General features: G+C 45.8%; 1 long non-coding RNA gene and 1 other non-coding gene across 2 annotated transcripts; one reads left to right on the forward strand and one right to left on the reverse strand.

Annotated features, from left to right (window-relative positions):
* Positions 1-21,172: 21,172 nt before the first annotated feature.
* On the reverse strand, positions 21,173-55,548 carry LOC122693337. The gene is made up of 3 exons (XR_006340881.1): positions 55,253-55,548; positions 24,060-24,092; positions 21,173-21,258 (listed from the first exon to the last, which is right to left on the reverse strand). It is a non-coding gene; the product is annotated as an uncharacterized LOC122693337 (long non-coding RNA).
* On the forward strand, positions 36,328-36,437 carry LOC122695835. The gene has a single exon (XR_006341584.1). It is a non-coding gene; the product is annotated as a U6 spliceosomal RNA (small nuclear RNA).
* Positions 55,549-72,089: the final 16,541 nt, after the last annotated feature.

Genomic DNA, 72,089 nt, shown 5'->3' on the forward strand with positions numbered 1-72,089 from the left:
GAAAGTACTTTGTTTAACCAAGTTCACATGGCTAGTTAGTGACAGTTAAGACTAGATTCCATGTCATCCGACTTGTGGCCAGAACTAACTGTGTTTCAATTGGAGTGTACTATGTCAAGTTACATGTCTGCTCATTTATTTTTTGACGTGACATCAGCTGTATCAAGTTCTCTGAATTCAAGCCTATTCTAAAATGATCTGCTTGCAGAGGAATTTAGTAGTAGTTTAGTAGCTAAGTCATGTCCGACTCTTGCAACCCCATGGACTACAGACTCCTCTGTCCTTGGTATTTCCCAGGCAAGAATACTGGAATAGGTAGCCATCTCCTTCTCCAGGGGATCTTCCCAACCCAGGGATCAAACCCAGGTCTCCTGCATTGCAGGCAGTCTCCTGCATTACAGGTGGATTCTTTACCCACTGAGCCACCAGGGAAACCTCTTCGGTGTTCTTCAGATTTATTTGAGATGCTTCTTAAAAAAGCATCTTTTTAAGATGGGTGGGTCCCACCTCAAACCTGTCAAATCTGAATCTCTGGGATGGCGGGAAAGAAGACATCTGCTTTTAACAGCATTGTCAGTTAATCCTAAAAAATATCAGTATCTGGGAACCACTGGTTGAAACCTGTCTGTCTTTAGATGAGCACACGTGACCAACTCAAAGTTAGCATGCAGCCATCAGCGATAGACTTTACTAAACACACCATTACATGTGAAACACACAGACCAACGAGGGACTTGGTCCACAGGAATATGGATCAGAAGGATTTTTATTACAGTGATGTTTGCCACCACAAAACCATGAAATTGCTTTTCTCTCTACCAGAATACTGGAATGGGTAGCCTTTCCCTTCTCCAGGGGATCTTCCCAACCCAGGGATCGAACCCAGGTCTCCCACATTGTAGGTGGATTCTTTACCAGCTGAGACACAGGGAAGCCCAAAAATACTGGAGTGGGTCACCTATCCCTCCTCCAGTGGATCTTCCCAACCCAGTAATTGAACCGGGGTCTCCTGCATTGCACACAGATTCTTTACCAACGGAGCTATCAGGGAAGCCCCTTAGATATACATCTAAGGGAAAAGGTATGGCCCCCTGGAACATTTTTTAGACCTTCAGCAGAAGGTCCTATTTATAATGAGAAAGATCTTGGGAATCAATGTTCGAGGAACCCAGAAGGCTATTATGACAGGAGCAAGGCCATGGGCTCACCCACCCCACTTCTCATCTTGCTGGCAGCATCACTAGGCTAACCCCCAGGCTCCTTGTATATAGATGAGGTTGTAGACAAGTTCCCACATTGGAAGAGGAGAGGAAGCATGGGATACAATAGAGGCAGTTAGGGCAAGGCTGCCTTTTTCAACTGATCTCTCTTTCCTCATCTGCTGAGTGCAGAGGATGGAGCGGAGAACTCCCAGCCTTGAGGGAATGCCAGAGGCATGAGGTGGAAGGAACATGGATCCCTCAATGACCAAGTGGAGCAGAGCCCACCATCTTCTCCACAGCCCCAGCCTCTATCCCACACTGAGCTCTGATGTCAATGAGGTTAGAGAAAGACAAAGTTTGGGGGTGGTTTGTCAACAGCAGATAGCCTATTGTCCAAGATGCTACTCTGTATGTGATGATGAGCACACATTCTCTTCCCGGCTCTCTGTGTGGCTCCCTGGAGGCAATCTTGTGACCGAGAGGATGCATTTTTATTGCCTCAGGCCCACTTTCTTCCTCATCCCTTTTCAGCACTTAGACATCAGTTCCTTTCTATTCCCTCTCTGCTCCTTGGAGCCTACATTAGTTTTCTAGCAGTTGAATATTGCCTGAAAAATGTTGACCACAATTAACCATCAATAGGGCCAACTCGTTTTCTACCTCTCTGCCAAAATTTAAATTCAATATATATAATCATAAGGGAAGAAAGGAGGGACAAACCCTTGCAACATTAATTTCCAAGATGTGGTTCTCCAAGAGGCCTAATGGCAACCTCCTTCAAAAGGTCCCGTGCACACACTGCCACACTCAGGGCCCCCGACCCTGCAGCAGGCCACCACTGACCCACGCCCCTGCCGGAGACTCCTCAACACTCATGGGCAAGTCTAGGTCAGTCTCTTCTGGGGTCATGGCTCCTTTCTCCTGGGTCCTGGTGTGCACAAGGTTTTGTATGTGCCCTCCAAGAGTCTGTTTCCCCAGTCCTGTGTAAGTTCTGTAATTAAATCTCACTGACCTCCAAAGTCTAATTCTCTGGGGGTTCTCAGTCCCTTTGCTAGATGCCCAGGTTGGGAAATCTGCTGTGGGTCCTAGAACTTTCTTAACAGTGCAAGAATTTATTTGGTATCATTGTTCTGCAGTTTGTGGGTCGTCCGCTCAGCAGCTCTAGTGGCAACCTCCTCCAAGAGGGCTTATGCCACACCCAGGACTGCTGCACCCAGAGCCCCTGCCCCTGCAGCAGGCCACTACTGACCTGTACCTCCTCAGGAGACACTCAAACACTCAAAGGCAGGTCTGGCTCAGTCTCTGTGGGATTTCCTGGTGCTCACAACGTTTTGTCTGAGCCCTCTGAGCATCTCTGGCCAGTATGGAGTTTGATTCTAAATGTGATTTCACCCCTCCAACTGTCTTGCTGGGGCTTCTCCTTTGCTCTTGGATGTGGGGTATCTTTTTTTGGTGGGATCCTACATTCTCCTGTTGATGGTTGTTCAGCAGAAAATTGTAATTTTGGAGTTTTTGTAGGAGAAGATGAGTGCACATCCTTCTACTCTGCCATTAGAGTAGTTTTGTTAGGTCCAACAGAATAGTAGTTCTGTTAGGTCCAAGCAGAAGAGATTAAGAAGAGATGGCAAGAATACACAGAACAACTATACAGAAGAGATGTTCTGACCCAGATAACCATGATGGTGTGATCACTCACCTAGAGCCATACATCCTGGAATGTGAGGTCAAGTGGGCTTAGGAAGCATCACAACAAGCAAAGCTAGTGCAGGTGATGGAATTCCAGTTGAGCTATTTCAAATACTAAAAGATGATGCTGTGAAAGTGCTGCACTCAATATGCCAGCAAATTTGGAGAACTCAGCAGTGGCCATAGGACTGGAAAAGGTCAGTTTTCATTCCAATCCCAAAGAATGTTCAAACTACCTCACAATTGCACTCATCTCACATGCTAGCAAAGTAATGCTCAAAATTCTCCAAGCCAGGCTTCAGCAATATGTGAACCATGAACTTCCAGATGTTCAAGCTGGATTTGGGAAAGGTAGAGGAACCAGAGATCAAATTGCCAACATTCATTGGATCATCAAAAAAGCAAGAGAGTTCCAGAAAAACATCTACTTCTGCTTTATTCACTACACCAAAGCCTTTGACTGTGTGGATCACAATAAACTTGGAAAATTCTTAAAGAGATGGGATTACCAGACCACCTGACCTGTCTCCTGAGAAATCTGTATGCAGGTCAAGAATAACCAGTTAGAACCAGACATGGAACAACAGACAGGTTCCAAATTTGGAAAGGAGTACATCAAGGCTATAGATAGTCTCCCTGCTTATTTAACTTACATGCAGAGTACATTATCTGAAATGCCAGGCTGGATGGAGCACAAGCTGGGATAAAGATTGCCGACAGAAATATCAATAACCTCAGATATGCAGATGACACCATCCTTATGGCAGAAAATGAAGAGGAACTAAAGAGTCTCTTGATGAAAGTGAAAGAGGAGAGTGAAAAGGCTGGCTTGAAACTCAACATTCAAAAAGCAAAGATCCTGGTGTCCGGTCCCATCACTTCATGGCAAATAGACGGGGAAACAATGGAAACAGTGACATATTTTCTTGGGCTCCAAAAATTACTACAGATGGTGACTGCAGCCATGAAATTAAAAGATGCTTGCTCCTGGAAGAAAGGCTATGACAAACCTAGACAGCATATTAAAAAGCAGAGACATTACTTTACTGACAAAGGTCCGTCTAGTCAAGGCTATGGTTTTTCCAGTAGTCATGTATGGATGTGAGTGTTGGACTATAAAGAAAGCTGAGCACCAAGGAATTGATATTTTTGAGCTGTGGTGTTGGAGAAGACTCTTGAGAGTCCCTTGGACTGCAAGGCTATCCAACCAGTCAATCTTAAAGGAAATCAGTACTGAATTTTCATTGGAAGGACTGATGCTGAAGCTGAAACTTCAATACTTTGACCACCTGATGCGAAGAGCTGACTCTTTTGAAAAGATTCTGATCCTGGGAAAGATTGAAGGCAGGAGGAGAAAGGGACAACCAAGGATGAGATGGTTGGATTACATCATCTACTCAATGAACATGAGTCTGAGCAAGCTCTGGAAGTTGGTGATGGACAGGGAAGCCTGGCGTGCTGCAGTCCATGGGGTCGCAAATAGTTGGACACTGCTGAGTGGCTGAACTGAAGAGGCCTCATGGGAGAAGCTAGATGAAAGCCTGCCTGCTGAAACTCACCTGTTCAGGAGACCCATTTCCCAGGGCTGCTCTCATACTCAGGTCCCATCCTCAGCCCCAGGTGGTCTGAAAGGAAGACTCCAGGGGCCAAGGATCCATCATCAGCTGGTGGTAGAAATTGCATTTGGGAAGATTGTTCTTATGTTCGGCCCAGTCATTGTGGTCTCTGGAGCTCTTGGTGTGCTGGCATCAGATATAACATGCTTGGTGGGCAGAGATGGCAGGGAGAGATGCCTCAGGCTCCATCACCTAGGAGTTGTGTGGTGCTCGAGTGTGTTAATCAGCCTTTCTGGGCTTCAGTTGCTGCATCTAACAGGGGCTGTGTTAGCTCCTGCCTCACAGGTGTGTTGTGAGAATTCAGGGAAACCATGCCCACAAAAGGCTCAATGCCTGAATACCTAGCAAGTACCAAAACATGTTAGCTGTGGTGGCAACTTGGCCTGGGGCCGTCATATCATCTGAGCTCCTTCCACCTCTGCTTTTGGTGACTGTCCAGTCTGCTCTACAGGAAGACTTTGTCCCCAGCAACAGCAGCAGATCTATAACTTTCTAGATGTTTAGAGATAGAAGGGACCTTTGGGAAACCCCTCATACAGGAAACGGACCCACGGATGGTGAAGGCATGCCCCAGTGATGCCACGGTGTTGGCAACATTCTTCCTGCCACCTCACCCTTCCATGGGGTGTTTCCTACAACCTTCAGGCTCTGACACCAGATTTCTGGGTTTGAGTCATGCTGCTTCTACTGCTAACAGCACAGTCACAGAGAAGATCCTCAGTCTCACCATGGCCTAGTGGAGCCTTATCTGCACAGTGGGGAGAGTAGCTTACACCTCGTGCAGCTTTGAAGAGAAGTGACGGGAGCCATCTCTTGTTCATGGAAAGGCCTCAGGGAGTGCAGACTGTGCTTAGCGATCCGAGTGCATGGGACACAGGCTGAGCTGCCTTCACCTTGAGGGCCCCGAGGACTTCAGAGAGCCCCCGGCCCCAGCTCTGCTGACTTGTCACACTCCACAGCCACGGTTGACCCATCACCCTAACAGTCTTTAGCAGTTCTAGCAAGTTCTCCCCAGCAGCTCCGCTGAGTGGCACAGCCTAACCTTGACTGCTAACTTCACAAAATCAATCTAAAACGACTCCACGAGGGTGACCAGCCAGAATTAGCAGTCATTTCTGAAGGACAAGAAAACAGAGAGCCAGACAAAGTAAACCCCATGCTGCCTGTGTGTGCCGCGTCAGCGACAAAAGGCAGTCAGGGTTAAGCTGCCCCTGGGGTCTGCTCGAGACCCAGGAGTTGTTTGTCTGAACCCCACCTCCACCCCCCAACACCCCTGCCCTCACACTTCTGACCCCAGACACCCCTGATGAGCTCGGGCCCAGAGTCCTAAGCTGGAATTCCCAGGACTTCATCTCGCTTTGATGTGTCACAGACAGAATGCCCTGAAGTTAAAAAACTGTAACAGCATCCCCAGAACTCCCCGTCAGCAGAAGGGGAGGAACAGATGGCTGGGGATGAGCGGAGGAGAGGGAAGAATCCTTCCAGAAGCACTCCTAAACTGTACTTGTTGATCAAAGGAGGAACCGCAGTAGCGGTAAGACTCTTGAGTTAGATTCCCAGAAGGTGCATATTGGGTGGGTGGGCTCAGCCTCCTGGAGCCCATCGTATCGGCGATCGCCCGAGGTCCCTGAGCAGGAGTTTTCTTAGAGGAAATCATCGACCCCGTGTCTCAGTGCCCGTCTCATCCCTGTTTCCCAGACTTCTCCTCTCCCAGGAGCCAGCTGCTCATCCTTTCCACTCCCGCCACATCATGCTGGTGTGACCCCTTCAGGAAAAGCCTGCAGGCCTGCGGAATTGCAAGCAATTCCTCTGTCCCAGGTTTGTCTCTCTCTCCCTCCCTCCCTGTGTCTCTGACTTCTGAAGTGGATCGGCCTTCTCTTTCGGAGGCTAAATGACAGCTGTTCCTCCTGGGCCCCCACCCCCGCCCAGTCTGCCCTATGCCAGGCTGAGCAGACCTCGTCTGGTGGAGAAATGTGTGGCCCCTGGGGTCAGGGCAGACTCGTCAGAGACTCTGATGACAGCACCGGGGAGCATGTCTTGGGGCCCTTGTGTGCTGAGATCAGACTGCGGAGCTGAATGAACAGAAACGGAAAACTTGCCACTTTCGACTTCATCGGATGCAAATGTCATCTCCCCATTCTGAGGGCACTGCCTCCGGCTCCCCCTGCCCTGGAAGCAGTGCGTGTCCTAGGCTGAAATCAGGAGGGGTATTTTCAAGGTGTGGAGATGTCCCCTCCCCTTCCCTCACCCTGTGCTTTTAAATCAGTGATTCAGGACTATGATTCTGGTTAGAAAGGATATTAAGTCACGTGGCCAGCATATCAAAGTAATCCCACGGCTTCGATAGCAAGTCAAAAGCGGTCTCTGAGGAGGCCTTGAATCAGCAGGCTGGGATGTGAGCCTCAGCACGAGCTCCTGCTGGGGCACCTCTCCACCGCACGCGTTGTGGGCGCTTTGTAAAAGAGAAGGGGGCAGAAGCCCAGGACGACTCCAGGATTGTCTTGGTTTTGTTAGCTAAGATGAGATAAGCGAAACATCCTCTCTAAAAAATTAAATTATTTTTTTTTCCTGGCTAATTCATTTAGCCTTGTTTATCATGGAGGCTGAGACATCAGCTCTCAGTGGGCGGTGCTCCCCCAGCATGATGTTGTTGCGCTACGAAGAAACAAGCCTCCTGACCAAGGTCGCCCATCAGTCACGTGCTGCCACCAGACCCGCATCTCCTGGAGCGCTGCGTGGATGCAGCTGGAGCGGGCTCGCAGCCGAGCGGAGCCTTCCGGGTTTGGGGAGCTCACTGCTCACCGTGGCTGCAAGCTTCTTTCTCCAGGGCCCCTGCTCTGCGATCTGATACCCATCTTCCTTCCCAGCCAGTCTGCATAGAAGATCTCTCCCTCCATCACGTGGCCCTCAGTTTAATAAAGGATGTTTGCAATTAAAAAGCCAGAGTAACCATTCATAGAATATTTGGAGAATACTGTAGCATGTAACCTTTGCCCAGGGCATCCCAGTGTTAGACATTAGTTAATTTCATCTCGGGACATTCTCATCACTCTTTCCTCTGCTGGCTCGGAGACTGTAGAGTAAGCTACATCCAGTCAAGGCCACAGGAAAAGGCAATGGAGGATGAGATTCCTCTGATCCCAGCATTCAGCTTCCTAGGTCTTCTTGGAAAAGGCTGGATTCCAGATTTAGGTGTCTGAGAGTGGGGAGCCGTGAGGGAAAGTGGACTGTATCCTCGACTCAATTCAGAAGAACTGCAAACACCAGCCTCTGCCCCTTCCCAGCTGTGTGGCTTTGGGCACGCGTCCCAGTTTCCCTGAGCCTCAGTTTCTGCACCTGAAAAACGTAACTCATAATAAATGCTGCATAGGGTTTCTGGAAGAACCACGTATAGCAATATATATGAAAGTTTGCATGTGTGCATGCTCAGTCATGTCCAACTCTTTGTGACCCCATGGACTGAGGCCCAACAAACTCCTCTGCCCATGGGATTCGCCAGGCAAGAATACTGGAGTTGGTTGCCATGCCCTCCTCCAGGGGATCTCCCTGACCCATCTTTTCTACATTTCCTGCATTGCAGGTGGATTTTCTACTGCTGAGCCAAGGGGGAAGTTGTATAAAAGTTTAGAATAATAGAAATGGTTGCACCCACTGAGTCACCTGGGCCTCAGGGATGCAGGTAATTTCTTCTTTTTTTTTTCCCTGTCATTTCTTTTAAAAAAATTTTTTATTTTAATTGGAGGATAATTGCTTTACAATATTGTGATGGTTTTCACCATACATCAACATGAATTGGCCATAGGTATACAAGTGGCCCCCCATCCTGAAGCTCCCTCCCACCTCCCTCCACAACCTATCCCAGAACACTGGTTTTGGGTGCCCTGCTTCATGCAACAAACTCACACTGGTTATCTATTTTACATATGGTAATACACACGTTTCAATGCTGTTCTCTCAATGCAAGTAACTTCTGAGGCTGCCTTCGAATTTCCTGGGTACAGCTAAGAAGTCAACTGAAAACTCCAGAACAGGCCAGAGCTAAAGTTTTCACCTTTGGATGGAGACATGGCAAACTTTTTGTCTCTTCCCAAAACTCTCTTTAATGCATCTTAAAAAAATAATAATGACTTTCTAATATGGATTCACATGAGTTTCCAAACTCATTCCTCAGCATTCAGGTTTTCAAAGTCAAATTTCAGAAGCTGATTTCTCTCCTGGGAGTCTGCCAGGCATGCTGAAGCATCTCCTTTTGCTGCTGTGATGCGCCTCCATGGAGCCATCCCGGGCTTGCACAGACGGTCTGCTCACGATTGTGACCAAGTGACATAGCAGTCTTTCAAGGTGTGCTAAATGAGAAATGTGCTATTTAGGCAAAGCATTCACATGTTTGAATGAAAGACGGGAACTGTGGAAGTTGCTGCCATGGACAGGAAACTGATGTCCACATTGCTATTTACCTAGCAGAAATTAGTTCTCCAAGATCAGCCTTAGTGAAGGGTACAGGAGGGCTCATGTTTGGAGAAAGAATTCTCTGCTTCCCTCATCGTTTGCACTCCTCAGGTCCATCCCTTCTAGCAGGGTGATTCATGGGTCTTTGCTAGGTATGCTGGGTAAATCTGATCCAAACTCCCATGCAGAGCATAAAGCAGCAGAAGTGTTAGCAGTGGAGGTCAAGGGACATCCAGCAGAGAGCCAGATCTCTCATGAGAATCTGAGATCAAAGAATAGTGCAGTTGTAAACATACCTTAAGCAGAAGGCTTAGTGGGAAGAGGCAGCCTGTTGACAATTAGCAGGGCTTATCCCGTTGGCTATAGCCACAGTTGGTAGAGAGGAAGGGGGTCCCTGGGGTGGAGGGAGCCCCTTGGCGTGATCCAGCACCCCCTGCTTCTTATAGTCCCCATCCCGGGACATAGGAGGGGCCCATGGCCCAGTGAATTTGAGGGGTCCTGCATGCTGGGAGGCTGATTGCTGAGTCCAAGTGTGTCTAGGACACAGCAAAGCTGGCAGGCACCTGGTTGAGACCTCTCAATCAGCCCTCAGGGAAGCAGTAAAGCAGACATGCTTTACTTTGCTGCGATTATCAAGCTTGAAACACTGTCTCTCTCTGTGTCTACAGCAGAAGAATGTTCAGCCACCAGTCCTGGCCACGTGCTCTTAGGGCAATCCGGATCCCTGCGCACTGACTCTCTGACGGTGACAGTTTTCACGTCTGTCCCTCACATGCCAGATACAGGCACCCATCCGAGAAGAGCCTTATGGAAAAGTGACCCCCATAGCTCTCCTTCCGGCATTCAGTCATCACAGCCCCTGGCTGTGTGTTGGTTCTCAGTGCTGTTGTTGTAGCAGCTAAGTCCTATCCGACTCTTTGTGACCCCACGGACTGCAGCCCTCCAAGCTCCTCTGTCCATGGGATTTCCCAGGTGAGAAAATTGGAGTGGGTTGCCATTTCCTTCTCCAGGGAGTCTTCCCCACTCGGGGACTGAACCCACATCTCCTGCATTGGCAGGCAGATTCCTTACCACTGAGCCACCAGGGATGCCCTGTCCATCATTCTCAATAGGTCCTGGCTTTTGGCGGTGGGTGTATGGTAGGTGGTGAACAGGGGGCGAGTGAGGTTGCTGAGTCCCCGTTGGGAGTTTGCTGATGCCAGCTGCAGAAAAATGAACACATGTGCTAAAATTTGTATAAAATAAAGGGGTCCACACATTCTTTGGATCTCAGATTAAGAACCTCTCCTTCAGTTGTTTTCAAACTTAGGGAGATGAGTAGACCTCTCTCACCTGTCCTTTTGGACCAGGACTTCTGTACAGCATTTTGATAAAGCTAGCGATTATCTGCACACACAATCCCCATCACGTGGTCAGACTGAATGATGTTTAATGCTTGTCCTCTGCTATTTAGGGAAACACTTTTATGGGTAACAGGAGCCTCATCTATAAATGAATGGAGCCAGATCGTGGAGGGTGTGTGTGTGTGTTGGTGTGTTGTGTGTATGTAGGAAGGCATCAAGATTTTAAAAAATCACCCTTCTCATCCATTAGAAAACAACGAAATCTGATGGGAATGGATTTTTCTTCTGATTTAGAACTTTAAAAATAAAAATGTAAACTGGATGTTCACAAACTGCTTCTTAAAAGCTGTCCAAGTGGCTTTACACTACAAGTCAGCACCGTCCCCTTCTACGCATGCTGCTGAAAACCTGCGATAGGGTAGTGCCTTTTCCTGGAAGCTTGGTTCCCCGGTGAGCTACAGAGAAACAGTCATGAAATACCTAAAGGGACTGCAATCCCTGGGCCAGAGAAAAGGCCTGCCGAGTGATTTCTTGCCTGCACCTGCACTGTTCCTAGGAGAACTAGGCATTCAGCAGCTCCAGCTAGTTGGCTGAAGATCCAGAACTCCAAGAGGGAAGAGCACTCCAGGACTGACGGCCCCTTCCAAAGCAGCTGTGTTTGAACTGGGTGCTCAGAAGAAAAAGAGGTAGCTGAGAAAGAATGAACAGATCAGTAGAGAGAACAGAGGCAAAGTGCCGGGTGGAGAGAGGGGAAAGAGAGCAGCCTCAGTGCCCGGGGCCGGCGGGGCAGAGTCTCTGCAAAGGCCAAGTCAGCAGCTCCTCCCGCCTCACACTCTCCACTCCAGGCAGGGGCTGCCTGCCCGTCGGGAGGTGGGGTCTGTTTGCCTTCCCCTAGAACTTCAGCTGACTTCTGACTCACTTTTCAAGTCTGCCCAGCATGCATGGAGAGCGGTGTTGTGAGATGTGATGTCTGGGACAGGCCTTCAGCAGCCCTGCAGCTTCTGTTTCCAGCCCCTGGGAAGACAATGACCGTGTTAAGATGCAAGAGCTAGGTGACAGAATGAGGAGAGACCACAAGCTGGAGAGAGTATATGTGACGGGAACTGAGGGGCCTCGGCCCGCCGCCACCCGAAGCCCCAGACATGTATGTGAGGCTGTCTTGGATCCTCCAGCCCCAGCCCAGACACCCTGGGTAATAAGAAGGAAGAGTCGGCTCATTTTTAAGCCATTCCAGCTGAAGCCCCTGCTGGCTCAGTGGGTAAAGAATCTGCCTAAAATGCAGGAGACCCAGGTTCGATCCCTGGGTTGGGAAGATCCTCTGGAGAAGGAAATGGCAACCCACTCCATTATTCTTGCTTGGAAAATCCCATGGACAGAGGAGCCTGGTGGGCTATAGTCCATGGGGTCGCAAAGAGTCGGACACTACTCAGGGACTAAACTACCACCACGGCTGGAGCCCCAGACATTGCAAGACTGAGATAAACCATTCATCCTAAGCCCTGACCCTACAGGGTCATGGAAAAAAAGAAAAAAGAGGTGATTATTTTAAATCATGAGATTTGGGATAAATTGTTATACATCAAGAGATTGGAAATAAATAGTACACAGTAACCCTTGATCTATCTTCGTTACCAGTTGCTATCAGACTACACTCCAGGTAGCCATATGTCCACTAAAAAAATAGCTTCTTCATCTTCCTCTCCACTGACCTTTCCCTCATCTTTCTTTCAAGTGACCGTGTGACTACATTCTCTCCAATGAGATGGAGCCTCTAGGAGAGCGTTCCAAAAAGTTAGCTGTGTCCAACCTCCCTCTTCACTTTAAACCTTTTGTCCCTGGTTTGGTGGTGGTTTAGTCACTAAAACCTGTCCAACTGTTTGTGACCTCATGGGTCGTAGCCTGCTAGGCTCCTCTGTCCATGGGATTCTCCAGATAAGAATACTAGAGTGAGTTGCCATTCTCTTCTCCAGGGCATCTTCCCAACCCAGGGGTTGAACCCACATCTCCTGCACTGCAGGCAGATTCTTTACCACTGAGCCACCAAGGCCCTCAACCCTGCCCCTTCTTCTTCTAGACTGGGACACAGACTCTGTGGTTGGATGGACAACAGCCACCTTGCAAACATGAGGACAGAAACCTCACCTCTGGATTCCTAATGATGTGGATGATGGCCTACTTTTGAAATTATTTCATGAGAAAAATAAGCCTTTTAATCATTTAAAGCAATATTACTAGATTTTGGTGTTTTTTTGTTTTTTTTTTTGCGGTTTTGTCATTGCTTGCTGGTCTGTTGATGTTATCTGTTCTGTTTTACTCACATCAAACACATTTGTAATTTACGTGTGACAAGACTTCATGAGATCTAGCTGCATTTTTGCTCTTGCCTTCTGTGAGATACCTCTGGTGCCTAACATTTAAAATTTTTTTCCTTCCCCTAACGTGAGTAGATGCTTATTCCTTGGAAGGAAAGTTATGACCAACCTAGACAGTATATTAAAAAGCAGAGACATTACTTTGTCAGCAAAGCCCTGTCTAGTCAAGGCTATGGTTTTTCCAGTAGTCATGTATGGATGTGAGAGTTAGACTATAAAGAAAGCTGAGCACTAAAGAATTGATGCTTTTGAACTGTGGTGTTGGAGAAAACTCTTGAGAGTCCCTTGGACTGCAAGGAGATCCAACCAGTCCATCCTAAAGGAGATCAGTCCTGGGTATTCATTGGAAGGACTGATGTTGAAGCTGAAACTCCAATACTTTGGCCACCTGATGTGAAGAGCTGACTCTTTTGAAAAGACCCTGATTCTGGGAGGGATTGAGGGCAGGAGGAGAAGGGGACGACAGAGGATGAGATGGCTGGATGGCATCACTGACTCAATGGACATGAGTTTGGGTAAGCCCCGGGAGTTGGTGATGGACAGGGAGGCCTGGCGTGCTGCGGTTCATGGGGTTGCAAAGAGTTGGACACGACTGAGCGACTGAACTGAACTGAACATGAGTAGATTACTGTTGCCACTTTGCCAGCAATAAAGCAATCTCTGGCCAAGACAAGGATGGTACCAAGGCAGAGTTTTGCAAAGAGAGCATTCTTTCACACTGAAGACGAGGCCAGAGATCATCTTCCAGTAGCACAGGGGGTTAAGGCTATGACTTACTTGGGTCATGAGCCACTGGAAAGTTTGCCAGGGTTCTTTGAACAACTGCCTTCCTAAGAAATCACTTGAGAAGGGGAGTCAGCTGCCATAGGGCCTGGGTTCATTGCATGTGGTCCTCCCTATAGGCAGGGGCATCAAGATGCTCACCTTGGATATAAGAGGCTGTGCCTCTGTGAAATCAACAGGCAGGTCAGGCAGACTTAAAGTCATGCTTTGGGTCTCCATCTGTACTCCGGTGAGTCTTCAAAGGAGAAGTCACCATTTAAAGGGAAGGCTGGGTACAGTCCTACTCTCTTATGCTCTGTGATCCCAGGCTTCAGTGCTCTGTTCAACGGCCAAGCATGGGTTTAGTCCACTGACTTTGATTCATTCTGGCTTCCTGGAAGCATCTTCTCCAGAAAACCCTCCAGTGGCAGGTTTCCTCTTTCCTGCCTTACAGAAGCAGTGTTCTAAGAGTTGTAGATCTGACTGCTCTTGTCACCTCCAGGGTGAATGATCTGGGGGTCAGACTCTGTCAGCTGTGCTGCAGAAAATGCAGAGACTCTGGGAGCCCTGGGTCTGTCTCCACGTGGTCTCCAAACTGCACCAATTCAGGCCTCCTGCTGTGGTGAGGGGTGGCCTTTCCAAAATCCAGGGCCAACCCTAATCATAAGAAGCGGGTGCACCCCAAGTTGCTGTTACTTCATTGACAAGAGGACACTGCTCTCTGCTTTCCTCCTTCAAGATTTCTCCCTCCCCCTTCCCCAAACCTCCAGAACACCTTCACAGAACAGTTGAAAGCCTCCTTTTTTTTAAAACACAATCACAAACTTCCTACCAATGAAACCATTGATATTTAAATGTCATCTCAATGGTAGCAGACATTTTTAACTTCTTAGTTATTTGAGGGGAGGAGGAGAGGTGAAGATGAGAAACAGTGGATAGCTCTTTTTAAAATGTCTTATGTGAAAGCATTTTCTGAAAGATGTTGGTTTGTTACCACCTAGCATTTGACCTGAAGAGAAAATTGCATCCTGATGGAAAACTAGAAACTCATTTCTGAGCACTAGATTGTAGACATTTATCTGGGAAGATGCTCAGCATGAATTTTTAAGTGAAAAAATGTGGGTTATGAAACTGCATTGAGTGATACTAATTTTGCTTAAATAGAGGAAAGAAAGAAAAAACAAAGGGAGGGAAGAAGGAAGGAAGAAAAAATGGAAGGAAGGGAAAAAAGGAAGGAAGGAAAAGAAATTATTGTAAAGATACACTTATGTATTTCCAAAAATGACAGGAAATTTCAGATATTAAAAATCATGATAGCATGTATTGGGGGCAGAATGATTTACAATTTAAATTTCTTTTACTGAGTTTATTTATCAGATTTTCTATCATGAACAATTGTTCCTTTCATGTTGTTAAAATGTTATGTTAGTTGATATAAAGGAGCCTCATACAATTTCTCAAAACCGTACATTGTTGATTTCTTAGACTACTAACATGCACTTGGGTTGCTGGCTTATTTTCTAACTTTAGTTAGTTATGCTTTTGCTAATGAGTGGGGCAAAGAATGAGAGAGATGAACTAAAGCACCTCAAAGTTTCAAAAATATTTGGAGCACCTCCTATGTGTGGAGAACTAGAGAGAAACTAGTTAAGCTGTCTGGGGTCTACTCTGCATGGATAGTACGTTCCATCCTGAAAAACAGCTTTTCAGGCTGCTTAGAGGTTGCAGGAGCACTTGGAGGGAACCATGTGTGAGGGGGAAAGAGTGACGGGAACTGCATGGAGGGACTTCTGTGACCCCGGCAGCTGCTGGGAGGGAGGTGAGGATGAGCCTGTTGGAGATGGACCACTCCTGATCGATGCTCAAGATCAGGGAAAGAAAGAAAAGCAGAGGAGGAGCGAAGGAGAGGAGTGAAAACTCTGAGTAACCGCTGGAAGGAGGACTCTGCCTTTGCCCAAGAGACAGGCTCCTGTGCCCGCGCCCACTCCCCGCTGTGCTGCTGAGGGTTCCCATTTGCTTCTCTCCTCTCCCGCGGGTCTGCACAGGAAGTCGAGAACCACACTTGCTCAAGCGTCTTCCCTTCCCGCCCCTTTCTCCCTTGTCCACATTAACAGGGAGTACCTTCAGACACGATCGATTGCTCCAGGACCTGGACACACTGCATCCCCGTCAGCATCCTATCTGTAACTAGGGAAGTGCGGACCCCCACTGGAGTCTTGTTTCCATTCAAGAAAGCAAAGATCAAGGTTAGGTACTCCGTTTTGACAAAAATAAAACAAATTTGAAAACACTGGAGATATGTGGTTTGCTATTTCCCACCTCGACAGCCACAACCGTTTACAAATCTTTGTAATGTTCTGTCAGGTTCCAGATCCAATACCTTGCAGTCATGCAGAGATGCACATAATGGTTATTTATGTGCTTGGCGAGTTTATTTCTCCCATTCTGCTATGGTCATTTGTTTCCACGGGAGGGTGATACATACATTATTGGTTTTCATTTAAGATGCTGCACTGACATTGTTGTGCTCCAGGAGGGATGGGAGCTGGGAGACAGACCGAGCTCAAGGGTACTCAGCTTAGGAACGGATCGGAGCTGAGGAGCCTGAACTTCCCCTCCTTCCTTTATCCATGTCCTCTCTTTACATCGGTGGCAAACTCTAAGCATTGTGTTTTTGTGCTTTTTGAGTGGGGTTCCAGAAGTGCCCAGTTTAGGAAGGAACTGCCCTTACCTCTGTGCTGGGCTCATCTCAGCCCTCAAACGCTTCAAAGTCTGGAGTGATGGAGCTTCTGCAAAGGAAATCCTGTAAACAAATTAACTCAGTGACCTCAAGAATTCCTTAGGAAAAGTGTGAAAGCCAAGGGACGCAGAATTCAGACAGGCAAAACCTCTCTCCAGTTTGGGACACACCCAGTAGGATGGATTCTACATCGGTCTGGTTCTTTAAAAGCTGGGGTGCCTGAGAGAAAGGAACATCTTTCTTTCTCAGAGAAAATAAACAGTGAAGGTTAGAGTTGGGTGGTCTTCGCTGGTGGCTCAGATGATAAAGACCCTGCCTGCAATGCAGGAGACCTGGGTTCGATCCCTGGGTCAGGAAGATCCCCTGGAGAAGGGAATGGCCACCCACTCTAGCATACTTGCCTGGAGAATTCCATGGACAGAGGAGCCTGGCAGATGGGTTGTGTAAAATTTCCAGAAGTCTCAGGGCATTAAATAGCACAGTAGACTAAAGGACACCAATTACCATTATATTACCATGAGAGAAGGATTAAAGAGTAAACCATCACAAGGAATTTGCATGATCTACACGACTCAATCAGCAAGACAACCATGCCATTTTGGAAGCTAATGGAGGTGCCCCTGCATGCCAAGTAGCAAGACATCCAGGTTATGATTCAGCCTCCCCAGGAACAAGGGTACCCTCCAGCCCCTGACACAAATATTAATATATATCATCCCTAAAAATTAATGCTATGGTATCTTAATAACTTACATTGGAATAGCTCTTTGCAGACACTCCACATAGTAGTTCTCATTAAAATGTTGACACATATTATTGCAAAGCGTTTCTCCTCCAATGATAATTCATCATAAGGATAGAAAACCCACAACAGAGAAACATTATTAATAAGCATTTATTAGGTCCCCACCTCTTGCAACTTGCTGAAGAAGATATAGGCAGAGAGGGGAGTTGTACACCCAACTAAATTAAAATCTAAATAAAGGAATATTAATAAAAACAATAGGCGAGGCTGGTTGTGCAGGTACATGGAGCAAAGTGCTGGTTATGGAAAGTCCAGCGGCTTTTCCCTCAGTGCAGGGGGATGCACCTGAATGTGCATCTTCAGTTAATAATGACCGCGAACAAGAGGACATTCTCTCTAGCTTATTTCCTTCCCATCCCAGTCCTGTAGGAATAGAATTGAAAATGCAACAACACGTAGAATTTTTTCCACGTTAGCAGTTATTTCTGAGATAGGCTGTGTATACCAGCCTGTCCTGGTGACATTTCATATCAGAACTGTGAATGTCGCTGCCTCGACGGAGGGTTGTGATATTACCCAGGTGAACAGAAATGCTGCAGCATCATTGTGTTCTTTCCATCTTACTTTAATTTCCTCCTCCCAACACAGCACCTAACACGCTGCCCAGCTCCTCTGACCTACTTTGACCAAACGAAATAACATCCATATTTGAAGTGGCTTTTTCCCCCCATCAGGCAAATCCTCTTCAGAGGAGATGCTAGTATTCAATCCAGTCTTTCTGTATTTCTCATGCCATAACCTGAGGTTTGTCTTGCAAATTAAGAATGATTTGGTCTAGGTGAAAGATACCCTCTGGGCCGTTTTTCCCATTCTGCCTGAGTTTACTCTCTCCTGTTCCTCTGCTCCTCATGTCTCAGATAGTTCCTCACAAGGCACATGGCTTGGGACATGGATTTTGAAGGCCAATGGCTGGAGGTGTAAGTCTTATAAATCACGTTCTGCTGCTTCCCAGCTGTGTGGCCTTGGGCAAGTGACTTGACCTCTCTGAATCTAGTAAAATAAGCACAATAATTCCTCCTTCAAAGAGTGGTTACAAGGATTACATGAGATAATACATGTCAAGTGTGGGATATGTAATTGACGATCAGTATCAATCACCAATGTCTTGCTTCTATAATAATCCTGGGGGCCCAGGACCTGTTTGACTCCTGCTCACTTGGTTTCATTGCAGTCAGTTACTCAAGGTTGTTTTTGTTTGTCTGTTTGCTTTTGTGAATGACGTTAAATTAAGAATGCAACTGTTTAAAGTATGTAAAGAGTAAGTGCACAAAAGGTGAACACTTTTCTCCATTTCAAAATATTGGTATATTTTGTTTAACTATATACTAGAAAAGCTGAGTTTTGATGTGGGCTGTGAATTTAATGACTACAACAATTTTTTTAAACAAAAAGTTATTTTTTGGATACTGAGACTAGGCCAAAAAAAGTGTAATTGTCCAATATGACAAAGAAAGGAACATTTTTGGTGCTGTATATGTGGGCAACTGGGGTGACCAGAATGATTTTTAATAATATTAGTCAAGCTTTAGTGTGTATGAGAATCAGCTCGATATTCCGAGTACGGACTGAACAGAAGCATGCATTTTGGACAAGCCCATCACGTGAGTCTTGGGCAGGAGAACCTCACTAGGTCTGAAGCCCATGGTTAGGAAAGGAGATCAGCAACATACCCTGGCTGTCGAAAGTGGTCCTTGGCTCCCGCCTCCCTTCCACTCCTCATCTTCCTTTCCTTCCTCTCCATCTCTCAGTATGGCTTCACCACGAGGCTACAAGAAATGGATTTGGAACTTTCCCGGCCGTATAAGTAGTTGAGATGGGAGTATTACAGAGCTGAATGAGAATATCCACGATAAAGGATTCTTTTCCCAAGTAAAGTTAAAATCCTCAGCATCAGAAAAGCTACAAAAGTTAACTCTTTGGTGAAACTCCAGAAACTTCTAAAGTCCCAGACAACTGTGAATGGTGAGCATGTACGAGAAAGAAAAGATAAGTAAACCCTAGCTCAACCTAAGGCCACAGAAAGCAAGACTTGATTAAGTAGTACTTAGATGAGTTAAAGATTAGTGAAGAGGTACCTGGATCAACTTAAGCATTTCTATATTCTCCAAATAATGGTTTTCACACTTGTAAAAAGCTATGTGTATTGGTCAGGAGAGGCCAGGTTATGCTGCAGTGACAAATCAACTCTCAAATTTCAGTGGCCTAAAGCAACACATTTTTATTTTGCCCTGTTCTGGAGGCTGGGGAGTTCAGGATCAAGGTGTGGGCAGACACAGTGTCTGATGACAGAATTCTTCCTGGTTCTTAGATGGTGGTTGTCTCCTTGCTGTGTCCTCACATAGCCTGGAGCAGAGGGAAGCAAGATTTCTCTCATCTCTTCTTACAAGAGCATCAGTTCCATCACGAGGACTCCCATACTTCTCATCTCCAAATATCATCCCATTGAGGACTGGGGTTTCAACATATGAATTTGGGGAGGACATAGCATGCAGTCCATAACACCATGGTGAAAGGGAACAGCAGGGGCAAGGGTGATCTGGAGGGTCGTTCATTGGGAATTAAATGCTCCAGACCACAATGACACCCTCATTGGCCAGAATCAGTCCCATGGCTTTACCCAACCATCAGAAATTCAGGAAGCACTATTCTCCAACATCTCTAGAGGTAGGGAAGGCCAGAATATTTGATGGATAGCACTAATGACACCACACTATGGAAACTTTTTATTCAAAGAAAATATTATGCAGGAGCCCATAATATGAGACAGGCAACTGGAGCTGCTCTGACTAAAGGTGGAGGTGGGTGAGGTGGGCATTTAACTTGCCCAGTCCCCTCCTCAGTGGCCCCTGACATGTCTCTGAGGAGCTGGGGGCAGTTTGACAACCCCTACTCTAAAACACACAAGGCACAGTCCATCTTATTTAAATACTATTCTCTATTTATTGATGATTAATTATCTTAACAAAGATTATATTTTAATGGGAAAAGTATAATTAAATGGAAAAGCACTGCTCTGTGGTAAGCCCCACTGTTTGAATGGAGTGGTTATAAGCAAAGCATTCTTTTTTACATATTATAAATGCAGACAAAATGCTCATGAAAAAATTAAGCATCTCTAAAAATAGGCCCTGGACTTTAGGCTCAGCCCAATTAAACAAAGCCTATACAGAAGTGGGTCTGAAAACATGTATCCATTTGACAACATGGATGAGCTTTGAGAAAATGATGCTGAGTGAAATAAGGCAGACACAAAAAGGATGATTCCACCCTTTGAGGCATCTAGAGTAGTCAAATTCACAGGAACAGGAAGCAGAGTGGTGGTTTCCAGGGGCTGGGAGGAGGGGAGAGTGGAAAGATGTTCAGTGGGCACCAAGTTTCAGTCTCATAAAATGAAAAAGTTCTGGAGATCTGTTGTACAACAATGTGTGTATACTTGACACCACTGAACTGTACATGTAAAAATGGTTAAGATGGAGATTGTCCTGGTGGCTCAGTGGTTAAGAATCCGCCTTGCAGTGCCTGGGATGCGGGTTCCATCCCTGGTTGAGGAGTTAAGATCCCACATGCCACAGAGCAACTAAGCCTGTATGCTACTAGAGATTCTGTGTGCGCTGCCAGGAAAGATGCCACATGATGCAACGAAGATCTGATGCAGCCAAATAAATCGATTGATTGAGAGATAGATAAATAAATTAAATGGGTAAGATGGTCAATTTTATTTGATGTCCATTTTACCATAGTTTAAAAAAAAAAAAAAAACTTTTAAAAAATGTACCAGTGCTTTTAAATTCATTCTTTAAAAAGAAAAGGGTTTTTGTTTTTTTTTTTAACCTGACCATTAGCTGATATTTGAAACACTTTTCTTTCTGTTCTATATCTCTTGTCAAAATTAAACTTAAAACTTAATGCCTTGACCATAACAATGAGAAATCTGCTAAAAGCCCAACCTTTATTTGTCGGAATCTTCACCCCTCATTGTAAGTCAAAATAACAGGTTGAACTTGTTAACACAGCTCTGTCAGGCAGAGAGATGGCTTACCCCACTGTCCACCAACCCAGGATTGCAATGGGCTTGCACCCAGAGTTCATGCAGAATCTGTACTTTCTGAGCTTTTCTGGCTGAAATGGGAAGGAGATGCTGCCATTGCTAGAAGTTACGCTTGTCCATCATCTTAGGGATTCGGTGATCGTGCTTTTGCGGGAGCTGGCCATGCTCTGGAAGTCCTCTGCCTGAAGACACAAGTGGGCCGTGGAATAGGGGCAGCATCATGCCTGGAGGGACTCTGTGGAGGGAACAGTCCTTGTCATGTGGGGGTGAGCACGTGTTGGGAGTAAGCACATGAGGACCAGCTGTGTGGTCTCAGGAAAGCGGCCTCCCCTTCAGTTTCCCCACCTGTAAATAGGAATGAAGCATGATCTGAAGACATATGCAAAATGCTTGTTGAGTACCTTACCATGTGCCAGGCACAGTGCTAGGCCCCGGGAAAAACTGATAAATGAAACAGACAAAATCCCTATTTATACCGAGATTAGATTCTTTGTTGGGGGAAACTGATATACTAGCAAACAAATAAGTAAAATATATGACCTGCTAATGGTGGCAAGTATACAGGAAATAAATAGTGTACATGTATGTATATGTATGTGTGTGTACGACTGATTTTAAACAGAGCAGATGGGCAGCCCTCACAGGGAAAGTGATACTTGAAAAAAGAAAGACTCGAAGGAGGTGAGTGAGCCATGTGAATACCTGGCAGAGAGAACCCAGTGCAAAGGCCCTGGGGCCAGCACAGCTGGATCAGAGCGAGGAGGGCTGTGTGACAAGAGCTGTGCTTAAGAAGTGACCCAGGGCTTGGGGGCAGATCATTTAGGTCAGGGGTTCCCAACCTCTGGCCTGATGATCTGTGGTGGAGCTGATGTAATAATGGAAATACGGTGCACAATAAATGAAATGTGATTGAATCACCCTGAAACCATCCCCTCCTCTCCACCCCTCTACCCCAGCTGTGAGAAAATTGTCTTTCATGAAGTCAGACCCTGTTGCTGAAAAGATTGAAGACCGCTGGCTTAGGGTATTATAGCTAATTGTAGAGACTTTGACCTTGCCTCTGAATCTGAAGAGGCCGATGAGGAACAATGTCATCTCACTCATATTTTGAAGCATCTTTCCGGCTGCTTGGTTGGGAGTTGGCTCAAGGGGGCAAGGACAGAAGAAAGCAGGCCTGTTTTGGGGAGTTTTTCAGTGGTCCCAGGCTGACCGTGAGTTGGAACAGGGTGGTAGCCGTGGCGACAGTGAGATTAAGTTTATATGACACCTGTGAAGCGCCCACTTCTGCTTCTGGTACATGGTAAGAGCTCAGTGAAGGGTGACGGAGGTTATTATTTTCAACAAAGAACATGGGTGAGCGTGTCAAATTAGGAGCAAAACTGACGCAGTGTTCTGTGTGCCAGACGTTATCGGGATAAGCAGAAGCAGGGCCAGAACCCTGGGTGACAACAGTGGGGCATCAGGGGTAATCAGAGCGACACTATTTTAGGACCAGAAAAAAGACTGTTCTAAGCTTCAAAGGCACCATGCGGGCTCTTCAGGGAGGGATTGGTCCCCATGCCAAAGCCTCCAGAGAAGCATAGAATTAAGAAAAGTCAAGGTCAGCTGAACTTAGGTACACGGACAGACGATGGGGAGAGCATTTCATTGGTCTCTTTATATGGTAGAAATCTCCCTGGGAAGTTACAGACTACATAAGAAGCACCTAACACCCGAGTGGACACTTTAATTTCTCCAAATCAACATAAAAGGGAGCAAAGTTAGAACAATTTTGGCCTTTCAGAAGCCATGATCCTTTTGTTGGGGGTAGGTATTAGGACTTCATGCCATGGGCTATGCTAGAAAGAGCTCCACTTAGAAGGTAAATGGTTTCAGGGCAACACTTCCAAATTGAGATGGTGATTGGGTCTTCACAGCCCTGAACACACATGCACACATATTCAGACTCAAGGACAGATGCCAGTTATTCCCAGGGCTCTGTAACTGCATGCAAGGCCCCAGTGCAGAACATGAAGGCACCCGAACAGGTAGACCCAGGGGTGGGTCACTGCCAAGAACCCCTGTCACAAAGCCCCTGCTACAGAAAGAAGACTTACTTCAGAGTTGTCAGGAGTGGGCATGCCATGATGTCACTTCTCTATGTCAAGCCCCCCAGAAGTAGAAAACAGCTCTAGAAAGCATTGTTGAGTGGTTCTCTGTGTGATGAAAAAAACTTCCACCTTCTACCTCTGCACTGTACAAGGTGGGTCCCACTAGCCACATGTGGCCGTTGAGCTTTTGAATAGTGGCTAGAGAAATGCAGGAACAGAGTTTTTAATTTTATTCCCTCTCAATTAATAAAACCATAAATTTAGAGAGACAGACGTGGCTGGTGATTACCATATTGGATAATACCACTCTGGATGGTTTCCTAACTTTCACCTCAGATCTCCTCCTCTCAGCTCAGTAAGGAAAGTGTCTCTGGATTTGGGTCTTAGTTTTAACAGTTTCAGGAGCCTGGAACAAGAGAGCCATGTGTCCTGTGAGGACTGCCGTGGCCCTGCAGAACTGGGGCTGCTACTAGTGGCCCTGGGACCAGGACAGGCCGTGGTGTCTCCGGGAGACTCAGGTCCTTCCCCATCTTCATCTCAAGTTGTGAGACTCAAACTGTTCTCAAAATTGAAGTTTCTTTTTTCAAAGGGATTATAGTGTTTTGTTTTGTTTTTAATCTTTTTCAAGGCCTTTGGGCTTCTAAACAAATGGGAAACCATTTAGTGAAAAAGACATGTTTTTCAATAAAAAGCCATTTAGTGAAAAAGAATATCCATAATACTGGATATTCTTCATAGGGTTTCTAAATTCGTGCCATGCTAAGGCAAGAAGAACACCAAGTAGCCTTTTTTGGCCATATTCCACATACTTACAATGTGAAACCTCAAGGCCAACCAGAGGCCTAAGAGGCAGACGCACAAACACTGCCAAGCACTGAAAATAGCACCCACAATGACCAATCAAAGGGGCTAAAGTGAAGGGTCGTGCTGCGTTTACATGACTTACCTCTGGAAATGAACATCCCAGGAACAGAATAATCTGTAAGGAATTTGAAAATGAATATATGCATGTACATATAACTTAAAATGAATATATACATGTACATATACATACATATAACAGTACATAGAACTTTACATACATATAATGTATAACAGTACACAGCCGTACTGCACTGTACAGCTGAAGTAAATCAACTATACTTCATTTTTCTTTTAAAAAAAGGAAAGAAAAAAATCACAGGAACAGAGAATTTCAACTTCCCATCAGTTACATTACCTTTAAAACTTTCAAGTTTACCTTTAAAGGTAAAGTTTACCTTTACCTTTAAAGTTACATTACCTTTAAAACTATAACCATCTACGTTAAAGTGTAAAATTGCTAGTATTACTGAAAAGTAGCCAATATCAGTCAGAGTAAATACCAAACTGGGCTTTATAAATGATGCCAGCATTGAAACAGGAAATATACATATATACATATAGCAGGAAATATCCCAGACAGACGGAAAGGGGCCTTCACTGACATATCACTTCTTTTTTTTTTTAACTGTGTTGGAGTATAGTTGATTCAGGAAATGGCAACCCACTCCAGTATTCTTGCCTGGAAAGTCCTGTGGATGGAGGAACTGGCTGACTATGGTCCATGGAGTCGCAAAGAGCCGGACACGCCTGAGTGAGTTCACTCTCACACAGCTGATGTGCAATGTTGTGTGAACTCCGGGCACACAGCAAAGCGAGTCAGCTCTGCACATACATATATACCCGCTCTCCGTATTCTCAGACTCTTTTCCCAGGTGGGCCATTACAGAGTATTGAGCAGAGTCCCCCTTGCTCTACAGGAGGCCCTAGTTTGTTATCTGTTTTGCAGAGAGAAATGTGTATGTGCCAATCCCAGTCTCCCAGTTTACCCCTTCTCTCCTTCCCCCCTGGTAACCATGCTTGTCTTCTACATCTGGGACACTATTTCTGTTCTGTAAACAAGTTCGTTTGTACCTTCTTTTTTTTAATTCCACTTATAAGTTATGTCACATGACATTTGTCTTTCTGTGTCTAACTTATCAGTTATTTGATCTCACCAACAATGTCCTGCAGTAGTTCTCATTATTCCAAGAGAGGTTTAATAACAAGCCTAAGGGTACATGGATGACAGACGAGAGCTAGAATTTTAACCAGGTGGCCCCACCCGCTGAGTGCCAATCCTCTAGGCCCAAAAGGAGAAGATGGCTCGAAATGACATTGAGACGTCGTCTTTTTTTTTTTATCCTGCTTACTTCCCAAAGACTTGAAGCAGCTTAAAGATTAAAACACAGTGCAAGAGAAGGCATTTAAGCATAACACTCCTGCTGAAGAAAGCAAAAGAAATAGATAGTTTCAGACACCTGAGCTGAGCAGATTCTAACACTTGGATATTGAATTTGGTTCTAACTTATCTGACAGCTAAGCCCAAAAGAGAAGCATATTGGGTCACACAGATTGTTGTTTTCTTGACAATAGATAGCATACATGTGCATCTATGGAGACAAAAATGTTTCCTGGAATTAAACTTAGGTAGGTATTCATCATGTAGGTCCTTGGATAAAGGGCATGGAATAACATGGAGAAACTTACTCTCATCGTTTACAAGCCGAAGGCGCTGCAATCAGTCACCTTCTTCCCTGGTGGCTCAGATGGTAAAGAATCTGCCCACAATGCGGGAGACCTGGGTTCAAGCCCTGGGTTGGGAAGATCCCCTGGAGGAGGGCATGGCAACCCACTCCAGTATTCTTGTCTGGAGAGTTCCATGGACAGAGGAGCCTGGCAGGCTGCAGTCCACGGGGCCGCAGAGTCGGACATGCCTGAGCAGCTAAGCCCAGCACAGTGCGGTGAGAGTATGAACAGGACTAAAGGGAGCTTCCCAGAGGAGGCAGGAACCCTGCCCAACGGAGCCCTCCTACACTGACCCTCCATAAAGACAATGGACTGACGCATAGGTTAGTGAAGGAGTTTCTATAGGGCGTGGAGAAGAAATGGTCTGGGACTTTGTGGGGTCCTTTGAAGCAGGGAGGGACCCAGAGAACATCAATGGTGAAGGGCCCCCATGGCCATCAGCTCTCCTAGCAATTACATGTGGTCACCAGTGGGAATATTAAGAGGAGCACGCACGTGAGAGCTCTCTCTTTGGGCAGGCGGCACCTCCGTATACGCTCCAAACAAGATATGCACATGTATATTAAATATTTATAGCCTTTGATTTCAAATAGTTGAACACACTTCTATCTCAAAGCTGAGTACTCTGGAGAACAAAAAGAACAGGAAGTATTGTTTCAGCCTTCAGGAAGCTTATAATTGAACACAGGGTGTCTCAATTGGACTATTAGCATCTTGGACTGGATAACTCCGTGTTGGGGGGCGCTGCCCAGTGTTGTGGGATGTCTACCAGCCTCCCCAGCTTCTATCCCGATACCAGTGCTACCCTCATAGCATGACAACCAAGAACGTCCGCCAAGTACACCTGGGTACAGACGGGGCATCAGCCCCTGGTTGAGGACCATCGATCGCTTACGTAAGAGAAAGAGGAAGAAATCATCCATGAAGCAGGAAATCGTTCTTGTGCAATGAATATAAATTGTTACAGTGATCCAAATGCAAGAAAGTTCTCTGCCAGTGAGGAAAGCAGAGGCTGAAGGAAACTGAGGAGGCACTGAAGCTGCACCTTGATGGATTCGATCAGATTCTTCGGGGTGCTGAAGCATCATCGGAAGAGAGGAACATTCTTCAGGGTGAAGTATCACTGGAAGAGGTAACAGCCTAAGAAAGGCCATGGGAAGGAGTGCATGGTTTGGAGGATCATTTCCATCATGTGTCCAAGCAGGAGATCCAGATCAGGCTGCACACTTGGAAGCAGAGGGAAAGGTTTGAAAATAGGCCACAGACTGGGGGCCTGATTCAGTTGTCCAGGGGGAGCTTTGAAAGTCCTGGGTAGAGGATTGTCTATCCTGCCTAAAGACAGTAACAGATGGCTGTGTGGAGACTGGGTCAGAGGGAGAGATGCAAAATGGGGAGGCAGGGAGGAGGCAGCTGTGTAGACTAAAGATCGCGAGGCTGCAAAAGCAACAGCACGCAAGCAGGGCCATTGGCAGGAAAAGCCAGGGCGGAAGGGGAGGCCCAGGATGCCTGCTGTGTGAAGCTTCCACTGGACACACACAAGCACCCTCCCAAGGACTTGATCGTAACCCCACACCTGCAGCCCTCAGAGGGTGGGCTCGCCCACGGTATCCCCTGATCCGAGAAGGACGAGCGGCCCCTGGGGACACAGGGACGGTCTGCCTTTGCCATGAGCCGCCAAGAAGGCAGGTTGCAGCTGCGTCCAGAGCTGGTGTCCTCGGGCCTGACCTGGTCCCCGTGCGGTCCTGGTCCTCCCCCGCCAATCGACCCAGCCCCCGCTTTGCTTCCCAGGGGCGCCGAGGCTCAGCTGTGCCAACCTCTCTTTGGCAGCGAGAGAACAAAGAAGCCCCTTTCCTCCAGCAAGGGCTTCAGCCCAGGAGACATTTTACAGCCTCTCTGCGCCTCTCCAGGCTCCACCACTGCTCTGCCGGGAATGGATAAATATTGATTAGCCCACAAAACCTAAGGCCTTTGATTTATATGCCCTCCTGCCCTGAGCGCTATGCTGGAGCCCGGCTTCAGACAGCACCGTGCTTGTGTGTGTGTGTGTGTGTGTGTGTGTGTGTGTGTGTGTGTGTGTGTGTGTGTGTGTGTGTGTGTGTGTGTGTGTGAACACGGGTGGGGGTGGAGGGCTGGGGCCACCACTGCCAGGCAACCTGCACCCACTGCTGTGGGGCAGGGGCCGCCTCTCCTGGGGGGCAGCCCGCAGGGCAGGGAGGGCTGGGCAGGCCCCGGGGAGGCGGCCGTGACCGCGTCACTGAGAAGTGGTGTTATGCTTGTTGTCGCAACAGAATACCTGACTACGACTCTGGAAGCTCGCCTGGAGGAGGGCATGGCAACCCAGCCACTCCAGTATTCCTGCCTGGGGAACTCCATGGACAGAGGGGCCTGGTGGGCTACAGTCCATGGGGTTGCAAAGGGTTGGACACGACTGATTGCCTGAGCCCACAAGTGACACAGGCAATAAAGAGTTTTTACAACGGTCATCCCCGTTCAAGAGGCGTGGAGACGGGCGTCTGGGACCATGGGATGCCACGGAGAATCAGCTCTTCCCGATTCTTGGCTTTGCTCCCTTGCTGTTGTTGTTCAGTCACTAGGACTCTTTGTGACCCCATTGTGGTCCTTAGCTGTTGGCTTTTCATTCTCAGTAGTGTCTTCTGGTCCTGAGAGGCAGTGGGAGCTCCAAGCCAGAAGGAGCAAGGTGGAGTAGTAACGCTCTTCTCACCAAAGGGAAGCCCCTGTAGATTTTCCTTTCTGCCTCCTTTCTGTCCATCCTTCTGTCTCGTTGGCCAGAACCAAGTCAGATACCCAATCATCGGCAAACAGAAGGGATACACCATGGCTGGCTTGGATCAATCTTGATTCATCCCTGGGGCTTGGGAAGAGGGTCTGTTTTACTCAAGACCCAGTGATCTTTGCCTGACCCAAATGCCAGGACCCATTGGCAGGAAAGAAGCAGCGGGATGGCTGTCGGGTAGCCATGAATAGGGTACCACCAGCAGCTCTCAGGAAAGGCATCGCCAGGAAGGGAAAGCTGCAGGCTTTTCCAGCAGCAAGTGCCCCCTCCCTGGAGAGGGATTCCTTCTTTATCACAAAGGGTGAGCCAGGTCATCTTGGGGGTTGCTCAGTGGTCAGAGACTACCCCCCTCACTCCCACCCGCACAGACCTGCATTGGAGAGACATCATCGGTGTAGAGCAGAGGCTTGCACTCAAATGGAGCAGCATCTGAGCCCGCTCTGCCGCCTTCTCAGTTGAGCGACCTGAGTGCATAAGGCAGGGTCCAGTAGGGAGACAGGAACCATGCCAGTTATTTCGACTGAGAGGGTTTTAAACAAAGAATTGTTAACTAGAAAACAGAGAGAGTTTAAAGAAAGAACACTAATATATCATAAGGGCTTCCCTGGTGGCTCCATGGTAAAGAATCTGCCTAATAGCCAGGACATGGAAGCAACCTAGATGCCCATCAGCAGATAAATGGATAAGGAAGCTGTGGTACATATACACCATGGAATATTACTCAGCCATTAAAAAGAATTCATTTGAACCAGTTCTAATGAGATGGATGAAGCTGGAGCCCATTATACAGAGTGAAGTAAGCCAGAAAGATAAAGAACATTACAGCATACTAACACATATATATGGAATTTAGAAAGGTGATAACGATAACCCTATATGCAAAACAGAAAAAGAGACACAGAAATACAGAACAGACTTTTGAACTCTGTGGGAGAATGTGAGGGTGGGATATTTCAAAAGAACAGCATGTATATTATCTATGGTGAAACAGATCACCAGCCCAGGTGGGATGCATGAGACAAGTGCTCCGGCCTGGTGCACTGGGAAGAGCCAGAGGAATCGGGTGGAGAGGGAGGTGGGAGGGGGGATCGGGATTGGGAATACATGTAAATCCATGGCTGATTCATATCAATGTATAACAAAACCCACTGGAAAAAAAAATAATAATAATAAAAAAATAAATAAATAAAAAAAATAAAAAAATTAAAAAAAAAAAAAAAAGAATCTGCCTGCCAATGCAGGAGATGGGGTTCAATCGCTGGGTCAGGAAGATCCCCTGGGGAAGGAGATGACAACCCACTCCAATATTCTTGCCTGAGAAATCCCATGGACAGAGGAGCCTGGAGGGCTACAGTCCATGCGGTCCCAAAGAGTCAGACACTACTTAGCAACTAAACAACAAAATATATCACGAAGGTAGCAACTTTAGAAAGTGGCTGCACTGCCCCCTCCCTGCCCCGGCCTAGGGAACCAAGAGTCAGAGTTAGGAGCCTCTAGAAGTTTGGAGAAGAGGCCCTGTGGAGCTGAGGTTCAGATCTGGGAGAAGGGGGAGCTGCTTGGCAAGCACTGGGGAAGGAATGCATTGCGTCTGCTTCTGCAGTGGTTGGAAAAACCACAAACTGGATTTAACCGCTGCTGCAAATAGCAACCACTAAGCAGAAGAAGCAAGGAAATCCTCAGAAGGCACTCAGGAGGGTGCAAGTAAGTCCCTTCTCTGCTCCACCTCCCAGCTCCCAGCTCCCTCTGCTGCTGCTGCTGCTGCTAAGTCGCTTCAGTCGTGTCCGACTCTGTGCGACCCCATAGACGGCAGCCCACCAGGCCCCCGTGTCCCTGGGATTCTCCAGGCAAGAACACTGGAGTGGGTTGCCATTTCCTACTCCAATGCATGAAGGTGAAAATTGAAAGTGAAGTCGCTCAGTCGTGCTGACTCAGCGACCCCATGGACTGCAGCCCACCAGGCTCCTCTGTCCATGGGATTTTCCAGGCAAGAGTACTGGAGTGGGGTGCCATTGCCTTCTCAGCCAGCTCCCTCTAGTGCCCCCTATTGGTAGAATCTACCAGCGGCAGTTGCCAAAGGCAAAATAAACATGGCTTCCTGAGTCCTGCTCCAGCATCATAAACCATGGGCCCCTGGGGTGACTGAGCTAACAGGAAGTGACTTAACTACAGACAATCATGGCAAGTACTTTCCACGTCATAACTTAAGTTCATGAAATTGAATGACCTTGGCTGTAGAATGGAGACAATATTGCCCATCTGAAGATCATAAGCTATAAGTTCCTTGAAGAGGGCATATTTGTTTCTGTGCCCACCACTATTTTTCTAGCTGCTAGAACAGTGCCTGACCCATCATGAGCATCTGAGGATAATGGTAGTATTTGTCATGCTATATTATTACTAACAAATGTGAATTCTAAAGCCTAGATTTTTAAAACAGGGCTTCCCTGGTAGTTCAGTTGGTAAAGAATCTGCCTGCAATGCAGGAGGCCCTGGTTCGATTTTTGGGTTGGGAAGATCCGTTGGAGAAGGGATAGGCTACCCACTCCAGTATTTTGGGGCTTCTCTGGTAGCTCAGCTGGTAAAGAATCCGCCTACAATGTGGGATACCTGGGTTCCATCCCTGGGTTGGGAAGATCCCCTGGAGAAGATCCCCTGGCTACCCACTCCAGTATTCTTGCCTGGAGAATTCCTTGGATAGAAGAGCCTGGTGGTCTATAGTTCATCGGGTTGCAGAGTTGGACACAACTGAGTGACTTTCACTTTCTTTTTCAGATTTTAAAGCATTATTTTTAATTTTTTTAAAAAAGTGAATGGATCTGTTCAAGATTTGTAAGTCACCGAACTAAGTAGGTGTCGGAGTCAACAGTGGAGCCTGAGGACTGCATTCTGATGAGGACGCTGCACTGGCAATGGTTTTATTCTTTAGAAAAGGGACTGGGATGTAAAATGATATAGCCATGCAGACAAAAGGCATTATCTGCTTTCCTAAGAGGATGTTTGTTCATCCGTTGCCAGCACTGGTGTCCGGCTCTGCTGGTGCTGAGGCTGAAGGTGTGTGGCCCCAAGTTCCCTTGGGGGGAAAGGGTAGATTTCCCGGGCTGGATGTCTGTCCCTCATGGTGCCTGAGAAGGGATTTGTCCTTTCAGTCTGGCTCCCAGGCACGGATGTACTCTGCCAGGCTCAGCCCCTGTTGCTCTGCATCCTTCATGGACATTCCTGCCTCCAGGCCAACAGCAGCCTCCGGACGGACCCAGGTCTGGCCTCCTCGGACTATGCGGTGAGCTCCCTGGCCCATGGGACAAGTCCAGATTGTCTCAGAGACTGCTGGACTTTTGCTGGGTTGACTGTAGGTAACTTTTCCTTCTTCCTCTGTGAAAGAACTTCAGGGGAGGAAAAATTGCTGGATAATCCTGGGACCTCTTCCTAGGGGCTGGGCAGCGGAATTTGTTCCAGCTGATGCGAAGGAAGTGGAATCCAAGCTGCAGCCGCTCTCACAGACAGTTCTGGCCGAGGCCGCCCTGGGAGTGGAAGCAGGGCCTGGTTCACCTTCTCTGGGGCTCAGGGGGCCTCGCCCAGCAGGATTCAGCCAGCACACCCAGCCACATCTCCTCCTGGGTTCAGGGAGGAGCTTTCCCAGAGATATTCAATTCAAACTCAGCATGTTTCTGCCCAGGCAAGGAGTCAGGAAATTAAAGCTGGTTCCTCTGTCTCTGTCAAAAACTAAATAATTAGAGAGGTGAAAATCAGTCACATCTGGGAGTAATTGGGAAATGGACCAGGAGAGGACAAATGGAAATGGAAGGTGTGGATGAAACCATCTCCATCACCTTCTTTGTCCTAGACACGGTCTTTCCACCTATGTGGTGATGGCACATTGAACATTCCACAGAATTCCAACACTGGACAGAGGGAAAGAGACTCTAATGGCCTAGGAGAAAATAAGTTGCCACCCAAGTCCTGTGTCCCCAGGGTCCATGGCTTCCTGGGCCTTCTACAGGAATAAGGTACTAACTCCAGGGAAGGGCCAACTAGGATCCCTCCCAGACACTGTTGCAAAAAGGGAACCCCTGAGTTGGGATTTCAGAGTCTCAGGAGAGCCCTCTAGCCCCAGATCTCACAGGGGTTTCTCTGTCCCCAGGGTCTTCTCCACATCCCTAGCATCAGGCATCAGGGAGACGGACCATTTCTCTTTTCTTTCCCATCCTCCTGGCTTCTTTTCCCAGAGCTGAGTGTGGCCTTGTCATCCCAGCTGCATGAGCTAAAGGGCCTGCCAGGCCAAGGCTTGACTTGAGGGGACATAGTGAAGGGCTTCTTAGTAGGGGAGCCAGGCTGTGAATCTGATTTTTCTGGTTCCCAAGTCATCTCAGCCCTAAGGAATGGTGAGATGTCTACGATCCTTCTCAAGTGATGGGGTGGTGGGCCTGGGGGGCGGAGTAGACCTTTCCATCCTCCCCCCACCTGCCCAACTTCAAAAAGGCAGTTTCACTTGTATCTGTGATATATACTGGGGTCATGGTCATTCACTCATTCAGTAAATAATTATTGAACACTCAGGCATGTTGCAAAATATCCTGGTAGAATACAGAAGTGAAACCAACAATATCCCCACTATGGAATTCTCCAGGCAAGAATACTGGAGTGGGTTGCCATTCCCTTCTCCAGGGGATCTTCCTGACCCAGGGATCAAATCCAGGTCTCCTGCTTTGCAGGCATTCTTTACCATCTGAGCCCCCAGGGAAGACCCAAGTCTTAGCTGGGGAAATAGAAAAGAAACAAGTGAGTTAACAAACACATAGTTTTAGGTGGTGGCCCACAGGTCAGGCTCTATAGGAAGTCGACTCTGAGACAGAGGTTTGCAGGCGTTCTGGGGGAAGCAGGTATGACGCATGTGAGGGGTGCAGGATGGGCAGGGGGAAGAGTTGATGCACTTGGAGAAGTCTCACCCCGTCCTGCAGGGCTAGCTCCAGAGCATGGGACAGTAAGTGGAGTAGGCTCAGCTGAGACCAGAGGACTGGGCGTTTGTGACCCCATAGGACCAGCCACTGAATATAGGCTTCTCCAGGGAGTGGGCATAAAACATGGGTGAAGCTGCTTCTTTGGGCAGAAGTCAGAGCCTGGAAAGTGCTCAGTGTGAGAGCTGTTGGCAGCTGACTAGGGACCAAATCAGTGAGTGCCTCCCAGTCCTGACTGGGGAGCTGGCGGCACACCCCAGCATCCACTACAGGAGGGGCCCCAAAGTTCCAGAGAGCAGGAGTGAGGCAAGGGTGAGGGAAGCCTCCCTGAGGGGTCATTTGGGCAATGACTCAATTGCTGTGAGGAAGTGAGCCATCCCAAGTCAAGGGCACCCATGGCTGTAACCGCGGGGCCCACAGGGAATGCAAAGCAGAGAACAAGCTTGGCACATTTGAGGAGTAACAATAAGTCCAGTGTGTCTGGAGCCAAGAGAGTGAGGGGGAGAAGGGCTCAGTGAGCGAGGTGCCAGGAAACCGGATGGTAGACCCCAGTAAGGGGTCTGGATTTTACTCAAAATCCGGCAGGAAACACTAGAGCACTGTGAACAGGGGAAATCATGATCCAGCCACATTTTCACACATGTTACTTCACTGCAGAGAGAATGAACGTACAGACACAGGAGTGGGAGCAGGAAGACCATGACAGGGCAGTGATCCAGGTAAGAGAGGATGCCGGCGGTAAGCAAGCTTTCAGGGGTGGGGGTCCTGGCTTGGAAGTGATGGGTCTCTAGACATATTTTGTTGGTGGAAACAGGCGTTTGAGAAGAGAGGGCCTGAACAGGAGAGGAGGAGCCGGTATAGACAAGGGCTGCTGCTGCTGCTAAGTCACTTCAGTCGTGTCCGACTCTGTGTGACCCCATAGACGGCAGCCCACCAGGCTCCCCAGTCCCTGGGATTCTCCAGGCAAGGACACTGGAGTGGGTTGCCATTTCCTTCTCCAATGCATGAAAGTGAAAATTGAAAGTGAAGTCACTCTGTCGTGTCTGACTTTTAGCGACCCCATGGGCTGCAGCCTACCAGACTCCTCCACCCATGGGATTTTCCAAGCAAGAGTACTGGAGTGGGGTGCCATTGCCTTCTTCTTAGACAAGGGCAGAGCATTAAGAATTCCATTTGGACCTTTTATGTTTGAGGTGTTCATTTCATACCCACACAGAGAAGCTGGTATATGGATATGTTTACCTGGAGCTTGGACTTTGTGAGATTTTATTTGAAAATAAACTTAGTATTACTAACATCACAGAGGATGAGATGGTTGGATGGTGTCATTGACTCAATGGACATGAGTTTGCGCAAACTCTGGGAGATGGTGAAGGACAGAGAAGCCTGGCATGCTGCAGTCCGTGGGGTTGCAAAGAGGTAGGAAGGACTGAGGGACTGAACAAAAATCACACACACACAGAGAAAACCACTACATCCTACTGACCAGTCTCCAGTTAAATTTTACATGCTGTAGAAATTCAGCCGGAGATTCTATAGGAAAATAGGAAAGGTTCACTGAATCTGTTGGAAAGAGGAGTTGGTGGATAAACAGCAAAGTCCTTCCATACAGCACAGGGGACTATACTAAATAACTTGTGATAAACCATAATGGTAAAGAATATGAAAAAGAATATGCATATGTATAACTGAATCACTTTTCTGTACAGCAGAAATTAACACAACATTGTAAATCAGCTATCCTTCAATAAACCTTTAGAAAAAAGAAAGAGGGGCTGGCCAGCTACTTCCAAGAAGTATTTCCACGAGGCAAGTGTGGGCTTTTTGTCAAAAGTGAAGTATAGCTGATTTATAATATTATACTAACTTTAAGTGTACAACATAGTGATCCAATATTTTTATGGATTCTACGCCATTTAAAGTTATGAAATTTCAGCTATATTCCTCATGTTGTACAATACATCCTGGTAGCTTATTTTATACATAATATTCTGTACTTCTTAGTTGTCTGACTTGTATTGCTCCTCTCTACTTCTCTCTGCACACTGGTAAACGCTAGTTTGTTCTCTACATCTGTGAGTCTGTTTCTGTTACATTCATTCATTTTTTCATTTGTTAGATTTCACATGGAAATAATAATGTACAATATTTGTCTTTCTCTGTCTGAGTTATTTCACTTTAGCATAATGCCCTGCATGTCTATCCATTTTGCTGCAAATGGAAAAACTTCATTTTTTTTGTAGCTGGATTATATTCCATTTTCTACACCACATCTTCTTTATCAATTGATCAGTTGACATACACTTAGGTTGCTGCCATATCTTGGCTATTGTACATAATACTGCTATGAACATTGGGGTGCATGTGTTCTTTTCAAATGAACACTTTGCTTCCTTTGGTCAAGAGGATCCCCTGGATATTCCACCCAGCAGTGGAATTGCTAGATGATGCTGCTTGCTCTATTTTTGTTGCTTTTAAAACCTCCATACTGTTTTCCACATTGGCTGCACCAATTTACATTCCCACCAACAGTGTCCTAGGGTTTTCGTTTTTCTACATCCTCAAACCAACATTTGTCGTTTTCTTTTTGATGATAACCATTCTGACAGGTGTGAGGTGAAAGCTCATTGTGGTTTTGATTTGCATGTCCCTGATGATCAATGATATGCCTTTTCATATGCCTGTTGGCCATGCGCATGTTTTCTTTGGAATAATGTCTATTCAGGTCCTCTTCCCATTTTTAAATTGGGTTGTTTGTTTGTTTGTTTAATTGAGGCAGTTGACTTTGTCAGCAAGCCAAGAGTGGATTTCCCTGGTAGAGGTGAATTCACATGGTCCGTTGGATCAGGCTCCCACGAGACTGACAGAACAGGAAGCCTGTGCTCACTTCGGCAGCGCATATGGTAACATTGGAACAATATGGAGAAGATAGATCAATGTGGCCCCTGTGCAAGGATGACATGCAATTCATGAAGCGGTCCATATTTTTAGCCTACTAAACACAGTAAAGTAAGTCAGAAAGAGAAAAACAAATACTGTACACTAACACATATATATGGAATCTAGAAGGATGCTACCAATGGACCCATGGCAGAGCAGCAATGGAGATGCAGACGTGGGGAACAGACTTGTGGACGCAGGGGGGAGGCGAGGGCAAGACGCACTGAGAGAGTATCCTGGAAGCATAAGTATTACCATATGTAAGGCAGATAACCAGTGGAAGCTGACTGTGTGACAAAGGACGCTCAAATCCAGGGTTCTGTGACAACTAGGAGGGCGGGGTGGGGTGGGAGGGAGGAAGGTGGTTGAAGAGGGAGGGGACATATGTGCACCTGTGGCTGCTTCACGTTGGTGTATGGCAGAAACCAACACCATGTTGTAGAGCAATTATCCTCCAATTAAAAATAGATAAATTAAAAAAATCAGGAAACCTATTTGTTTACCTTGAAAAATACATTCATCTTACAATCATGTCACCAGTCACATGCATTCTTTCCCTTTAGGTAGAAGTATATGGGAAACCACAGTCAAAGCAAGGGATTGCTCGGTGAATCGGAAGCAAAGAGTGAGCTGAGTGATATGAACATGAAAGTTATTAAACTAATTCTGAGCTGATCAGTAAATAGCTTTTGCCCTGAGCCTCTTGCAAGCTCATGCTCACAGCCCTTCCCTCACCAGGGACTCCATGGATACCCCGGGCACTAGAGGATGAGTGTTGGGCGTGATGAGGACCCTAGGTCCCTGTTCCAGCTGTAGGTGAAGCCGTTTGTGGTTGGTTGGTGCCTGTACAATATGGGCTTTAACAATATGAACTATCATCTCTGTTGATGGGTCCAGTCATGATGACCTGAAGCCCCTCCCCATCACCTCCACAGAGCCTTCTAAAGTGCGGGTACCCAGCCCCTATACCCCAGCCTTGTCTTGGCCATATTGGAACTCAACCCTGATGTGCTCACGGTCTCAGCCTCCTTTTTCTGCACGTCCATGGTGCTCTGTCTTGCCCCGACAGGCCATGCTCTCTCCCTGGGGATGCTCCTGCTACCAGTCCAGACTGCTCTGACCTCAAATCCATCCTGTTCATTTAAGGAGACGTTGAATGTATCTCCTTTGATCTGTGCCGGTTGGCTTTGTAATCCTTCTCTCAGAGGGAAATTACATTTCCCATTTCCAACTTCTTGGGGGATGCCTCACAGTCAAGCCCCACAGACTACCTACCCCAAGGAGTTTAATTTTCATAGAATCCAACAGAGCTGGAGCTGAAAGAAACCTATAATACTCATTGAGTTCAACTCTCCTGTTTTGTAGACAAGGTAGCTGAGGACCAAAGAAAGCATGGTGGGTTGAATGATTGTTTATAATGAATATAATATTTACTACCAGCCCAAATCACAAAGGAGACTTAATAAATTGAGCCTTACCAGAGAGCCGTCACCCGCTTTTTTATAGCCGTGTAAGTCTGATGACCTTCCTGAACACACGAGGCCGGCACCTCCACGGGGGGAGATGCCGGGGAGCTGTGCAAGGGCAGTGAGGCGTCACAGGCAATGAAGAGCCAGGAGTGGGAGTGCCAGCATCTAACGACAAAGGAAGGGGAAGAACTCAAGAATGCAGTGGCCGGGGGCCCCTTCAGTAAATGTTTAATGCAGACAGAGGAGTTTTCCAGTGGCTCAGTGTGGAAAGAACCTGCCTGCCATGCAGGAGACACAGGAGACATGAGTCTGATTCCTGGGTCAGAAGGATCCCCTGGAGAAGGAAATGGTAACCCACTCCAGTATTCTTGCCTGAAAAATCCCATGGACAGAGGAGCCTGAGCTGGCCACAGTCCAAAGTGTTACAAAGAGTCGGACACGACTGAGTGACATGTGACAGAGCATACGGATCATCTGATGTAACCCCTTTATTCAAGTGAGGAAATAAGTGATCTGATAGACGATTGTATTGTTTTAGTCTCCCAGCATCCATTCTCTCTTGACCGCTGCTGAGGCACTCGTGAAGACTCACTGCCTCCAGCCTGACCTGTGACCCCTGGTCCCTCACACTCATCACTGAGACCAAAGCTCTAGATCCCTCCTCCTCCTGCCCCAGCCAGCGGTGAACCCAGCAGGGCAGCCGTCCTCCTCCTCTTCTGGGCCTCAGCCCAGAATACAGAATCCCATGGACAGAGGAGCCTGGTGGGCTACAGTCCGTAGCGTCACAGAGTCAGACATGACTGAAGCGACTTAGCGTGCCTGCGAAAGTTGAGAATTATGTTTTATTTGGTGGACTTGATGGGCCTCAAGCCCAGGAGCCAGCCTCTCAGGCAGCGCTGAGGGACTGCTCCAAAGGCGTAAGGGAGGAGCCAGGGTTTAGAGGAGTTTTTGCAACAAAAACCAGGTGGTCAGAACATCAAACAGATCACGGTTAAGTATAGAAAGCCAGAGTTCTCAAGGTAATGAACTCAGTGCATTTCTACATACAGAAAAGGCAAGAATCTGGTCTCATTGAAATCATCCCTTTGATATGCACCTTAACTATCTAGTTCAGTTCAGCCACTCCGTTGTGTCCAAGTCTCTGACCCCGTGGACTGCAGCACGCCAGGCTTCCCTGTCCATCACCAGCTATCTAGGGCCAATATCTTGTTCTTTTCCATTCTGAACCTTCCCAGCGTGCATTGTTTGTTGGGGGCAGCATGGGGCGGCTACAGCAGCTGATGGCCTGAAGGCCACAGAGTCCTTTGTTTACTCACATGAACATTTTTCATCTACATCGGTGCTCTCTCCACAGCCTCTTATTCAGTTCCCACATTGCTCAAGTGAGTCTGCGAGGCTTCTGGGGCTGACAACAGAAAATCCAACGGATACACTCCCCACTCCCTTACCCAGGGGCAGAGTCGAACCCAAGTTTTCCCTGAATCTGACAGGACACTGTTACTGGCTGAACCAAGTCCTCCTGAGTCCATATATCGAAATCCTAATCCCCAGTATCTCAGAATGTGACTATCTGGGGACAAGGTCTTTTCAGAGGTAGTGAAGGTTAAATGAGGCCATATGGGTGGCCCCTAATCCAGTGTTACTGGTGTGTTTATAAGAGATGGTGTGGATGAAGACTGTCACTTGCCCTATTAATAGGCAAAGTATGGTGCAGTCATCAAGCCGTCAGCCACGGCAGCCACAGGCCGGTACACTCAAGGGAGTACGGGATCCAGAAAAGTGAGACTGGACCGATGAGGTGACTATCAAAGAACGATTTCAATGAGCCCAGATTCTTGCATCTTCCCATACATAGTGAAGTGAAGAATGAGTTAGTCACTCAGCTGTGTCTGACTCTTTGCCACTCAATGGACTGTAACCTGTCAGGCTTCTCTGTCCATGGAATACTCCAGGCAGGAATACCAGAGTGGATAGCCATTCCTTTGTCCAGGGGATCTTCCTGCGCCAAGGATCGAACTCTGGTTTCCTGCATTGAAGTCTGGTTCTTTACTGTCTGAGCCGCCAAGGAAGCCCTGTTGTACATAGACAATTGCTAAATTCATTAACTTAAGTTCTCCGTTTTTCTGTAATTAACGGTGATCTTTAGATGTTCCGACTACCTGATGTTTGTTGCCCTAACTCCTATGTATCTTGGCTCTTCCCTTACCTCTTCAGGGGTGTCCCTTAGAGCTATCTGAGAGGCTGGTTACCAGAGTTAGGTCCTCAGCTAGTCCACCAAATAGACCATTATTCTCAAGTTTTAGGTTGAGTTTATTTTTTTTTTTCCCCAGTTGACAGCGGAGATTTGGACATAGTCACAAACAAGAAGGCAGACCACGAGAGGGCATAGTAAGAAGGCAGCCACCCCTGAGCCAAGGAGAGAGGCCTCAGGAGAACCCAGCCTTGCCAACGCCTGGATCGTAAACCAAACCTCTGAGGTTAGAGTCACCAGGTCTGTGATGCCCTGACAGGGCAACTCCGGCAGACCGAGAAAAGACTTCCCGCCACACTGGGGCCACTCTCTTTGGCCATCATGCCAGCTCCATCACAGCCACTAGTCCTGAAGAAGCTCAGATTAGCAGGCTGTTCTTAGAACAAAATTTCCTGGACTGGCTTCAAAAAAACATTCTCCCTGGTGATACAGACACTGGGAGCTATCAACAACAAAACCACCCTGGCCTCCAAGTGGGTCTTTTTCTGCCTTCAATTCGTTAGTGATGGACAGTACCTAAGCAAGCAGGAGAGATGGCTGCTTAGAGAAAACTATCATTTCCTAATAAATACATGAGAATTTAGAGCCCAAGCTGACAAGGAAATTTATTTTGTTCTCCCAACATCTGCATGGAGGAAGGGAAGCAAGCAGATTCTGATCTTGAATTAGAAGAGGGAGGGGGACGATCTCTAGGGAAGACCCCCTTTCTCCCTTCCACACTCCCTTCCTGTGCCCACTCTAAGCAGAGCATCACCAGTCCCCTACTGCGGGCAGATACTTGCCGAAATCTCTTGGGGGAGAAGAGCTCTGCTGTTCCCTCTGGAGGGTTAGAGGGGAGTGCAGAGGGCTGAGCTGATGGAGGCCGAAGGGCTGAATATTAATGTTGGCTATCATCTCCTGCCCTTCACATAATGGGAGAAACTTTGCAGGGGCAGGCTGGGGCTGCCTCCCACAGAATGCAATCTCCTGGAACACCGAGTAGGCAGTGACAAGCGGTTTATCTTCCATTACCCCAAGGCCTTAAATCATTATCCATCCATAGTCAGCAGAGGAACCAGACCACTGACTCCGATTAGGAGCTGCCTTCCTGGCAAATGCAAATACACATGACTGGCAGGCTCTGTGCTCTGAGCCAATTTGGGTCCCCCCTCCTTAAGACAGATATGTTGGAATCCTAACACTCCAGACATCAGAATGCACCTTATTTGGATATCAGGCCTTTACACAGGCAATCAAGTTAAAGTGAGGTCCTTAGCATAGACCCTAATCCAACATGACTTGTGTCCGTCTGAAAAGGGGACATTGGACATAGAGACACACACAGGGAGATGGGGATGAATGCAGAGATGGGAGTGAGGCTTCCACAGATAAGCAACGCTAAGATTCCAGCAAACACCAGAAGCTAGGCAGTGGCCTAGAAGATTCTCCATCACAGGACAGAGAAGGAACCAACTCTGCCAAGGTCTTGCTCTCAGACTTCCAGCCTCCACAACTGGGACACAAGACATTTCTATTAAGCCACCCAGTTTGCAGTGCTTGCTAGGGCAGCCCTAGCAAACTGATACCGGCAGGAAAACCCCAGCCCACTGAGGGCAGAAAGAGCAGTCCCCTCTCATCATGGAAGAGTCAGCCACAAATGAATGGAGAGGAGGAGGCCAAGTCCTTCCTTCCATCACGGGTTTGTTGCAACCCGTCAGGCTCCTCTGTCCATGGGATTCTCCAGGCAAGAATACTGGAGTTTGCCATTCCCTTCTCCAGGGGATCTTCCCAACCCAGGGATCGAACCTAGGTCTCCTGCATTGCAGGCAGATTCTCTACTGTCTAAGCCACCAAGGAAGCCCTTGCTTCGTCATATGACCTCAACAGGGTGGGGTTAAGAATAGCTTAACAAATAAAGTTATTTTCCAAAAGGGGGTTTCCTCTTTTGAAAAAAGCCTTCCAGCCCCAGTTCACAGGAGCAGCCTCTCTGGCTACAGTGGGATTCTAGATGGTGGCATAAAGTAAGGAAGCTGCTTCCTAAGGTGGCCATGGCCTTCCTGGAAGGGTTATCTGATTTAGAGAATAAATATAACAAGTGTGTGCGCGCTCAGTCACTCAGTCATGTCTGACACTTTGCAATCCCTTGCCCTGTAGCCCACCAGGCACCTCTGTCCATGGGATTCTCCAGGCAAGAATACTGGAGTGGGTTGCCATTTCCTTCTCCAGGGGATTTTCCCCACCTAGGGATTGAACCCCCGTCTCTTGCATCTCCTGCATTGACAGGCAGTTTCTTTACTGTGAGCCACCTGGAAGCCCAAACATACAAGATACTCAGTTAAACATGAATCTCAGGCCGGTGAAGAATAATCTTTCTTTATTGTAAGTACATCTCAAATATTTGGGATAAAAATCTTTCCCGGCAGCCCTACCACAGTCCCCCTGGTTCAGTCTCTGTGTCTGTTCTCCCTGCCTCCCTAGTGGGGGAAGGTGGTCGGTCCTTCGGGACATCAGGGCATCAGGGTGAAGGAGGTGAGAGGAAGGGTCAGCAGGAAGCAAGCTGGTGTGTCTCCTGGGTGCTCCCCAACAGAGGGATGTTCTCTGCCTCCTTTTGGGAGAAGGGGGATGAGGTCAAGGCTACACCATTTGAGGATTCACCAGCAAGCCTAGTGAGGACAGCCCTCATGCTTTGATGAGATGGGGCTCCAGCCTGGGGCTGAGCAGAGGGTCAGGAGAGAAAAAAGAAAATAAGACCAGAAGGAAGGAGTTTTGGGCATTAAAAAAACCCATCCACTGACTCTGTGGGGTCCCAAGCTCACCTTCTGAGCCACAGACCCCAGGCTCACGAGTTTGGATAATTACGTGGTATTTTTAAGTGTGTGACCTCCCTGGGGAGGTAGTCATGTAGTCATGTATGGATGTGAGAGTTGGACTGTGAAGAAAGCTGAGCACCGAAAAATTGATGCTTTTGAACTGTGGTGTTGGAGAAGATCCTTGAGAGTCCCTTGGACTGCAAGGAGATCCAACCAGTCCATCCTAAAGGAGATCAGTCCTGGGTGTTCATTGGAAGGACTGATGCTGAAGCTGAAACTGCTATACTTTGGCCACCTCATGAGAAGAGTTGACTCATTGGAAAAGACCCTGATGCTGGGAGGGATTGGGGGCAGGAGGAGAAGGGGACGATAGAGGATGAGATGGCTGGATGGCATCACCGACTCGATGGGCATGAGTTTGAGTAAACTCCAGGAGTTTGTGATGGACAGGGAGGCCTGGCATGCTGCGATTCATGGAGTCGCAAAGAGTCAGACACGACTGAGCGACTGAACTGAGCTGAACTGAACTGATGCAGCCTGGGGCCAGGGCAGGGAGGCTGTGACACAGCCCAGAGGATCCACATCTCTTCACCTCTTTGGCACTTATAGTAAAGATGTCAAAACCGAAGGGATCCTGATCTTTCTAGCTCAGACTGCTGTTCTGGTTACATCAGTGGTAAGAGACCAACTGGGTTTCCCAGATGGCTCAGATGGTAAAAAATCTGCCTGCAATGCAGGAGACCCGGGTTCAATCCCTGGATCAGGAAGATCCCCTGGAGAAGGGCGTGGCAACACACTCCAGTATTCTTGCCTGGAGAATTCTAGAACAGAGGAATCTGGCAGGCTACAGTCCGTGGGTCACAAAGTCGGACACGACTGAGCACCTAACACTTTCACACTTCAAGGGCCCAGTAGTATTTAATGAGCATAAGGTTCCTCTTCACGCGTGCGTGTAATTACACCACAACCCCTGTGTCCTCTATGTGCTTGACCCTGCTAACAATACATAGTGTGTGAGGCTCCTGACTTCCCCCTACTTCCCATTCCCTTGACCACTGTCATTGGTGAGTGAGGGGGAACGGTTTTTGCTTTTTGTTTTCATAAAATCCTGTAACATGTCTCATGAAACTTCATTCATTCACTCATTTGGGCAACGTCCACCATGTTCCCCAACACTGCGTCAGTCCAAGGGACATGATGACGGGAGAGGTGGGTGTGGGCCTGCTCCCAGCGTTGACAGTAGTTCTCAAACTCTGCTGGGCATACAGTTCTCTAAGTAAGGAACTTATTTAAAAATGCACGTATTCTTATTTAAAGTTGTCAAGACATGGAAACTACCTGTCGACAGATGAGTGGATAAAGATGTGGTACATATGCACAAGGGGATATCACTCAGTCATAAGCAAAGAACAAACTTTTGCCATTTGTAGCAACATGGATGGAATTGGAGGCCATTATGCTGAGTGAAATTAGTCAGACAGAGAAAGATAAATACTGTATAATATCACTTTGATGTGGAATCTAAAACATACAACAAACCAGTGAATGTTACAAAAAAGAAGGAGACTCACAGATAGAAAGAACTAACCAGTGGCTACTATGGTGGTGGGAGGGGCAATATAGGGGTGCAGGAATGGAGGTACAAACGCTGGGTGTAAGATAGACTCAGTGATATATTCTATAGTATGACATGGGAAATATAGCCAGTATTTTGTAATAACTGTAAATGGGAAGTGACCTTTAAAGTTGTAGGAAAATAAAAAGCTTTAAACAGATCAAAAATGCACATGCTCAGCCTAATCTTAAGGGAAATTTGAAAAAATACACTAAACCAGGAGACACACCATTGCACAGTGTAGGGTGATGAGTCCCTGACGTCTGGCAAGGGTTGTGTGAAGATCCAGCAGTTGATTCCCAAGAGCCTGGATCTTCAGGAATGTGGGGATGGGTAAGGGGCTTCCAACGACAGACACGTTGTCCCAGCAGGAATGCCCAGAAAGAGGAAGGAGCGTGAGAAAAACGGCCACTCACGTGAAAACTCCTCAATACTTTTGCCTGATTATTATTCCATTTCATCTAATTGCATTTTAAAATGCTCAGTGGGGGAAAAAAATGCCAAGTCTTTTAATAAATTAAAAGCAAGTCTGCTTTTTAACCTGCGGCAGGTTTTTAAAAAGTCCTGCTGAGGGCACCCTGCTCAGAGAGACGTGGTTTTTGCAGATGAAGGTAATTAGTGCATACCTTCACCTCTGGAGCTGGGAGGGAGGATGCAGGCCCTTGGTTGCTAGAGTAACCTCTTCCTGATCGAGAGGCCACTGTACCTTGCACAGGATGCTGAAAGATTCAGACACTATTTCCTCTGGCAGCCAATCAGGAGGCAGAGTGTTTTCAGGGCCCAAAAGCTCGTGGGACTGTAGGATGCAGCTCTTCTAGGCTCTGAGCCTGAAAGACTATGTCTGATGATTCCTCCAATGAGCATAATCAGAGACACTTGGATGCCCAGTGAAGCAGGATTTGGGACAGAAGAGCTGGGCAGTTGTTCCAGTTACCAATCCACAAAAGGCGTTAAAAGATCACGGGAATCAATCAGAAACACTGAGCCAGTTAGCTTCGGTTTCCACGCATGACTTGATATAATTGTCAAAGTGCAAACTTCAGTCAAAGTACACCTCATCCTGAGGGAGACGGAAAATACGTTCCTATGTATATTTATGTGTGTGTGTGTACGAGGTTGCTTCAGTCCTGTCCTAGTCTTTGTGACCCTAGGGACTATAGCCCATCAGGCTCCTCTGTCCATGGGATTCTCCAGGCAAAAATACTGAAATGGGCTGCCATGCCCTCCTCCAGGGGAATCTTCCCAACCCAGGGATCGAACCTGCGGTTCTTACATTTCCTGCATTGGCAAGTAGGTTCTTTACCACTAACACCACCTAGGAAGCCCTATAAATATGTGTGTATGTGTAAATGTACATATATATATATATAACTGAATCACTTCACTGTACATCTGAAACTAACACAACATTAAAAATCAACTATATGTCAATAAAAATTGTAAAAATACATTCCTGAAGGGCACAGAGAGGTTTGATAGCTTTAGAACCTAAAATCTGGAGCCAACCTGTCTGAGTTTGAATCCAGATTCTACTGCTACATGTGCGAGACCCTAGGCAGTTTGTCTGTGTTCCTGATCTATAAAATAAGGATTGCAAGGGTGTCGGTTTTGAGGACACACGTGAAGCATTTAGAATCCAGCCTGGCATGTAGCAGTCACTATATAAGGGTTGTGAGTCGCTCATCAGTGGCCGACTCTTTGCGACCCCGTGGACTGTAGCCCGCCAGCCTCCTCTATCCATGGAATTTTTTAGGCAGGAATACTGGAGTGGGTTGCCATTGCTTTCTCTAGGGGATCTTTCTGACTCAGGGATTGAACCCAGGTCTCCTGAATTGCAGACAGGTTCTTTACTGTCTGAATCACCAGGGTTAACTATCTCTTATTTTTGTAACTAGCTCAAGCAAGTTGCCTGGTGCTATTTGAGTCTGCACCTCTTAATCTGAGACTGGTCAGCTGAATGCTTCCTCAAGGCCAAGGCTCCATTAGCTGAAACTCTAAAAGTAAGTCCTGCAAGAGGGAGCTTTACTATGTACAAGCAATTAATTTTACTTCCTTTAAAATGTAACCCCCATAGCATGTTTCTAAAGAAACCATCTGATTTAGAAACTAGGAAAGAAATCTGAACAATACAAAGCATTACTAAAAAGTTTTGCCCATATGAAATTCCCATTCTACCACCACTCTTTAAAAAAAAAAAAAAAATCAACTTTTAAAAATGTTGAATGAGTTATTGTAACCATATCTCTGTATGTGTTACTTCTATCCTAAGTGGATAAGTTATTGTTGTTGCTTAGTTGCTAAGTCAAGTTCAACTCTTTTGTGACCCCATGGAATGTAGCCCACCAGGCTCCTCTGTCCCTGTGATTTCCAGGCAAGAATACTAGAGTGGGTTACCACTTTCTTCTCCAGGGAATCTTCCCAATCCAGGGATAAACCCACATCTCCTGCATTGCCAGGCAGATTCTTTACCACTGAGCCACCCAAGTGGACAAACAGCTAAACTCTTTTTAGTTAGGAGTGCTGGAGAAACTGGGAAAGGAAGACCATTTCAAATAAGCCAAAACGTAATGCTATGTCTGGTGTTAAATAAATCCCTTACTTAGAACATGGAGGCGTATGAGCTTTGCTGATAGAAAATCGGAATTTCTCCCTTCTCAATGACTGTGGAACAATATTTAAGGAAACATTTTGGGATGTGCCAAAGTATTAAGTTGTTGTGACCTCATCTTCAGCTTGATCCTTGGGGCCTCCCCCAGACCCCCGGCAGCACCCCAGGAGGCTAGGCCGAGGGCAGAGCCAGAACAGGGTGTGTGGGAGAGCCCAGCCCCAGCAAGGAGCTATGTTAACCAGGACCACAGCTCAGCGTCGGACAAGAATCTCAGCGTCAGACCGGTTGGGATGGAAACCGTCAAGGCCTAGTTTCAATTCACACTGAGATGTTTACATTTCTTTTAAATCTAAATCACATTATCATACATTTAGTTAAAATCTATTGCCTTCTGTATACTGGTAGGTAACTGACCGGCAGCTAGTTAATTCTTCTACTTTATTTCAATTTTGTTTTATTTTTATATTTTAAAATCTCAGTCTTTTCAAAAATACATATATTTTTAAAATTTCTTTGGCTGTACTGGGTCTTAGTTGGAGTGTGCAGAATCTTAAACTTTGTGGGATCTACTTCCCTGACCAGGGATCGAACCTCAGCCTTCTGCACTGGGAGCACAGAGTCTTAGACACTGAACCACCAGGGAAATCTCAGTTTTGTTTTTAAATGTAGGTTAACTCAACATTTTTCCCACTTTAATGGCAATACATGACTATTTTCAAGAAGGTACAAAATACAGAAATGTATATGTAAGACCAGAAAAATCACCTACAATCACACCACCAGAGGTGAAGACAGTTAATCATTGATGTATTTCCTTCCAGTCCTCTCTTCCCTGCTAAGTGCAGATACGGTTTCCTTTTCTGAACATATTTATTTGTGCACAGAGTTGGGATCGTGCTGCTTTCGGGCCTGACCCAGCTCCTTAACCTCCTGTTGTCAGCATCTCCTTTTCTGCACTGTCCAGTGCGGGTCCTCCCGGAAACAGGTTTCGCTCTGACCTCCCGAAGACTGGTGAAGGAACTCGGAGGCATGCTGATCTAGACGGAGCACCAAGAAGAGGCCCTCCGGGTAAGCCTGCAGGAGGGGTGGTCAGGGGCCTGGAGCAGACGGGGTGGGAGGGGTGGGAGGAGCCGCCCGGCGCAGTGGAAGCAGCCCGGGAGTCAGAGCCCTGCCTTCACTCTCCTCCTGCTGTGTCCACACTGCACAAACCCAGAGGGAGGTCAAGGGCAGGCCGCCTGGAGGGTGCAGAGTGATCCGGAGGGCAAAAGGAGAGAATCAGGAAAAAAAAGGAGAGAAGCCACAATCCGAATCATCATATATGCTTTAAGTACACTTTCAAAATCAGAATGCCTAGTATTCCTCTGTAGGAAAATATCATAAATTATTTATCACAGTCCCTGTGGATTCTTTCCGAATTTCTTTTTTTTTTTTCACTATTATAACTAGCACTACAGTAAACATTCTTATACATACATTTTTGGCTGCATCTCTGAGTATTTTCTCAGGATAAACTCCCAGGGGTGGAATTACTGAGTCAGAGGAATCTATATGTTTAAGGCTTTTTATATATATTGCCAAATAGCCCTCCCAAAGGCTATTACACCAATTTAAATGCCCACATGCAATGCATACAGAGTCCTCATCGGGGGAGAACCTGCCAGTTAATCTAGGATGTGATATCTAAATGCACCACTTCTGCATGGAGACCTGACTCTAGCTCTTGGGTTGAAGGGGACACTAGGAGGAAGGTGCTCCCCTGAGCCCGTCCCAGGGATCATGTTTGTGAAAGGTCACACCTCCTGGGCCGGGAAAGCCGACTGGTTGTCAAGACAGGAGAAGGCTGCAGAGTCAGTTCACTTGAGGGTCAGTGGGGTGTCTGACAGAGGGAAAGGAGGTGCTGGACATTGATTGGGAGTTCCGTTTCATTTGACCTCATTTCCCACTGGCAGAATGTGTGGTAAACAAGGTGAACTGTCATACAAGGTGCCGGGTGGAGTTTTCTCCTTGGGGAGTAGTGCCACAGGCCGAGAGAAGATCAGGGCAGGGGCCGGGTGCAAATGAGAAGCCAAGACAGTTAGGACAAGGGGGGGAGAGGAGGAGGGGCAGGGGGACCCCAGAGCTGGATCCATGAACCCACAAGGCTCCATGCCTGTGATCATTGCCCCCATCTGAGTCCCTAACTTTAACGGGTTGGGGCATGGAGATGGGACAGGTCCCTCACTGAGGAAGCTCCGTGGTGGAATCAACAAGTGCCTGGGGGGCAGAGACTACCCCCTCAATCATGCATCAAGGAAAAGGGAGTCGAGAGGAGGCTCCCGCCAGATAAACAACAGGGTAACAGTACTGTTGGCTTCCCTGGAGGCTCAGTGGTAGAGAATCCGCCTGCCAATGCAGGAGACGCAGGATACACAGGTTTGATCCCTGAATTAGGAAGATCCCCTGGAGGAGGAAGTGGCTACCCACTCCAGCCTACTCCAGTACCCTTACCTGGGAAATCCCGCAGAGGAGCCTGGCAGGCTACAGCCCATGGGGTCGCTAAAGAGTCAGACATGGCTTAGTGGCTAAACAACAATAACAATAGTATCGTAAATGAGGCTGCCTGTAACTGCTCCTTGGCAGATAAACAACATGAATATTTGATCAGCAATTTATAAATTCAATACGAAGAAACAATAGACCGAGTCCAAGAGGGCATAGACACATAGGTTTTTGGTTTATTATTGATTGGGAAGAGGAGCAGTATTAACAATAGCCAACTTTTAGAGCACACTCTGCCCGCGGTGCTAAGAAATTTACAGACAGTAAGTAATTTCATCCTCCTGACACCCGGAGATGACTAAGGTAAGCCATCCTGTCCCCGCCAGGTTGCCCTTGTCCTAGAGCTGCCCCCAACTGTCTTTTCCGCTCTGCCCCCTCTGTGGGAGGCTCACCGGAAGGGCTGCGGTGACTAGCCAGACCCTGACTCACTGCCAGTCGGATGCCCGCTCATTCTCCATTCAACTATACTCACGAGCCCAAACGTGTTCTGGAAACAGTGGGTACAGCAATGAACAAAACAGACTGAATCCCTGCTCTCGGGAAGCTCTGCAGGGGGAGGGAGAGAGAGATGACGCTTTTTCTTTTGGCCTCAGGCCCTTTGTACTTGGGGTTCCCTTGACTGTAAGGCTTTCCCCCCGGTATCTGCCTCAGCAGCGCGCTTGCACTCAGGTCTCTGGTCAGCCCTGCCTCCTCCAACCAGGCTTCCTTCTCCTCCCTGCCTGAAACAGAGCCCTTTCAACTTTCTCTCTTTTGCAGTACTTTGTTTTTCTCCTCTCACCATCTGATGTATATACACATGTGTGTTTATGTGTAAGCATTTGTTTCTTCACTGTCTCGCCCACTAAAAGGTTGACATTCTGAGATCCTGACTTTTATTCAGTGCTGGCCTCTTGGGTTCAGTGGAGCTCATTTCCTGGGTCCTGATTATCTCTTAACTGTACCTCACTGGGTCGGGGTTCTGGGTTGCAAGCCACAGAAACTTTGTTGGGTCAAAGACTGGGAACACATCACTGGGAGATAGAAAGGCCTGGGAAATACACGGAAAGCAAAGAACCAGAACCGGAGCTGGGGTCACTAGGGGAAGAAGTGGTTAGGACACTGCAGTGAGGTATCGCTGCTCTGGATATTTGATGCTGTCACCTCTAGACTTTCAGGAAGTGCCAATAAATGATAAACTGCACTTGTTTCTTTCTGCCTCTCCTGCCAGATTCAGGAACCCCGGTGCTGGACCGAGCCGGAGTCAATGTCCTACTGTTGCTTGCCCTCCCCTTTCAGCTGTGTCTTTCGTGGTGGGCAGCAGTGCATTGAGACCCTCTAAGATAACACACAGTGGAGAATTCCTGCAGACTGAAAGAGATACTGGCTGCAGGACTCTATAAATAGCTACAACATGTAACAGTGGAAGAGACCTCCTTCCCAAAATGGTGATGGAGATGCGCTAACCTCCCTTGGTAACAAGTGTCTTATCCACAGGCCCCAAATCCAGACTCTGGACGTTTCTCCTGCCAGGAGCTAGTCAAAGTCAGGGTATATGATTTTAAACCTCACACAAGCCGATCTGGCAGTGTCCTGGGGGCTCGGCTGTCATGGGGGGTCAGGGAGAGCATTCTGGGGGTGGGGGTGGCTGGGCCGGTCCAGGGAGACATTCCCATGGCTGGCAGTGACGTTTCTGCTCTCCCCAAACCAGGATAATCAGGCAGCCTCGGGCAAGGTCCCACACTTGGGCTTTTTCTGACAGCTTCTCCTGAGTAAAGATCAATGAACCTCATCTGTCTTCAAAAGGACAGAATTTTTCCTCCTGGGGAATATAAAAGGGCTGGTGGAAGCTGACACATCCCTTTGTTTACTTTCCATGCACCTCTATCAGAGTCTATGAAGAACAGAGTTTCCTGGTCACCCCAGGTTGGTCCCTAAAACCAGGCTCGGGAACAGTCTAGAAGCCACCAAGCAGGTGCTTTACCCCTTTGGGGTAACACACACTGGGTGCAATTGAGGGAGGCCTCCTGATGTCCAAAGAGCCAGCTCCTCCCTGCCTCCAGCGATCGAACGCGCCACAGCTTCTGGCTTTAGAGGAAAACCATATCACAAACACCCACAAGAGATCTCAGTTTGGGGTTCCTCTTGGCCTCTGGCATCCATCTCCTGGGTCCCAGACAGGAGGCCTTCTCCAGCACCAAACAAGGGGCCCCTGTCCTATTTTTAAAAGCTCTCCAGGAAATACCTCATGCCTACACTTCCTCACCACCCACTCACCTTCACCAGCTTCTGATCGGCCTTCCACCCCACCTCTCTCTCCACCCGCTGCAGCCTCAGGAAGGACCCGGGGACCACCTCCTCAGCAGCCCAGGCCCAGTCCTCATCCTTGACCAGTTCAGCATTTGTCAGGAAATCTCTTGGCTTCTGGGACAGGAAACCCTCAGGATTTCCTATCCTTTTTTTTTTTTTTTTTTTAATTTGGCCCCATGGGGTGTTAGTTGCAGCGTGAGAGACCATTTTCAGTTGTGGCATGTGAGGTCTAGTTCACTGACCAGGGATGGAGCCCAGGCTCCTGTTTTGGGAGTGCAGTCTTAGCCACTGGACCACCAGGGCGGTCCCTTCCCTACCTTCCTCACATGGCCATTTCCCCAGAGCCCCGAGCTTCTGAGCTTGGCTGCCCACTCCCTGCCGTCCCTCACTACACCCCCTCGCTGAGCCTCACCTGGCACCTCCCTGCTGATGGTCCTCACATCACAGCTCTTGCATCAATGCCTGCCCTGATGCCATGCTCTAAGGACGTCTCGTCCCAGGTGCCTTTCCTGGGTGTCTGAATATCCCAGGCTGGATCGGTCATCTGCTGCTCTGGAGCTGATCCTCCCTTCTTACGCCCTTCTCTGCATGGCACCGCCAGCCCTCCGGTAACCACTCTCCGATCTCAGCATCATCTCTAGTTCACCCACTGGCCTCACCTCCTAAATCCAACCAGTTGCCAGAGTCTCTCTTTGCAATGTCTCTTTCCAGTCCCATCAAGTGCTTATTTTCTACTCTTTCCCAAACCTCCTCACTGAGCCATCTCTACCCTCTCCTCTGCCACCCCATCTCACAATCTCCATAGTACGCTTCTACGAGGGTACTATTTAAAAAGTCCTATCAAGAAGACACAATCCTGTCACTCCTCTGTTCTAAGACCTTCAATTGCTCCCATTGCTATTGGCAGAAACTCCCAACTCCTCCCAACTCCCAACTCTTAAGCCTGACACTATCATGCTTCAAAATTCAGTCTTTCCAGACCCACTTCTCATCTACCACTTCTCCTCTGTGACAAACTTTTGCAATTTAACTCAAATTCTCGCTCATCTCTGAATACCCTGTGTCCTCTTATCTCTGGGCTTCTGCTTAAGCTGAACATTTCTCATATAAAGCCTTTCCTGATCTCTGTGTTCATCAAAAATCCTACCTTCCTTCAAGGCTCAGCTCAAATGCCACTTCTTCCTGGAAGCCTTTCTGGGTTTCCCCAGCCAGGAGTGCTTCCCTTCCCTTCCCTATGCTCCCTGCGTTTCCTGTGATTCTCTCAGCACACACAACCTCATGTCACATCAGTTTGAGTATGTGCCTCACTGATCACACTAGTGCCCTTTGGACAAAGATTTTCTCCTTCCAGAAGAGTAATTTGCTCATGGTTGATATTTGCTGAGTTAAGTCATTGGGCTAGATAACCGTATACTTATTTACTTTTCACTGTTTGAAAATGTCCTAAGTAGATGAGCCCAGAGTTGACATCAAAGGCAGGAATATAGAAGTATGTTCTGCTCACATCCATCTCCTTGTCTGCAAATCAAAAAAGTAGATCAAAACCCAGTTCTGAAGTGACTGGGACCATTGCTGACTAGACCTTAATTAATCTCATGGAAAATATTCAAGGGACTTAACAAGCCTGGGAAGGAGGAGGGGGCAGGTGAGAGGGAGCCAGGGCCGCTGCTGTCAAGAAATGCTTTCTTCCTGTAACCATATCCGCCGGGGCCAGGCCAGGAGCTCTGCTTAAGCTCCCTCTCTGTGGTCACTCAGGATATGATTACTGGCATCAGATGCAAGCACATGTTTCTGTTCCATTAATCTGAGAGAGGCTGGAGAGGGAGCCACAAGGGCATAGCTGTGTTGGTTAGTTACCACCTCAAAGAGGAGCGTGAGAGGGGGAGGAAGGCTCTGGCAGATGGGCCGGGAGGGAGGCCTGGCGGAAGCAGAGGGAGACGAGAAAACCATGCAGAGAGCAAGTTCCTGTAGCCGGGAGCCGGATCCCTCTCAGCTGTTACACCCTGGGGCCTGGAAGAGGGATGCGCACGCCTACACACACATGCACCCCCAAAGGAACTGACAGGCGCAGAGTTTCTACACCTTCGGGGTCTTGCAGTTGGCCTGACACCCCTTGGTGAGCATCATTGCTTGGGGTGTGCGGTAACCCACGGGACCCAAATCTGTCTCCCACACAGTAACCGCCTCAGTGGGTCCCACAGCTCAGTAATAAAGATGTGAACAGCTGACATGCAGTGTCACATGGCATTGGTGACTTCTGAAAGCCACACTTTGCAGCTCAGCATATTTTGTTCCAGGTACCAGAGATGCACAAACGCTCACCGCCTCATCTCTGCCATGTGGCATCTCCACTCAGCTTGGCGGGCGGCCAGGTGATCTCTGCCTTGCCAAAGGGTTTCTGCTGTAGAAAACTCGGAAAAACTTTCCTCTGCCATCTGACGGGGAAAGTGGAGGACCAGAGGAGCTTGAAAACACACACCTTATTTCTGCAGGGTCTGCTCTTAAAGGACCCCTTCCCCCTCTGTCTTATCAAGATGTTGTGGCACCTTTTGCAGGGTGGCGGGGAAGGGCCACACTGCTTTAGCCTGACTTAAGGGCAGTTGGAAAGATTAGCCATTATGGCGACAGAAGCCCTGATTCTGTCTGCTCCACCCTCTTCTCTCTCCTCCTATGCCCCATCACTACCTTCCTAGAACCTCAGCAGGGCAAACGCACAATTTCTCAAAGTACAGCCCTTCAGATTGCAGATCACGCTTTCAGTTCTAGCTGGTTACATAGTGATCAAATGGAATCGGGGCGTGAGGAGAGGTTGATAAAGGCCAAGGGGGAGGGGCTTCACAGAGCAAGCAAGGTTATGCTTGACCCCATGAAAACAGGGCCCTTCAGCGTTGAGGGCAGACTGGCCTTCACAATGCCTCTTCCCATCTGCTGGGCCTCCGCCCAGCCGCCCGTGTGCATCTGTTGCCCGCTGCCCCTCCTGCCTTCCTGCCAGGCTCTGCAGAGTGGGCGGGGAGGATAAAGTGACTGTTAACAACATGGTCTTAACTCCTGGCCTGGCCCTTGAAAGTACAGGCTGCAAAACAGTTTACACTGATGGAAACACCCCACTGGGGTCTTCGGGACCCTTTCCCTTGCCCTGAGGGTTTGCCTCCAGGAGCGACGAGGAGCTAGCTTGAACTTCACTTCGGTTTGGAGACTGGTGGGGTGCGGTGCCCACACTGGCAGGCCAGAGGTCACGAGCACATCAGGAGGCAGCTGTGAATTCCCTAGATCTGGGGACCCCAGGAGCCGGTGTGGGGGAAACTCACCTCTCCCTGGACGCTGGTTGCTGAGAGGAGCAGGGCTGGGCCCGGAGCCTGCCCGCGCATCCCCGACAAGCCTGTCCAGTGTCTGCTCAGGCGGAGAGGTTCTCTGACCCTGGGCCCTGTGGGTCCCAAACATTTTCCGACAGAAAACAGCACACAGCCTTCATCAGCAGTAGATGCCAGATCACTTGGGGAACAAGTGTGGTTAACCATTTAGATTTCTTTCAGATCTACATTTACTATCACCACAATCAAGATATAAAACTTTTCCATCACCCCCAAAAGTTCCCTCAGGCTCCTTTGTAATCCACGCTGATGGCTCTGCCCCAGGCCCTGACAACCACCAGTGTGGTGAGTCTCTACGGTTTTGCCTTTTCCAGAGCGTCATAGAGTTGGGATCATGCAGTTTGTAGCCTTTGGAGTCTGACTTCTCTCACTTGGCATGACTCACTTCAGATATACACGAGCTGCACACGTCCGTAGCTTACTTCTTTGTCTTGCTGAGAAATATTCCAGTGCGTGGATGTGCCACAGCTTACTTATCCATGAAATGAATGTTGACAGACATTTGGGTTAATTCCAGTTTTTTGGTGATTATGAATAAAGTTGCTGTAAACACGCAAATGCTGGTTTTTCTGTGACCATGAATTTTCATTCTTCTCTGATTGATACCCAAGAGTGAGATTCCTGAACCCTTTAGTAAGTGGATGTTTACCTTTATAAGAAACCACCAAACTGTTTTCCAAAATGATTCAACCATTTCATTCCTACCACCCCTATACAGAGTTCTAGGCTTACACACACACACATACACACACACACACACCAGTATTTATTATCACTGCGTTTTCTCTTCTTTCAGCCATTTTCATAAATATGTAGTAGTAGCTCATTGTGGTTTTAATTTGCATATTTATAATGACCAATGATGCTGTATATTTTTCATGTGTTTATTTGCCATCCATATAGCTTCTTTGGTGAAACATTTATTAAAATTTTCCCCATGTTTTATAAAGTTATTTGTGCTCTTGTAATTGAGTCATGAGAATTCTATGTATTGCTTTTTTGATTGAAATACAATTGACATATTATATTAGTTTCAGGGGCATGGTATAATGATTCAAAATATGTATGTATTGCAAAATGATCACCACAATAAGTCTATTGATACCCACATTGTTACATTTATATGTTCTACATATAATTTATCAGATGGGTGCTTTGCAAATACTTTCTACCCTGTCTGTGTTTTTTTTAATTTTCATAACACTTTCTTCCAAAGAGCAAAGTTTTCAGTTTTGATAAAGTTCAGTTAGTTAATTGGATCATTTTTGGTTTTTATACCTTAGAATTCAGTGTTTAACTCAAGGTTACAAAGATTTTTCTCCTGTGCTTTTTTCTTGAAGTTTTATAGAAGTATGGATTGTTATTATTAATATTATGGTAAATATTGCTGTTGTTGTTATAGAGTGTCTAATTCTTCCAACACTATTTATTGAAAGTCATCCTTTCTCCACTGGATTGCCTTTCTGATTTTGTTGAAAATCAGCCTAACGTATATGTGTGGTTCTATTTTTAGACTGTATATTCTGTTTAGTTGATCTATGTGTTTATCCTTTCACAGTACAAGAATATCTTGATTATTGCAGCTTTATAATAAGCCTTGAAATAGATAATATAGCTTTTCAAGACTTTTTTTAAATTGACTCGACTATTCTAAATTTTCATAAACATTTTAGAAGCAACTTGTTGATTTCTGCTAAAAAATCTTACTGAGATTTACTTGAGACTGCATTCAATCTACGGATAAATTTGAGGAGAATCACTGTCTTCAGTTCAGTTCAGTTCAGTTGCTCAGTCGTGTCCAACTCTTTGCAACCACATGGACTGCAGCACACCAGGCTTCCCTATCTATCACCAGCTCCCGGAGTTTACTCAAACTCATGCCCATCGAGTCAGTGATGCCATCCAACCATCTCATCCTCTGTCGTCCCCTTCTCCTCCTGCCCCCAATCCCTCCCAGCATCAGGGTCTTTTCAAATGAGTCAGCTCTTTGCATCAGGTGACCAAAGTATTGGAGTTTCAGTTTCAACATCAGTCCTTCCAATGAACACCCAGGACTGATCTCCTTTAGGATGGACTGGTTGGATCTCCCTGCAGTCCAAGGGACTCTCCAGAGTCTTCTCCAACACCCCAGCTCAAAAGCATCAATTCTTTGGTGCTCAGCTTTCTTTATAGTCCAACTCTCACAACCATACATGACCACTGGAAAAACCATAGCCTTGACTAGATGGACCTTTGTTGGTAATGTCTCTGTTTTTTAATATGCTGTCAAGGTTAGTCATAACTTTTCTTCCAAAGAGTAAGTGTCTTCTAATTTCATGGCTGCAGTCACCATCTGCAGTGATTTTGGAACCCCCAAAATAAATACTGCCATTGTTTCCACTCTTTCCCATCTATCTGCCATGAAGTGATGGGACCAGATGCCATGATCTTAATTTTCTCAATGTTGAGTTTTAAGCCAACTATTTCACTCTCCTCTTTCACTTTCATGGAAGAGGCTCTTTAGTTCTTCTTTGCTTTCTGCCATAAGGGTGGTGTCATCTGCATATCTGAGGTTATTTGTATTTCTCCCATCCATCTTGATTCCAGCTTGTACTTCATCCAGCCCAACGTTTCTCATGATGTACTCTGCATATGAGTTAAATAAGCAGGGTGACAAGATACAGCCTTAACGTACTCTTAACAATCTTAACAATCACTCTTAACCATCACTGTCTTAACAATATTGAGACTTCCAACCCATAAGGATAGTATATCTTTTCATTTCTTGAGGTCTTATTTGATTTCTTTCCTCAGTTTAATAGTGTTCAGAATACAGATCTTGCACATACTTTGTTAGACGTTAACCTGTGTAACGTTCTTAGGTGCGGTTGTAAACAGCACCATATTTATTTAATTTTTATCGGAGCATAGTTGGTTCACAATGTTGTATTGGTTCCGCTGCACAGCAGAGTGAAGCGGTTACACTATACACATAGCCCCTCTTTTTTATACTCTTTCCCACGTAGACCCTTTTACAGAGAGCTGAGCAGGGCTCCCTGTGCTCCCAGCAGCTTCTTCTCAGTTACCCGTTTTATATACGTGCTCAGTCAGTAGGTCAAACAGCTCAGTCCCAAGGACGGAGCCTGCCAGGATCCTCTCTACATGGGAATTCCCAGGTAAGAATGCTAGAGTGGGTTGCCATTCCCTTCTCCAGGGGACTCTTCCTAACCCAGGCATTGAACCTGCATCTCCTGCACCAGCAGGCAGGTTCTTTACCACTGAGCCACCAGGGAAACCCCATTTTGTATACAATAATGTGAATAGGTCGATCCCAATCTCCCAATTTATCCCTCCTTCCCTTTCCCCCATGGTAACTATAACTTTATTTTTCACATCTGTGACTCTATTTCTGTTTGCAAATATTAATAAGTTCATTTGTACCATTTTTCCCAATATAAGCGATATCATGGGATATTTGTCTTTGTCTGACTTACTTCACTTAGTATGATAATCTCCAGGTCCACCCACGTTGCTGCAAATGGCATTATTGTTCTTTGTTATGACTGCGTAACATTCCATTGTATGTATGTGTCACATTTTCTTTATCCATTTATTTGTCAATGGACCTTTAGACTGTTTCTGTGCTGTGCTTTATTTTAAATGGTATATATTTAATTTTTTTTTGCCAATGATGTTTAGATACTTTTTAAAGCTTTTTGTTTTGTATTGGGGTATAACTGATTAACAAACAATGTTGTAGCAGTTTCAGGTAAACAGAGAAGGGACTCAGCCATTCATACATGTGTATAACGGTGTATATTTAATTTCAGTTACAAACATTCATTGCTACTGTATAGAAATTTAATCACTTTTGGCATGTTGGTGTTGTAGCCTTCATCCTAGCTATCCTAGCTGACCTCACTTACTAATTCTAGTAGCTGTTTTGTAGATTTTTAAGGATTTTCTGTATCGACTATGATAATATTTACAAGTGGAAGCAATTTTATTTCTTCCTTTCTAACATGTATGCCCCCCCCCCTTTTTTTTTTGCCTTACTGCACTATCTAAGACTTTCAGGACAATTTTGAATACAAATTTGAGAATGGAATATTACCTTGTTCCCAGTTTTAGGGGGAAATTATTCAATCCTTTATCATGTGTGATGTCAGTTGTAGGATTTGTGTAGAATTCATTTATCAAATTAAGGAGTCTATTCTTACTTTTCTGAGAATAGATAGATAGATAGATAGATAGATAGATCATGATCAGACTTTGAATTTTGTCCAATGCTTTTTCTTGTATCCACTGAGGTGGTCATATAGTTTTTCTTCTTTAATCTCTTTATGTGGTAAATTACAATGAACAGTTTTAAAAGCATTTAATGTATTTGCATTCCTGGAATAAGCTTCACTTGATCATAACATATCAATATTATCCTTTTTATGTATTTCTAATACTCAGTTGACAAATTCTGTATTTATATTCATGAGGGATATTGGTTTGTAATTTTCTCTGCATACAATATCTTTGTCTGCTAGTCTCATAAAATGACTTAAGAACTATTGCTTCTCATCTATTTTCTGAAAAAGTTTGTGTAATATTGGCATTCTTTTTAACCAAAATCATCTGGTGGAATTTTGCAGTAAAGCCGTATTAGGCTTGATTTTTCTTTATAGAAAAGGTTTTAACTATAAATTAAGTTTCTTTAACAAGATATATAGTGATTCAGGTTACCTATGGCTTCTTAAATATAACTTTTAAGAACTTTGCCCTTTCATCCAAGTTGTTAAATTAATGGATATAGTTTTTCATAGTATTCCCTTATTAGCTTTTTAATGTCTGTATGATTTGTAGTGATGTGTTCTATTTCAATCCTTATATTGTTATTTGGAGTTTCCCAGATAGGTCAGTGGTAAAGAATCCATCTGTCATGCAGGGAATGCAGGTTCAATTCCTGGGTTGGGAAGATCCCCTGGAGAAGGAAATGGATACCCACTCCAGAATTCTTGCCTGGGAATTCCCATGGACAGAGGAGCCTGACAGGCTACAGTTCATGGGGTCACAAAGAGTCAGACATGACTTAGCAACTAAATAACAACAACAATTGGTATTTGAGAATTTTTTTCCCTTAATTAATCTGGGTAGAGGCTTATCAACTTTACAGATATTAAAGAAGCAACTTTTTGTCTCATTTCCTGTCCATATTATTTTTCTGTTTGCAGTGCTATTGATTTCTGCTCTTTATTATTTCCTTTCTCTGCTTATTTTATATTTAGCTTTCTCTTTTCTTTTTAATGGGCTTCCCTGGTGGCTCAGAGGTTAAAGCTCTGCCTAATAGTTTCTTAAGGTGATACCTTAGATTGACTTGATTGATTTAAAGATCTTCTATTTTAATGAGGTGTTTACAGCTATATATTCCTTCTAAGCACTGTTTCAGCTCTACCCCTTATATTTTTATATGCTCTGTTTTCATTCTATTCAAATATTTTTGTAATATTCCTTGTGACTTTGACCACAGGTTAAGTCAGTTCAGTTCAGTTGCTCAGTCATGTCCAGCTATTTGTGAACCCATGGACTGCAGCACACCAGGCTTCCCTCTCCACCACCAACTCCTGGATCTTGCTTAAACTCATGTCCATTGAGTCAGTGATGACATCCAACCTTCTCATCCTCTGTCATCCCCTTCTCCTCCTGCCTTCAATCTTTCCCAGCATCAGGGTCTTTTCAAATGAGTCAGTTCTTCACATCAGGTGGCTAAGTATTGGAGTTTCAGCTTCAGCATCAGTCCTTCCAATGAATATTCAGAACTGATTTCCATTAGGATGGACTGGTAGGGTCTCCTTGAAGTCCAAGGGACTCTCAAGAGTTTCTCCAGTACCACAGTTCAAAAGCATCAATTCTTTGGTGCTCAGCTTTCTTTATAGTCCAACTATCACATCCATACAAGACCCCTGGTAAAACCATAGCCTGACTAGACGGACCTTTGCAGCAAAGTAATGTCTCCGCTTTTTAATATGCTATCTAGGTTGGTCATAGACTTTCTTCGAAAGAGCAAGCGTCTTTTTATTTCATGGCTGCAGTCACCATCTGCAGTGATTTTGGAGACCAAGAAAATAAAGTCTGTCACTGTTTCCATTGTTTCTCCATCTATTTGCCATGAAGTGATGGGACCAGATACCATGATCTTAGTTTTTTGAATGTTGAGTTTTAAATCAGCTTTTTCACTCTCCTCTTTCACTTTCATCGAGGCTCTTTAGTTCTTCTTCACTTTCTACTGTAAGGGTGGTATTGTCTGCATATCTGAGGTTATTGTCATTTCTCCTGGCAATGTTGATTCCAGCTTGTGCTTCATCCAGCCTGGCATTTCACATGATGTACTCTGCATATAAGTTAAATAAGCAGGGTGACAATATACAGCCTTGACAATATACTCCTTTCCTTATTTGGAACCAGTCTGTTGTTCCATGTCCAGTTCTAATTGTTGCTTCCTGACCTGCATACAGAGTTCTCAGGAGGCAGGTAAGTTGGTCTGGTATTCACATCTCTTGAAGAATTTTCCACAGTTTGTTGTGATCCACATAGTCAAAGGCTTTGGTATGGTCAATAAAGCAGAAGTAGATGTTTTTCTGGAACTCACTTGCTTTTTTGATGATCCAACGAATGTTGGCAATTTCATCTCTGGTTCCTCTGCCTTTTCTAAATCCAGCTTGAACATCTGGAAGTTCACGGTTCACATACTGTTGAAGCCTAGCCTGGAGAATTTTGAGCATTACTTTGCTAGTGTGTGAGATGGGTGCAATTTTGTGGTAGTTTGAACATTCTTTGACATTGCCCTTCTTTGGGATTGGAATGAAAACTGAGCTTTTCCAGTCCTGTGGCCACTGCTGAGTTTTCCAAATTTGCTGGCATATTGAGTGCAGCACTTCCACAGCATCATCTTTCAGGATTTGAAATAGCTCAACTGGAATTCCATCACCTCCACTAGCTTTGTTCGTAATGATGCTTCCTCAGGCCCACTTCACTTCGAATTTCAGGATGCCTGGCTCTAGGTGAGTGATCACACCATTGTGATTATCTGGGTCACTAAGATCTTTTTTGTATAGTTCTTCTGTGTATTCTTGCCATCTCTTCTTAATATCTTCTGTTTCTTTTAGGTCCATACCATTTCTGCCCTTTATTGTGCCCATCTTTCCATAAAATGTTCTCTTGGTATCTCTAATTTTCTTGAAAAGATCTCTAGTCTTTCCCATTCTAATGTTTTCCTCTATTTCTTTGTATTGATTACTGAGGAAGGCTTTCTTATCTCTCCTTGCTATTCTTTGGAACTCTGCATTCAGATGGGTATATCTTTCATTTCTCCTTTGCCTTTAGCTTCTCTTCTCTTCTCAGTTATTTCTAAGGTCTCCTGAGACAACCATTTTGCCTTTTTGCGTTTGTTTTTCTTGGGGATTGTCTTGATCACTGCCTCCTGGACAATGTCACAAGCCTCCATCCATAGTTCTTCAGGCACTCTATCAGATCTAATCCCTTGAATCTATTTGTCACTTCTACTGTACAATCATAAGGGATTTGATTTAAATCATACCTGAATGTCTAGTGGTTTTCCCTTTTATTTTCAATATAAGTCTGAATTTTGCAACAAGGAGTTCATAATCTGAACCACAGTCAGCTCCCGGTCTTATTTTTGCTAACTGTATAGAGCTTCTCCATCTTTGGGTACAAAGAATATAATCAATCTGATTTCAGTATTGACCATCTGGTGAGGTCCATGTGTAGAGTCATCTCTTGTGTTGTTGAAAGAGGGTGTTTGCTATGACCAGTGCATTTTATTGGCAAAATTCTGTTATCCTTTGCCCTGCTTCATTTTGTACTCCAAGGCCAAACTTGCATGTTACTCCAGGCATCTTATGACTTCTTACTTCTGCATTCCAGTCCCCTATGATGAAAAAGACATCTTTTTCTGTGTGTTACTTCTAGACAGTTTTGTAAATCATCACAGAACTGTTCAACTTCAGCTTCTTTGGCATTAGTGGTTGGACATAGATTTGGATTATTGTGATATTGAATGGTTTGCCTTGGAAATGAACAGAGATCATTCTGTCATTTTTGAGATTGCACTTAAGTAATGCATTTCGGATTCTTTTTTTTTTGACTATGAGGACTACTCCGTTTCTTCTAAGGGATTCCTGCCCACAGTAGTAGATATAATGGTCATCTGAGTTAAATTCACCCTTTCTGGTCCATTTCAGCTCGCTGATTCCTAAAATGTCGATGGTCACTCTTGCCATCTCCTGTTTGACACTTCCAATTTACCTCGATTAATGGACCTAGCATTCCAGGTCTCCATGCAATACTGTTTTTTACAGTGTTAGACTTTAGTTCCATTACCAGTCACATCCACAACTGGGCATTGTTTTCACTTTGGCTCTCTCTCCATTCTTTCTGTAGTTATTTCTCCACTCTTCTCCAATAGCATATTGGGCACCTACAGACATGGGAGTTCATCTTTCAGTGTCGTATCTTTTTGCCTTTTCATACTGTTCATGGGGTTCTCAAGGCAAGAATACTGAAGTGGTTTGCCATTCCCTTCTCCAGTGAACCACATTTTGTCAAAACTCTCCACCATGACCTGTCCATCTTGGGTGGCCCAACATGGCATAGCTCATAGCTTCATTGACTTAAACAAGGCTGTGATCCATTTGATGAGTTTGATTAGTTTTCTGTGATTGTGGTTTTCATTCTGTCTGCCCTCTGATGGATAAGAATAAGAGGCTTATGGATGCTTCCTGGTGGGAAAGGCTGACTGTGGGGGAAATTGGGTCTTGTTTTGGTGGGCAGGGCCACGCTCGGTAAATCTTTAAGCCAATTTTCTGTTGATGGATGGGCTGTGTTCCCTGCCTGTTATTTGGCCTGAGGCCAAACTATGGTAGGTGTAATGATGGTAATGATGACCTCCTTCAAAAGGACTTGCGCAAGCACTGTTGTATTTGGTGTCCCTGACCCCACTGCAGGCCACTGTTGACCCATGCCTCCGCTGGAGACTCCTGGACACTCACAGGTTAAATAGAATTGTATTATTTAATTTCTAAATGTTTGTGACTTTTCCAGATATCTTTCTGCTGTTGATTTCTAGTTTAATTCTTTGAACTAGAGATCTGGTCAGAGAACATACTTTATACTATTTCAATTCATTTAAATTTGTTAAGATTTTTTATGCCCAAAATATGATCTATCTTGTTAATGTTCCACTTGAAAAGATAATATTTATTATACTATTGTTAGGTGGCATGTTCTGTGACTGTTTTGAGTAGGTTAAGCTAGTTGATATTGTTCAGTCTTCTATCTCCTTGGTCATTTTCTGTCTACTTGTCCTACCTATTACTGAAATAGGAAAGCCGAAATCTCCAATTATAATTGTGGATTTATCTTTTCTCTTGTTAATTCTATCAGTTTTCACTTCATGTATTTTGAAGTTTGTAAGTATACCTCTCTTTAAGATTGTCATGTGCTCTTGATGAATGAACCCCTTTATTATGTTTTCATTCTGTAATCTTGGTAATAGTCTTTGTTCTAAAGTCTACTCTGTGTTATATTAATATAGTCACTTCAGCTTTTTTTGGTTAGCATTTACATGGTATGTCCTTTTCCATCCTTTTACTTTTAAGTTCCTTAAATGTTCATATTTAAAGCTGATTTCTTATAAAAGCATCTAATATGAATCTTGCTTTTTTAATCCAGTTGAATAATTTATGTCTTTTAATTGATATATTTATTCATTTATATTTAATACAATTATTGTTACTGTTTGGACTTAAATCTGTCATTTTTTAATACTTGTTTTTTATTTGTTCCATATGTCGCTTTACTCCTCTTTTCATCTGATTTTAAATTGAATAATTTTTATTCAATCTTATCTCTAGTACTGGCTTATTATTTAGACTTCTTTAAAAGATATTTAGTAGATACCCTTAAGTTTACAATATACATCTGTATTTATTACATGCTACCTTCAAATAATATCATAAGGCTTCATGTATATGTAAACCTCCAATTCCTCCTTTCCATCTTTTGTTCTGCTGTTGTCAAACATTTTACACATACAATAAAACCACAATGTTTCCTACTATTTCTGTTTTAGAGAGTTAATTATTTTTGTTTTAGAGAATATTTGGTTTTCAGTGTTTACATATGATGTGTCGGTTATATTTTTCCCCCTCCTCCTCCTTTTCTTCCCTTTCCTCTCCTAATCTCTCTACTCAAATTCTCCACCTGTTCATGCATGTTGTTCACTAACCCACTAGAGCTTTTAAATATTAATCATAATCATTTCCTCCCTGATAGTAACAATATCAAAAATTGTCTCTGAGTTTGATTCTGTTGATAACTTTGGCTCTTAACACTGAGTTGGTTTTTCTTGCTTTTTTTGTCTGTCTCAAAATTTTTTGTTGAGTGCTAAACATCATGTATAAAATAATAGAAACTAAATTAAATACCATATAGGTCTGGAAAAATGGTATGCCTTTTCTTCCAAGACTTTAGTGTGAGAGTGAGTCAATTGACTTAACTTAGTAATAAGTTAGGGTGAGTTGAGTTTTATTATGCTCATGTCCATCTTCAGTACATCGCTAACTTCAAATTTCTCTAACACAATGGTTCTCAACAAGGAGTTATTTTTGCTTCCAGGGAAATTTTAACAATGTCTACAGATATTTCTGATTGTCACAACTAGAGGAGGTGGTTGATACTGGAATCTAGTGGGTAGAGGCCAAGGATATTGCTAGATATCCTGCAATGCATAGGACAACCAGGGCTTCCCAGATGGTTCAGTGGGAAAAGAATCCACCTGCAATGCAGGAGATGCAAGCAGATGCAGGTTGGATTCCTGGATCTGGAAGATCCCCTGAGGGGAGGCCATGGCAACCCACTCCAGTATTCTTGCCTGGAGAATCCCATGGACAGAGGAGGCTGGTGGGCTACAGTCCATAGGGTTGCAAAGAGTCAGACACTACTGAAGTGACTACGCACACATGCCCAGAAGAGCCAAGAATTATGTGGCCCAAATGTCAACTGTGACACTGTTAAGAAACTCTGGTCTAACTTTGCCTTAAGCTTAGGGTGTCAGGTAACCTACCCTTATTTTTCATCCTTCCTTATTTGTCTGTGCCTCAAGGAGGATCCCTTTCGATGCTCTTGCCTCTCATCCAAAAGGAGATAAATATTGCTTGTCACTTGGGGTTTGCCACCCTGGTGGTGGGAGATGGGCAGAAAGGTGGCTGTGGTTTCTTCATTCTCCTGGCTCACCTTTGGCCTAGGAAAGTCCTGTATTTTGGGTTTCAGTTTGGGGATTCTCTCAGTGATCCTCCTCCCCCTTCCCCTGGCAGCCAAACTCTACCTTGTATCTTTGAGAGGTCCTCTGTAGATGAGAGTTTCCTACCCTCCTCCAGCAATAGGAGAACTCTCCTGGGGTTGTTGTGGGATACTGGACCCAGGAGAGCCTCCTGACCAGAGGTAGGGGTGTTTCTTCTTAAGTCCTTCCCCACGTGCTGAGGGTGTCGGGGTTTGCTGCCCACCTCCAGGCGCTCAAGGCTCTTGCTCCACAGGAACTGCTCCTTCCAGGTCTTCGACCCCCAGTCTTACCCATAAGATGAGCATCCAGAGCTCATGGAGATGAAGAAGCAATGTCCCTAATGTGTGTGACCACCCTCCCACCTCTCCCACCCCAGTTCTATACTCTCACACTAACCCATCTCATTTTTGGTAATTCTTTAACTTTTTAGCTAATCTTTTCTTATTTATGAGAAGAGCATATGAGATCTCTTTTTCCCATGCTCTGCCACAGGTGAACCAGTGTTCATGCTTATCCTTTGGAAAAAGAAGCCCACCTTTCCTTAGCTTCTTGGTGTCTTGCCCATGGTCGAAGATAAATTTTAAGTTTTAGCTTATCCAGATTTTTCTTCTTGTTGCTCTTTCCATCTCTCTACAGTCTGGGCACTACAATGGCGGCGCCTAGAATTTTTAAAAACTCCTCTCTGAAGCCATGCATATTTCTTTCATGTAAATTAGCTCACAAGTGAGCAACAAGTAGGGGATGAGGTCAGTATAATGCAGAAATAGCATTGGTTCTTGTGCAATTTCCCTTGGCATATTGACACTTTGAAGCAACCTGACGGAGCCTTTCTCAAAAATTAAAGTCTTAACAAATGTATGCCAGAATTCAGGAAGAAACTGGAACTCTCCAATCTTGACTTCTGCACGTGTTGTCTGGTTCAGTGACTTGCTTCCACTATCTTAAGCTATTCTGAGCAGACTGAAAGTGAAGATAAAGACATTGCCAAGATATTATACTCTATGTTAAAACAATGAACTCATTAAGAAGGCTACATCCTAAGTCCAAATATTGATGAAAATGTTCTCTATCAGAAATGAATGCCCACCAAGACATATATTGCAAAAGAGGAAATACATGGATCCCAAGCTTCATGTATTTATCTATGCTACTATTTTTATTAGAATTGCTATTGATTTCTATAAATATTTTGGTTTCAAATTTCCATAGGTTTGAGTTATCTGCTCCAGTCCTGGTTTCCCCATAAAACCTGTTATTTTGGGGTGCATAATTTTGTAGGATGAGAATTTTTAAGAATGCAAGAAGATCATATAGCTAAAAATGTCTGTAATATGTATATTTTTTCTGATCTTGGAAGCCATACACGTTTATTACTGAAAAATTGGAAACTACAGGGAAAAAGGAAAAAAATTCAATAACCAACAATTATCCCGTTTAGAGATAATTTTTAATTCACATATACTTATTTTAAACATAATTGTAATCAAGATGCTTTATTTCTCAAAACTGAAGAAGGCAAATCATTTTAAAAAATAATTTCTGCACCAATGAGGGAGAGAATATATGTAGAGAAACTCAACATATACACATATGTGCTAAAAAAAAAAACTCTCTCCCCAAGAAAATAACTGGCAGAGAATAGGCATATTCATGCTTTCATCTGATTGAACTTGGAAAAACTCTAATTTATGATCATTTCAAAACACTGCTCTGTTCTCCTAACCAATAACCTTGAGATTTTGGACCTTTAAACTTTAAAAGATATTTTTCTGATCAAAGGGTATTAATTTTTATGATTTATTCAAAATCAATAAAAAAAACTTTTGGCACGTATGCTATGGAAAGCAATCCACACTGCCACTTCACAGCACAACTCAAACACTAATCATATGATTGTGTATCACTCACTCACTTCAACATGGACCATCTTGTTGAATCTGCTTCAGGAATGATCTTCTGCAATACCGGCTCCTCTCTAGTCTTATACTTGGGAATTCTGCAAAGGACCAGGAAGAAACAAACAGGGCCAAACATCTCAGGTAATTCAACAGGAATGTAATGTGCAGACCCCATAATGGTATGGACACTGCAAACAGGCCTTGGAAAACTGTTTTTGCCTGTAAGGAAAGAATCCCCCTTTCCCTTCCCTCCCCCATCCAAGAGAGAAGTCTCACAAAACAGAAGTAAATACTCTGGGAGATTCCCTGGCCTCCAGATGAAGGCTAGTGAGCATTTCATTTCTTGATAGCAAAAAACCTTCAATCAATTTGTTCATTTGGATGGACAAGCACAGGCATATACAGTTACCGCTAGAAAAAGGAAAGTTGTCATTGTATGTAAAAACAGACACACCAACTCCTAACCCAAAGGTCAAAGGGCAATGCTGCGGGAGGTAAGTGAACACAACCCCTGAGCTTAGAGAGTCTATTTTTGATTGCTTTCCTAATTTACTTTGATTTGCTAGAACTAATTTGCAATAGTGACTGGCAGTCAGCCCTTGGAAAGGGTGCTTCTAAATTTAAAATTCAATTTTACTTCATTTCCAGAAATGCTTATTAAGCCCTTTCTAAGTGCCAGGTAATATGCTAGGTCCTGGGGATAAAGATGGGAACAAGAAACAGGGTGGCCTTGCCTGCAGTCTAGCAGAATGTCAGAATGAAGTTTATCTACTCATTTCCCTCATAGGACATTGACTTTAAAACACTTTCTGGGGTTCCATCTCATGCCCTCTGCTTGGCCAGTCATCGGGGCTTCCTCACAGGCCTCTGGGTAGTGGAGGGGTTTGCAGAAAACGAGCTGCCGGGCTGGCAGTGGCCACGCTGGGTGGGTGGGAATGGCCACTTCCTTGTGGACGCAGTAGCATCGGTGCCCTGGCCAGGCAGCTTCTGCAGCCTGAGTGGGGATATTGTTCTCAATGCACAGGCCCTGTGGAGCCTTGGAAACTCTGTGAGCTCAGCATTGCCCTTTTTCTTTAATTAATTAATTTGTTTTAATTGGAGCCTAATTACTTTACAATATTGTAGTGGTTTTTGCCATACATTGACATGAATCAGCCATGGGTGTACATGTGTTCCCCATCCTGAACCCCCCAACTCTTTTTATGTTTCTTTTCTACTTAGGTCAACCAGAATCTGTTTCTGTCTCTTGCCACTCAGAATCCTGACCAAGACACATGGTTAGACTTCTGCTCCCTGCAAGCATTCTGTCCCATTTCAAATCACATGGGGAAAAACACCTGAAGAAAAGCTGTGTTCTGTTCTATATGACTGACATACTTCATCTAAGTAAGGCGGTCCTCTCAACCAATGGTTCTCAGCTTCAGTCCTGGTTCCCACAATACCGGCATCAACTGTAGGTTGTGCCTCTATGAGTCTCTTACAATAAAGTTTAGGGATTTTATTTATTTATTTTTTGTATCAAATTAGAACAGATGCCACAGCACCCCTGTCACTCGCTTGCATTCACATGTGCTTCCTTGGGTTGGAGAAAAAGAGTAGAAACGAGGGTGCTAGAAATGTTTCAGAAACTATAGTTCACTCTATTTGGGCTGCAGCTTGAGAAGGGTATTAGGCGTGGGTGACAGCTGCATTAAACTACGCAGTCTTCCGCAGACTGGGGGGCAACTGGACAACTTCATCTTGAAGAGGCTGTACTTGCAGAACTGGGTCCACTGCGTGCTCCTGCATGGGCCCACCACCAGCTTTGTGGTCACGGTATCAACCCTTCTGTCAGCAGCCTTTCGTATAAAGTTACAGAACACATATCACAAGGGCCTGACTTAACTCGAGGACAAGGAAATGTTTTAAGTTCTAGGGCTGCTCCAAGTCATAGGAGACTGGTCACGCTGTGTAACCTTTTTTGACTATTTCTAGGGGCTTCCCATGCACAGCTGTTGCAAGGTACGCTATTACAGTTTGCCAGGACTCTAGCACCTGTTGTAGGCAATTTGAAATAAAAACAAGTTGGTGGGGAACATGATAAGGTATCTGAGAACACACTTCTTTCAATTGGAATACCCCTGCGGACTATTCCATTTCACTAAACTCTGCAAGCATTCTTCCTTGTCATTATTTGCCAAGAGAAGAGGGAAAAAAATAACACGTATCTTTTTATAGGAAACAAATCGGCGTTCCGCTGGTCCAGGGGCCACAGACACAGACTCCTCTTGCTTGTTCTCCTGCAACCTTTCTCTTCTCTCTTCTTTAGGCTCGTATCTCCTCCACCCTTTTAGTTTGTCCCAGTTGCCCTTTCCCAAAGAGCTCTCATTTCCTCTTGTTCCCCAGATCTGCACTTCCTGGCCCCTTGCCTCTTATGAGAGGACATGACTCAAGGAGACCAGGTAAGGGAAAGAAATGAATGTCACGGGGTCCTCAGGGTGGACCTATCTGACTCCGTGAAAAGGAGAGGCCAGGCATCTGCATCCACTTGGGAAACCCTGAGTCCTGCTCTGGTGCTCACCCTCCCACCTTGAAATTGTCTCCTTGACTAGGAGACTGCTCAGGACTGCTTAGAGAAACAGCTTGGAGGTCAGCAATGTCTAACCCCTCTGGAGTCTTCCCGGTTCCTAAGTTGATGCCCAGACCGCTTTTTGATCTTTTTGTTTCTGTTCTGAAAATGTGAGTGCTTCCCCTAAACTCTTTATCAGCTAATGTCATTTTTCAAATGTTAGGAGGCAGAGATGTGGGGCAGACAAAACCCAAAAGCACAGAAAGAAAAAAAAATGAAAGACAAAACAGAAAGAAGAGATATGAGACAAGCAGATGGCATCTGACAGAAAGTGGCCCAGGAAAGGGTGGTGGTCTGCCAGGGAAGAAAGAGAACGGGGTTTTGAGCTGGCCCCACCAAGGTTCAAGTCCCAGCAGCTCCACTTGCTAAGCACATGATCTTGGGTGAGAGGGGCGGTCACTCTGTTTCTTTAACCTTTAATTTTCCCGTCTGTAGGATGTAGATCACAATAACTTCCTTGCAGGATGGGTATATGGATTAAATTCATAATGTGTCTAAGATGCCTAGCTCAATGCCTGACTAGTCATAGCTGCCCCATAAATTACAGAAAATATATTCAATACATATATCGCTGGAGTCACGGCCAATGGTAGGAGTAATTCTGGCTGGAATTTCTCATGTCCTTGAGCACCAGCATCTGGTTGCTGTTAGGGGATCAACTGATAAGCCTTCGCCCTAACCCCACATTCCAAGTAGGTGTCTGTATTGAGCAGGGTTGTTCTTGAGGATCTGAGTATCATTACCACAAACACCACGGCGATGTCTGTGAATGGAAATTGCAGACAAGTGAAGATGCAGTGGGGCACGGGGTGGTGGGGGGGGGGGCTGCCTGGGACCTCACCTCCACAAACCTTGCATCCCAGGGGCCCACAAAAGGCAGCGAGGGCTCCTTCTCTCCGCAGACTGCCCTGGTCTCACCCCTCCCTGCTCTGACTTCTCTTT

The sequence above is a fragment of the Cervus elaphus genome, chromosome 5 (genome assembly GCF_910594005.1).
Source record: "Cervus elaphus chromosome 5, mCerEla1.1, whole genome shotgun sequence".
Taxonomy (NCBI): domain Eukaryota; kingdom Metazoa; phylum Chordata; class Mammalia; order Artiodactyla; family Cervidae; genus Cervus; species Cervus elaphus.